A 72,089-nucleotide genomic window follows, 5' to 3' on the forward strand; every position below is an offset into this window, starting at 1 on the left:
TCTTTGTTGAGTCTTTCGTGACACTTATAGTTCCACACTTCAATTCTGCTTCTTAACATATTTGTTTAAGTATGTAAATATCTAGATAATTCTTAATAATTATATAGAATTTTTTTAATTCTAAGTAATATTGAACAAAATGTGCAATATTTTTCCGACTGAGGTCAAAAGTTCCAATCGTTAAAAACGTTCTTGAAATAAGAAATCCGGTAAATTTAACCTGTAGGAACATAAAGAGATGTGATATAATTTACAATCATATTCTCGTTTAAATTGTTTTACATTGTCATATTGGGGCCTTTTGTAGCTTGCTATGCGGTATGGGCTTTGCATATTGTTGTAGGCCGTACGGTGACCTATTATAGTTGTTAATGTCTGTGTCATTTTAATCTCTTGTGGATAGTTGTCGCATTGGCAATCATACCACATGTTTTTTTCAATATCAATCAAAGTTCAAATAAAACGCATGCTAACAAAAGTCACTTCGATAACATAATGTGGCGGGGGTTTAAATTATTTTTTACACTAGTCGTTTTCGGACCCTTTATAGCATGCTGTTCGGTGTGACCCAAGGCTCCGTGTAACTGTTAAAGGCCGTACTTTAACCTTGTGTGTATTGTTTACTTTTTCTACAGTGTGACTTGGAAGGAGAGTCGTTTAATTGGCACTCTTACCACATTTTTTATTCATATTTTACATTTTTTATTCATATTTTACAGGTTTTCGGGCGCCAAACCGTCTTCTTAACCTGTGACAGATGTGTATAAGGACAACAAATATAAGAAAAAACTAAGAATCAGCTGAAATGGTATTACTCATCAGATCAAGAAATAAGAACACAAACTGGAAGTGGCAGGACATTTTTACATTGAGTTTGCTATCTTTAAGAATAAGTTTGTTTTATGGATCGATAAGTTTGCCAGGTTCAATAAGCAACATTTCAATAAACATTAGGAGCAAAACAGACTTATCCTAAACGAAAATCCACTTCCATCACGGCTTTGATGAGAAGGGTACCTTTATACTTAAGTTAGATCAGAAAGGGGTATAATTGCATAACTTATAACTTCAATTATATAACTTATTGCGTTACATAACATAACATTTTTATGAGCATATATTGACCTGACAATGTGCATGTTCTTTACCTGTATAATGAATGTGTGCAAACGTATTGTTTCATGCGTAAATGTAATGCACCGGTTCTTCTTCTTTTTTATTGTATTATATTGCATATAATCTTGGCGGTCGGGTTTAATATTGTCATTTGAATGATAGACAATTATATTGAGCCCTATTTATTTATTATTGAGTACAAACTGTCAAAAAGATATTTCGAGTGGTCACATCAGCTATGGCATGTCCACGATGGTTCCATGATGGGAATACGACAGAGAAAAAAATGTAATTTTACTGTCGTGGGTTTGTAGCAAGTCAGCCGTACAGTAGTCGTGCAACAATCGAACTACAATCGTCAGTTGTTTTAAAGTTTTCATGTCATTAGATGCGCGTGTAAAGCTAGGTTCACACTGGTTTGTCTCAAACGACAATAATGTTTGAGGTGGTCTACCTTGGTATAGTCATCGATCTGACGTTCTACCCGAGAGTTTTTGACATGTCAAAAACATTCAAGTAAGGATCGAGAAGCCAAACACTAGAGAAAAGATCGATAATTCGTTGATAAGCGGTCGAATTGATCGGGAAAGGATCGTGAAGAGATCGAGTTTGGTCGGAATACAAATTGTTTACCGATCAGTTTTCGATCTTCGCTCGACTAATATCTGATCATTTCCCGATCAACGACACTCTGTACGATATGTGGTTAAGATTAACTCGACCAATGCCCGATCGCTTCAAGATCACTGTGATTTCTATATTTTTTTCATCCCAGAACAATTCGACCAATACCCGATCTCTACGCGACCACATTCGACCACTCTTCGATCTCTACTCGGCCATTTACGAGTAAACATGACTAATGCAAGATTCTCTAAAAATGTGTGCAGCACTGATTAACTCTTTTAACTTTGCTTCTGCAAAAACATATTGTCACTTGTTTATTAAAATTCATTATTAGACAGCTGATGACTATATTAGCCTGTAAAGTTAGTTTTTAAGAACATCAATACCATATTTTAGCTATTTAAATGGGCTATTTTTGCTTGACTGTCCGAATTTTACGTATGTCCAGAATTTTTTGTAGTATAAAACTAAGATGATGAGGTACAATTGCCAATGAGACAATTCTCCACAGGACACCAAATGACACTTAGAAATTAACAACTATATGTCACCGTACGCGGTCGAATGTTTACAAACAGTTTTTTGCATACGCTATTTGATACAATTTTATTATAGACGAAAGACAAATGATTTTTATTTGAATTCGTGATAGATACATGTAAACAATTTCAGAACAAGGATCCTCAAGGGGATTGAAATTCTATTTTTGGCCATATTTTGGGAAAATATGTGACATCTTTGCCCCCTTTTCAATATTATTAGTAAAAAAAGACAAATAGTGAACCATTCCACTACTGGGTATCAGATTAATGGAAAATACTGATAACATACATATGCACATACCGGCATATGAACTAAACAGTAGGCTTAATTTGTAAGAAAGCAAGGAAAAGGGGATGGTGTTATCTATGTATAAGGCTATCTAAGATCAGTACTTATCCAGTGACAAATCACATTATGAAGAAAAGAGCAGTTAAATTCCAATCACAAATCGGCGTCCTACTCTACTTCCATGAAGTTTTTAATATCATACGAGTCCTCTTTGTTCAGCTCCTGCAAGTCTCTCATACTTTTGATTTTGCCATTTGATTATGGACTTTCCGTTATAAATTTTCCTTATTCAGTATTTTTGTGATTACTATTTATACTGCCCACACAGTTGTTGCCTTGTCAGCCACTGCATCAGCACCATTTGCGGTCTACCCCTTTTTGTTTGTTTTCTAAGCTCTCTCCAAGCTCCGTCACAACTATTAACCTGTCTATCTGAGCCCTGACCACCTTTCCAAACACTCCAACTGTATTTTTTCCATGTACTTAGTGGATATTTTAAATGTAAAGTTTTACTCAGAGCTTCTGTGACCTACTGAATATAACATAATAAACGGAGAACGTGTCATTGGACACAGATAATGCCCCAGCTTGCATATAACGTTATAAAATAGTCATCAAGAATAATAAAAGTGACATCAAAGCTAGGTTCACACTGCCGATCAGATCAACTCGATGATCCATATGCCCAAATTTCCACGACCAAGCGCAACCAAATTCTTGATCCGGTCTGTTTACAACTTCTACCCGACCTCCATCCGACTGTACACGACCTTAACTCGACCATTCACGACTCCCTAATGACTCCATCACGACTCCATCCCGACAACAATATAAATACTTATTCGATAACTCCAAACAATTCACATTCTTTACACGATCTTTCCTCGACTAGCTAGACCAAATCAACTATTCACGATTTCAGCCTTATCTCGACCAGACCAGATCGACCTGATCGTATATGGGTCGTAGGGATACTCGGGAATTGGTCGGGTATGCACATTTTAAGTATAAAAACGTCCGATTTTTTATTCCCTGCCGCATTGGAGTGGGTATGAAGTGTTACCCTTGTCCGTCCATACGCACGTCCGTACGTCCCAACATGACCCTTTATAATGTTATTTATAAACTCATCATAGATATGATATCATATATGCTTCCTGGGGTATTATTGGTGTCCCATGGACACATTCTCCGTTTTTTTAGTTATATATAGTAGAAGGTCCGAGTAAAATCATACATTTAAAATCTTTACATAGAAATATAGGTTTGGGATTTGTGGGCAAGTTGGTAAGAGGCCAGAGAGACAGGTTAAAAGCTGTGACGGAGCTTGTAGAGTGCATAGAAGACGACGAACATGGTGTAGACATCACCAGGCGCCGAGAAATCTAGGTGATGCAGTGGCTGTTAGGACGACCACTGTTTTTGGGGTAGTTTGAGAGACTTGCACTAAATCAATAAAGAGGAACCCAATGCTTATAAAAACTTCCTCATAGTGGACACTGATTTGTTTTATTGTCCTTTTTGGAAATGACACCACAAAATGAGATTTGTCACTGGATTAGTTATGTAAGATAGCAATATACATAAACTTAAACATAAAAATACATCCCCATTTCCTTGCTTGTCAAATATATGTGCATAATTATGTTATCAGTATTTTTCATAGATTTAATATCCAGTAGTTGAATGGTCAAAGATATGTATGTTCTGTTTGCTGTATAACAACAATCTGCATGTATTTGCCACAAAAATATTGCAAAAAGAGGGCAAAGATGTCACATATGTCCCCAAAATTTGACCCAAAGTAGAATATCAATCCCCTGGAGTGATACCTTTCTAAAACAGTTTACAATTTTACATATATTAAGAGTACATTTCTTTCTAACCAAAGTTTGGTAAACGTTGCATGCCGTTTGTTATAGTTTTGTCAAACGTAACAGAAGTAGAAACAAATGCATCGTTTGATTAGAGGGGATTGAATTTTTGAGTAATTTTAGACACTGTTTTGAGTTATGACAAGCAAGAACACGTTTAAATAATTGATTGAATGTTAAAGTAAATAAATAGAAAAAAAATGCATCGTTTGAACTAACAAACGACGAACGACAAACTGTAGATGCTTTGCAGAGAGTGTATAGTCTGTCAAAGTAAATGCAAACTTGCAAAAGTATCTTAGAAACAAATGATCAAAACGTGTGCTCGCTAAAGGAACAGGTTTTATCATTACTGTTGGAAAGAATTCCCACCAAATTAACAATATATGTCTTTTTTGTGTGAAATCACGTCAAAAAGTTCGAATGTAAAAATAAAATGACTGTAAGGTGACCTATAGTTATTATTGATAATCTGTTGTATTTGTTTATTCTGTAAAGAGCTGTATAATTGGCAATTGTACCACATCTTCTTTTTTTATGCTACAAACATTTCTGAACAAACGGAAAAAACGGACAGAAAAAACAGAAAAAAAAGCCCATAAAACAGGTAAAATATAATCTTGATGTTCTTATGAACCAACTTTGAAAGATAACTTAGTCATGATCAGTCTAACAATGAATACTATTGCACAATCACTTTGACATTTGAAAAATCCGCCGGTGCCAAAATTGCAGGATTTTGATCCGTTCCGGAACATCTGAGATCATGTTGGGTTACGTGTTGCTTAGTTTTTAGTTTTCTATGTTATGTGGACTGCTGTTTGTCTTGTCGTCGGTTACCGTTTTTCGCTATGGCTGTGTCGGATGATTTTCGACCTCTGAGTTTGATAGTTCCCTTGGTGTTTTTTGTCTCTCCTTTAAAATGTTACCTCTCCTTGCAAAAGTAAAGACACGTACTGTAAATGAAGGAATTTTTGTACAGTTAAAAATAATGTTGCCAATATATTTTTGGGGTAGCATAGTGATGAGAGTTAATCAGATCTGCACACGCGTTTAGAGAATCGTGTAACAGTCATGTGTTCTCGTGTATGGCCGAGTCGAGATGATATAAATATACAAGTCGCAGTGATCTGGAAGCGATCGGGCATTGATCGAGTAAATCTGGAAATGATCGGAAATTAGTCGAGCAAAGGTCGAAATGATAGAGTACTGATTGGTATTTTTTTGTAATCCGACCAAACTTGATCTCTACACGATATCTTCCCGATCAAATCGACCGCAACTCGACGAATTTTCGAGTGACTTGCTTCTCGATCCTTACTCGAATGTTTTTGATATGTCAAAAATTCGTGGGTAGAAAGTCAGATCGTTGACGACCAAGGTAGACTACCCCGAACATTCTTAACGATTGAGACGGATAAGTTTCCCGATCACTTAATTTGTCTTGATCGGGTTTGATCGAGTTGATCTGATCGGCAGTGTGAAATTCATACTGCAGGTGTGAATAACGGTCGCATGGATTGGGAAAGGATGGTATACAAAAAATTTACTGATCAGTACTCGATCATTTCGACCTTTGCGCGACTAATGTGAGATCATTTCCAGATTAACTCGACCAATGCCCAATCGCTTTTAGATCACTTCTTTATTTTATTTTATCCCAGACCAACTCAACCAGTACCCGATCCCTTCGCGACCACATTCGACCACCCTTCGATCTCTACTCAGCAATACATGATAACACATGACAGCTATACAATTCACTAAAAGTATGTACAGATCTAATTTACTCTCATAACTTTGCTTACATAAAAAAATATTGGCGACATTATTTTAAGTGTACAAAAATTCCCCAATATACAGTAGTCGTTTGTACTTTTCCTAGAAGAGGTGTAAAATTTAAAAAAAGAGGCTAAAGATACCAATTCGATGAACATTCAAGCTCAAAGTTCGACTAACCGAAACAGCCATAGCGAAAAACGAAAACCGACGGGAAGACAAAGTCCTCATTTCGCAACGTCATAGAAAAATAAAAACTTTGCAACATGTAACCCAACAAAACCTTAAATGATCTCTGATGTTTCGAGAAGGAAGAAAATCCTGCATTATTAGACGGATGAAGACTAAGTTATCCTTCAAGGTGGATTTATAAGAACGTCAAGATTATATTTGTAATTTCAGTCGTTTATCTATGATGAGTTTATTAAACGGGCAGTGCATTATAATGAAATTAATTTCTCTTGTGTGTTTCATCATATGTAGCATAGAGGGCAGTAGGTTATTCCGCTTCAAAATTATTTTCGCGGTATTTTATTACCTTTGTAATCATTCAGCACGACACCGTCAATATGAACAGTCTTTGAACAATTTTCTTGGTAAATTTTTCTTCTGGTTAAAGTTTATTCAGCTTTATATTTGAAGAGTTTTTGTTTGATACTGCTGTTTGAATTATATATTTTATGTGTAGATATATGTATGAATTATATTTATTTCTTATCAAATATAGGGCATTGGCGTTGTCGTGCGACTATCCACTTTACAAATTCTTTGGTATTTAATACTATTTTTTTATAGCCTTTTATGGCGTGTATATTCAGAGTGGTTAAATATACTTGGATATTTGGTACAAGTATTGGTTATACTTAGATATTTGGTACAAGTATTGGTTATACTTTGATATTTGGTACAAGTGTTGGTTATACTCGGGTATTTGGTACAAGTATTTGTAATACTTGGATATTTGGTACAACCATTGGTCTTATATCTACACTGGTGGGTGGTTTATACCAGGATCATTTATCCGTTTTATGGGGTGTTTTTTTTCTGTTTGACTGTCCGTATTTTCCGTCCAGAAATGTTTGTAGGATAAAACAAGTGTTGTAAACTGTAAACAACTCTTCACATAATACTAAATGACACATACATTATTAATAACAACTATAGGTCACTTTACGGTCAAATTTATGTTTCATTCGAATTTTTGGACGCAGTTTCAAACAAAATTGAGACGAAAGACAATTGTTTTTGTATTTGATCTCTCGATAGATATATATACTGACCGACTTTAGAAACGCAACACTAGATTATTTTCATGTTATTTTTTAATGAATGTGTCCCCGTCAAAAGCGATGACTGCATGTTACAAACGCTAAAATTCTGTCTGACATGTTTTGGGTTCTGTTTTACACCTTCTGGTTTTGCATATGTGCAACCCATTAATTGGTTTTGGCAATTATGTGGTTGGAACTTGAGGGCTTTTAAGGTTTTCCTTCAGTCGATTCTTTGGAATTCAGTTGATGGGAAACATTTATGGCATGAATCTGTACTCAATGGCACTCAGCAATTTGATTAGCAGTTGACGTTGCGTCCGTAAACATGTCTGGCAAATGACGTTGCGTTATCAAATTCTGTTGACGTTTCATCGTCACTAAACGTTTATCTGTTCAGTGAATGCCAGCAACAAATAGTGTCTACTTGTATCGTTGTCGGAAGGACAGTAGAACGAGTTTCTGAAGTCATATAGTATGGTTGCAGCACGTTTATGTTGTAATGTTTGCAGTATTCTTAAGGGGTAATTCAGTTTTTTTGTTTCTCAGTCTTGGCAAAATGGAGATGCAAAATTTTAAAACTGGTTTAAATTAGGCAAAGGATTGAAAAAACTGTTTCACAAAGCAAAACATCTGAAACAATCTTTCATGGGTCCAAAATTTCGCTTTAAGAAATTCGTGCGACTTAAAAAATTCGGTTTGTTCAATAACCACAGGTAAGTCAGATTTTGATTTTTTGTACGGAGAAAGAAGTATGATAAGCATGCAAAGTAGTTGTAAGAAAATCAAACAAGATTTGGTAAAAAAGAATCAACAAAATGAGTGTTGCGTTTCTAAAGTCGTTCAGTATATGTTTTAAGTTTCAGGAAAGGTATCACTCTAGGTGATTGAACTTCTACTTTGGGTCAAATTTTGGGAAATATGTGACATCTTTGCCCTCTTTTTGCCATATGTTAGCAAATGCATGCAGGTTGTTGTCATTCACCAAAAATAATAATCGTTGACCATTTAACTACTGGATATCAAATCTATGAAAAATACTGATTACATTCTTATGCACATACTAGTATATGACACTAACAGTACGCTTTATTTGTAAACATGCAAGGAAAAGAAGATGGTAAAATTTATGTATATTGCTACAACTTCAATATCATAAGTACTAATCTATTTACAAATCTCATTTTGTGGTGTCATTTTCAAGAAAAGAGCAATAAAACTTCAATAATATATCAACGTCCACTTTGAGGAAGTTTTTATAATCATCGGGTTCCTCTTTTTTGAAATAGTGCAAGTCTCTCAGTCTGCCCACACAGTGGTGGTCGTGTCAGCCACTGCCTCACCTAGATTTCTCGGTGCACGTTGCTGTCTACACCATCTAGTTCGTCTGCTATGCTCTCCTCAAGCTCTATCACAACTATTAACCTGTCTCTCTAAGCTCTAATCCCCTTGCCCACAAATCCAACTGCTTTATTTTTATGTAGATATCTAGTTTGAATGTATAATTTTACTCAAAGTCTTACCAAATAAACGGGGAATGTGTCCAAGTGACACACATTATGCCCAAACTGGCTTATAACATTATAAAGGGTCATTACTCATGAACGGCCACCCAAATCGCACTTGAACTGTGTTTTATGGAATAAGCATTGTGTATACATTTCATAAAGTTTGGTTGAGGCAAACTAAAGTTAGAGAACGAAAACCACTCCAAAGCGGCGGGCAATAAAAACAATTGGACGTTTTTATACTGAAACTATGTTGACCCAACCAATTCCCGACTATTCCTACGACCCATATACGATCAAGTCGATTTGGTCTGGTCGAGATCAGTCTGAGATCGAGGATAGTTGATTTGGTCTAGCTTGTCGAGCAAAGATCGTGTAGAGATCGGAATTATCGAATTAGTATTCCTTTTGTTGTCGGGATGAAGTCGTGGTGGATTCATTAAGAAGTCGTTGTTAATTCTCGTGTACAGCCGGATAGCAGTCGGGTAGTAGTCGTAAAGAGGCCCGAACATGAATTTGGTTGCGCTTGGTCGTGAAAATTTGAACAATCGGGATCATCGAGTTGATCTGATCGGCAGTGTGAACCTACCTTTTTTGCTACTCTGTTTCAAAATAACAAGCTTTATAAAAGACTGTTATAAATTGATACTAGTAGTAATGAGTATATAAATAAACGACATAAAATGGTAGAAAAAATGGATGTTGTTGTTTTCGAGATATAAGCCACTGTAAATTTGACGGGAAATAATTCTTTATAGATTGTCAATGCATTTTAACATTGGCACCTTTTTTTCTTTGAAAAGCAATGAAAAGCTAACAATGATTTTCAAAGATTTTTAGTGATTTAAAATTATATGTAATAAAATTATGGAGAGAAAATTAGGCGTTAGTGGGAAAAAATGTCAAGGTACATATACTGCATGGATAAAACCAGACGATTCCGAACATCTGGCAAAATTTCAAAGAAAGGGGGCGAGAATCTCTTATTGTTCAATCACTAAGAAAAGTGAAATAGTGAAATAATAATTCGTTTTTATTGGATCGCTTTGTCAAAATACGTTAAGAAACATCTCTCATGAATTATTCACTTGCAAATGAATAATTCGCCAGCATTGATTCCGTATTCATGTGAATCTAATTTAACCCTCAGTTGTATTAAGCATGAATAAGGTGTGTTAAGCTAAGGAAAGGAAGAGAATGTCAACATTGACATTCAAAATAGATGATTTTTACTTCCACGGTTTTAACATCGCACTTCCGCTGTGCGGTTACCGAAGCTCTAGTGAGATGTTACATGTATGAGGTCACTGCATACGGAAAAGCTGTTGCATAAAATAATGGAAAGACATGTATTTGAAGGCAGTGCATTTTTGATGATTTTGATAAAATAAAGAAAAGTCTATGTACAGATGTGATATATAGTAACATTTAGACTTTTAATAATATAATACATATAATTTTTTAATTTAATAATATAAAACATATTCTTTTTTTCTAATTGAAAGTATAGTTTGAGTTGGTTATTGGTACTTGGATATTGTTGTACTGTACCGTATTTGTTGCAGTTCATGTTAATGGTACCCTATTTATGTTTTATTAGAAAATATACATGGTTTTATTTTCATTAATGTTTTAAACTTGAACTGTTTTTTTTCAATTATTTATTTTTAATAGATGTTGATCTAATATAATGTTACATGCGCATAATTTTAAATATCAAAGAAAAAAATCTGCAAAAAATCATATACATAAAGTGTATAAAAATTTTACGTGCATTTTTTTCTATGATTGATTATATACATTAATATATAAAACAAAGAGATATATATCACAATAACCCGTCCGTCATTAATTTTCAGTACACTTTGATTAAATTTCTTGTCTGAAATAAATTATTTAAGTCGAAACCATCTTAAAATACACCTGTGAAATGCACAAATGTCAATATCTTGTCAAAAACGTCAATAAGAAATGTTCTACTGAGGCGGTTTGTTTTAAGTTGGCGATAAATTAGGTATGTGACACGAATTTTTGTTACAATATTTAATTATTTTCTAATGAACGAGCTGTGTTCTGATTTAAGTCAAAATGTGAAGAATTCTCAAAGAAGAAATTTTGCCAATTATAGAGACGACATAATGCCTCTCAAGGATTACGGATAAAGAGAAATCACCATATAATTTGATCATAAAGTAAGTTCCAGATACTTTCCAAAGTTACCATGATTTTTTTTCGGGGTGTACTAAAGGCATGTACTCTCTAGGCATTGGCATGCACACATCAAATTCGAAGTCATCACTATTGCTAGGAAACACAAATATGATATATATTTTTTTTAATTTCTGAAGAACTCAAAAATGAGCTTTGGGATGAAGCTCAAGGTTTACAAAAATTTCAAAAAAAAAATTAAAATATTACTATCTTATTTGAAACATTCCATATTTGTGTTTCCACCTTTTTTTCACATATGTACCGTACTTCATTGAATAGAAAGAAAAAAAACAAGTCTAAAATTAATATTTTCTCCCACGAGACTGCATGTTATACTATAGAAATCAATTATTCAGTCAGAGATTAATTAACGGGCTTTTCACACAAATTCACTTAAAATGAGAAAAGTTTACATAAAACAGTAGTCTTAAGTGATAGTTTATCAAACAATGATTCTGAAAATGCAATTTTGAGGCACTTTTTTCATAAATTAAGGGAGATAATAAGCCACTTCCGGTTAAATCAGTCACTTCCGGTGTCAATTGATAGCTTACTTTACTCTGATTAAAAAATAATAGCTTCCATATACTTTAAATAAGGGAGATAACGTGCTACTTCCGGTTTAAAAAGGTCACTTCTGGTTGTCTGATTTTCAAGGTCATGTCAATCTACGTCTCTATTATGCGAGGGAAATGTGTTATATCTTAATATGCTTATATTGATTATTAGAGGGGAGGAAACTACTATCAAATGTCAACACACCCTTTAACCAAAACATGTATGTTACGACATGTCGCAAATATCAGTTAAGTAAAAATATTTTAGTCGATTTTATTACAGTTTCTGATGAGAGGCAATATTCCGCCAAAATAAAAAAATAGAAATCTGACCTAGACCCTTGAACTTGAAACCATTTTCTTTTTGATGGACAAAGGACCTCAGTTCACAAGACGCTAAGCCTCTATCACTTATGGTTTACCTTTTACAATTACATTTCACATACATAACTCTAATATAGAATCTCCGGACCGCTTTGATCAAAATTATTGTTAAGACCCGGAGAATGTAATAAGCAAATTGGTAAAATAATTTTGTCGTAATCTGGTACGGTTGAGAAGGAGATACACACACAAGAAAAACAATGTTTTGAGAGATAACTCTTACAATAAGAAGTGTTCGATTCAAAAGCGCAAAAACTGTTCGGTACCATATGCAAAAAATCTAGAAGGATAACTAATATAGCGTAATGATACGTATTCTTCACAGTATTCTTTAAGAAAATACTGACGGTGGTACGTTCCATGGTTAATGTTTGTTAGTATATTTGTTGGTTTATAGAGTGAATAAGATGATAACATAATGTTGACTACTGTACCCCTATTATTGACATTTTTACTTATTATGTCTGTTTGTTTTGTTCACATAGCAATGTCAATATATGAAATTTTGTGCGTTTGTCATTTTAGTGAGAGAATAAGCTAGATATAAAACCAGGTTTAATCCACCATATTCTACATAAGAAAATGCCTGTATCAAGTTAGAAGTATGACAGTTGTTAATTATACATTCGGGTGGTGTGTTTGGGCTTTTGATTTTGCCATTTAATAAGGGAGTTTCCTTTTTGAATTTTCCAAGGAGTTCATGTAATGTTATCGGTCCTCGTCATTTGTCGTCTGTAAAAACTTGTGCTTTCCAATATGTATATCTTATTTCTCAAGTATAAGAAGTAGGCAATAACTCGCGTTTTCAAAATATGATGATTGGTTTTGGTCCAATTATTTAATTCTTTAATAAAATTCCAGTATTTTCTTATGTCATTGTAAAATGCCGACAAACCTAGATAAATTCAACTAATGTATATATTATGTAAACTTTATGCAGTCATTATAATTATTGCACACTACTAATAAGGTCTGTTGATTTCGATGTGTTAACAACAGAGAGAGTGATAGAAAAACATTTCACTGCGCTCATGTTATAAAAAATCATTTTTAAATAAAGAAAAAAATAAACGAAATGATAGATTATATTTTTTTTCCCAAATAAGTGTAATTTTGACGAAAGGAAACCCGAAAGAAATTTACATTGATTTGAAATTATGAATTTGATGTGTTACAGGGACATTTTAACATGCATTCATAGAAATACTACATTTATTAGGAAGTGTATAATTGTAGCTTAGATCAGATTGTTCTAGTATAACATAACCGTACATTTTGTACAACAAGCAGATTCTATATCAAGCGTAGACTAACTGATGTACATATTCAAATATTGCTGTTACATTTTACCTCCCACGTATATCCACGTGGATGTATCGTAACATAAGTACAGGTATACTAGATTATACCGTTGTTTTTCTTGTTTGAATGGTCTGTGTTAAAAGGCTGTTTAAAATAGATGGAGAGTTGTCTCTTAACTCTAATACCACATCTTATTATATATATAAACCTATTGAATAAAACCTAAATAAATAATATTCCAAATAATGATGCAAAACAAAACAAATAAATGCATAAGGAGTTGAGAAAAAAGTATAAAATCGAAAAATGTAAATAAACTCATCATAGATACCAGGATATCATTTTGTATTTATGCTAGACGTGCGTTTCATCTACAAAAGACTCATCAGTGACACTCGAATCTAAAAAAGATAAAAAGCCAAATAAAGTACAAAGTTGAAGAGCATTTACGACAAAATTCCTTAACGTTTTATAATCTCATACGCCAGACGATTTTCGTCTTCAATAGACTCATCAGTGAACCTCAGATAAAACCAAAGCCAAACAAGTACAAGGTTAAAGAGCATTTACGATCCGAAATTCCAAAGAGTACCAAGTACAGCTAAGGTAATCTATTCCAGAGGTAGAAAAGCCTTGGTATTTCAAAAATTCAAAGGTTTTATAAACAGTTAATTTATAAATATGACCATATAAATGATAATTCATGTCAGCACAGAAGTGCTGACTACTGGGCTGGTGATTTCCTCTGGGAATTAAAACTCCACCAGCAGTTGAATCGACACATAAACTTATTATAGATACCAGGATTCATTTTTGTTTTATTTTATTTACGACAAACGCGCGTTTTGTCTACAAATGACTCATCAGTGACGCTCGAATCTAATCAAGTTTAAAAGGCTAAATAAAGAATTAAAACGCCACTAGCAGTGGCATAAAAGCTCGTAAAATTCTTCGAAATTAGAATCTTGTAGCATTTCAATTAAGGTCATGACTTTGGCAAAACATGATGAATGACATAATTTAGGCTGCAAGTCCGTAACTTAAAATAAAGCTCCAAAATCATAAAAATTGAGGTATTGACTCATTTACAATTTTAGTTTACTTCTCCCACATTTATGGATTTTAGCAAGTCACCATGGCTGGTCTCTGCTTGGTTGTGATATGTCAAATGCAGATTTGACGGTAAATAGATATAATAGTCATCGAAAAAAATATAAAATTAGAATTGAAAATGCTTTATCTCACAATGGGAGAATATAAAAAGTCAAGTTATTAATACGGCACACTTTAGTAATCTTACAGTCTGAGTTTGTCCTTTAAGAATCAAAATAATTGATGCAATCATGGATTGGTTTTATCATCTTTACATAGCCCAGGTCGTTAATATATTCGAACTAGATTGCAGAAATAAAATCCAAAGCCATGTCAAAGTGAAAACCGGGAGGTTTCAATTTTAATAGGACAAAGACGGCGGTTAACAAAAAGTAAGGAGAAATGAATGTCGTTAAGAAAACCTGTTAATTTGCAAATATTGGGGTTGAGAATTAAAAGAAGTAAACACATTTTTCTAGATGTTTTTAAAATTATAACTCCATGCAATTCATAGATTCATTGAAAATTGTTAGCTTTATCTAACAGGTGGAACAACCCAGCCGCATACACGGCACACCTTTTATCTTTATTGTATCCAGAATAACGTTTGTGTTTTATTGACTGCTACCTCCGAAAACATGGCCATCATTGATAGAAATAGAACATACTTGGGTAAAATGCAGTTTTTGGATTATATCTTAAAACTAAAGCGTTTTAGTAGACCAGACAAGTGTTTAAATATTCATTAGGTCATTGTATATTTGCCCTGAAATTATGAGCCACATCGGCAATCTGGAGTTTATATAAACTCATCATAGATACCAGGACTAAATTTTGTATGTACGCCAGACGCGCGTTTCATCTACAAAAGACTCACCAGTGACGCTCGAATCCAAAAAGTTAAAAAGGCCAAATAAAATACGAAGTTGAAGAGCAGTAAGGACCAAAATTCCTAAAAGTTTTGCCAAATACAGATAAGGTAATCTATGCCTAAGGTTAAGTGTTTGCCCCTGAATTGATGATTTAAAGGGAATTTTGTAGGTTTCGGTTGTTATCTTGAATATTATTGCAGAACTGTAAACAGCAAACATGTTCAGAAAAGTCAGATCTACAGAGCACCTGATTTCACTCCCGGTTTTTTGTGGAGTTTGTGTTGTTTCTTAATTATTATTTATAAATGTTGATGTAAATGTCCTTTGGTTTGTGAGTCTTTGGTTACTCCTTGCATGATTGTTATTGTCTAAAAAATAAGTTTCATGTCCAAAATTGTCAAACTGTGACATATCGGGAAATGATGCATTTTTCGACTGATTATTATCATTCAAACTGATTTAATTTGAAAACGAGTTCATGGACCCCTATTTTTCAAAACGGCAATTTGTTTCATTTTGCAGGGAGATTATGTGAACCAAATTTTATAAAACTGTAAATAGAGGATTTGTTTTTATTGTGAAAAACATGCAGTAAAAAATGACGTTTTTTTCCTCAATTCATGAACATTTGATAAATATGAGTTATTTCTGAATAAAGAATTGCATATTTTTTATGATACTTATAAAATACAGAAATTACCAATTATTTAACAAAAAACAATGTGTTTATCGTTTATAACAAAAAAGTTATGTCTTTCTTTCGAAAAAGAAAATACGGGCACAAATCTGAATTATGAGCAAATATACAAAATTTCGACCTCATTTTACTCAAAAAGTAGCACATGAAGGTATATTTTTTTATTAGATATTTGATTTAATCAGGTAAAAAATAGCCTATATGCAAATTTTCATGAACTTGTAAATACAGGATCAAAACTGTATCGTATGCCCTTAAGGAGTTTTTGCCTTTCAAGGACAGTTTTTCACAATTTATTCATCTAGTTGGATTACTTTGAAAAAAAGCTTCTCCTTTGAAACTGCCGAATCACTTTCAGGAAAACTTGAACTGAATGAGTTTCCGAGTATCTAATACAAAACTGTATATATTTGGAACTGTGTTTCCCTGTACGTCAAGAGATATAGACACTGAGGCTAAAATTGAACATAGGGGTAAAATGCATTTTTTAAAGAAAATATGACAGATGCAAACAACTTTTAAATTGAGTTTTTAAGCCTCTCATGAATACATATATAAAAGCAGAATAATCATTGATGAAAGATAAAAGCATAAAACTACAGGTGGGCTATTCATGTTCTTGAGAGCCTCTTGCTTCTGTTCCTTTACTATTAAATATGGTCTCTTCTGTTTCTTGTAGTTTGTCCTGTCTATCAGCGTTATAACAAAACATCTGCAGTCCAAAGACTTGCATGTTTATCAATTATTTCTCTGATAACCTTATGTTGATTTAAACGACTAGGAAGACATTGATGAAGACGAATAAAAATAAATTAAAATCCAACACTACAAGACCTTTGAAAATTTTGTCATAATCTGAAATATCACTAATGTTTGGCACTGCACCCGGCCATACTTTTCTCGGACTGTTTATGAGGTTTTTACACTAAATCTATTAGAGGTGTTCAAATTTAATCTTGAATATATATCTTGAATATTTAAAATATTCAAATTATAATCTGAGAATTACCTTTGTCCCATAACAAGAGAAGGTTGGTCGCTTGCCAGCATGATTATCATTAACACATTATGTATGTGCCTGTCCCAAGACAGGTGCTTATAACTCAGGGGTTGTAGTTGATTGTTGTCTGTCTGATTTTTTTTTCGTTTGTTGTCTTTAATAAAATTGAAGATGTTGGTTTTCTCTTTTGAGTTGATTCATTTTCATCATACTAGACTCTTTAACAGCTTATGGTCCATATGGTATGGACTTTGCTTTTTGCTGGCAGCCGTACCGTGTTCTTGAGGTTTTTTACATTATTATCCAATGGTATCTAATCAATATTTGTCCCATTGGCAATCATACCGCCTTCCCTTATTAGTGTACATGTCCTCAATGATCTTCAACTTAGTACTTGTTTGACTTTATAAATATTTTGATATGACCGTCACTGAAGAGTCTTATGTAGACGAACCGCGCGTCTGGCGTATTAAATTATAATTCTGGTACTTTTGATAAATATATATGTCTATGAAACAGTCAATTAAGTCGAGTTTGTATAATTTACTGTGCTAAAAGTACAATTCTGCTGAAATTTTTTCAGCATTTCTTAAGATGAAAGCTTTGTTGGTATTATCACATAAGGTTATACAGCTTTGATGCAAAAAGGTTATAGGGCCAATAATTTAATTTCTTGAATTCAAATATTTAAAATTGATATAATATGAACATAAGAAAATGTGATATAATTGAAAAATTTCTTTTAAAAAAACAGTCTTTTGAATAACATTTACAACATCAATCGTATATGAAAGCCTGTTAGATATCAGTAAAACCATGGTTGAATTATTTCCCACATTAGCTTTGAGGCTGCAATTGTAGGAAGTACTTTTAAAAATACCAAAAAGTGTAAATGGATTATTTTCCCGTGACTGATATTTAGTTGTGGGCAACAACTAGTTTCCGGAAGATGCATGTGTCTCATCAAATATCCTTTCGGCTGAGGTTGCTGTGCATAGTAAATCATACCAATTGTGTCATATAAATTGGTCATATTTGACAATGTTTGATAACGATAATTGATATCTCAAATGACATTTCTGCACTAACGTGACCTGACTTAGATATAGTAACCTTTCGTTTTCACTTCATCTATTAATGTTATATCAGTCTGCTTTAATTTACTTGCATTGTCATCATTATAAAGCAATCATGATTGTTTATATAGCAAAAGACCAATCATTGTTTTAAAACCACATCTTCATTATTGATGTATTTTCAATTTGAAATTAAAAAAAAAATAATGCAAGTCTGTACTTTTTACAGGTGGAAAGACGCACCACAGGTAAAAAGAGACATACAAGCCATTAACTTCTATATCATAAAGATACTGACAAGAAATAAATAATTCTTTGTTAAAACAATGAAATTTTTTGACATAAATACTGAATGGGAGGTTATTAATGTGTGTCTTGTATCCATTCATAACATAACCTCTACGACTTCAAAAATAAACACACAGACGGGAAATGTTAACTTGAACATTAAATAAAAATGTCTACTCATAAGAAGGTCTTTTGTTTTCTTCAGTTTGCAAAGGTGATCGACTTAATTTTAATTTAGCCTCACTCTTTTTATCTTATGTCCGTTACGTTTGGACTTTTAAAATACCTCAAGGGTTCCTTTTTTTTACAATTCTGTCATTGTTATATCATGTTTGTAATATTACGATATCCTCAATTTCATTTTCAATTCATTTATTTAAAGACCAAAACCACATATAGTTAATCAACACCTATATATTTGCATAGTTTAGCATTGATTTTATCTTTATCTTTTTTAATGTCAAAATGTTAATTTAGTGGTGTTTCCTATAAAATACCCTTGAAAAATGTAATGTTGTGATCTACTTCTAGGACCAACAACATGGCGAACTACCAGAGATTACTGCTCCTGCTATTAAGCTGTGTGTATGGTATTTCATATTGCTCTCACCAGGGATGGTGGAGAAAACATCACGGATGGTGGAAGAAACCCAACTGTAACTGTTCAGATCACAATCATTCCGATCATTCAACAACGGAACCTAAACCAATGAGTGAAGTTGTTAGAACTATGTTTCCTGGATTGTTAATTAATTCCAATGATCTTACAAAATTACCTGTGATAAAACCTGAGGGTACCCGCAGAACTCATGAAACCAGTTATGTTGGAAATATTGTTCCAAACAGTAAAACTGTGCTAGATTCTTGTTGTCAAACGTAAGTCATTCAATAATATTCTACAAATGAAACAGGTTGCTGTCAGTTTTAAAAGCTGATATGAGCTTATGTTTCACTGTTTGCATACTTTTATTTGAACTGATTTTATTTGAATTTGCAAACTGCATAAAATTATTTGCATATGTATAACTTTTTTCTAAAGCTTGAAGTATGTTTTCTTATCGAGATAACATTAAACTTGCAACGATATGTACAAGTAGAATTTACTACCATGTATTTCTGTTAATTGCGAAAAAATGAATTATATTAATCCCAACGGTATAAATCGTTTAAACTTCAAAGTACGTTATTAATATATGTATAATTGCGATAATATATTATATCAATTACAAACGCATAAATCGTTTCTGATATAACTATATTAATATATGTATATATTCGTGTAAAAAATGTGAAAACCTATCAAAGTACACTTTTATTTGCATATTTTAAAAATGTACAGTTAACAATTACCTTGTATTACAATACCTTGTATCAACGACTGTATGATAATTGACAGTAATATTCCAATCTACCTACCTAAATGGAGACAATGGGCGCTATTATCAATAAACACCTACTATATTCAAATTTGATAATCTAATGCATTATCTCAAATATATATAGAAAAAAAATGATGTGGAATTGAATCGATGTACATGGGTACATTGTATGTCCATGTTAAACTTGTTTGTAATTGGTTTCGGAATATTTCGCCTTCCAAATAAAATCTGAATTAACGACTAAAGTTTTATTTTTATTTGTAAGATATTTGGTTTAAACATATTAGATTACTAAAAAATTTCACTGCATTCACTTACCCATTTATGTTTTAAAAAAGTTTTGGTAGAATACATATTTTAGCAGCGTTGTCAAAAGTGGTAACATAATGTAAATTTACCTTTTTTTTCTAAGAATGAATATGGAATTGTCATTAGCCTTTTATAATACTTTTGTATTTTTCTTCTCTCTCTGTTTATTGGTCTATTGAAAATTGATATTCACATAAGTCATTGTAAAAATGTTCTTTTGCATAACGACACTATTAGATAATGCTTTATTTCAATATCAACTGTCTGGTTTGTATTTCTTTGACATCGGAACTGAAGTTCATTGTTGATATATAATTAGATTATGATTTATCATCTTCAAGTTCTTTGTTGCAGTCTTCTAACCCCGCCACATTATTTATGTATGTGCCTGTCCTAAGTCAGGAGCCTGTTATTCAGTGGTTGTCGTTTGTTTATGTGTTACATATTTGTATTTCGTTCATTTTTTTACATAAATAAGGCCGTTAGTTTTCTCGTTTGAATTGTGTTACATTGTCTTATCGAGGCCTTTTATAGCTGACTATGCGGTATGGGCTTTGTTAATGGTTGAAGGCCGTACGGTGACCTATAGTTGTTAATGTTTGTGTCATTTTGGTCTTTTGTGGATAGTTGTCTCATTGGCAATCATACCACATCTTCTTTTTTATATATTCTATAAAAGTCTTCTTAGTGCAAATGTTGTTAAGTGTTTCATAGAGCAATGATTTAATTTCACACTATTCAATATACAGCTGTTTTTGCCGAAAAACAGTATAATGAGTATGTACCGTGTATACTACTGCGTCTGTTTTGGGTGTATTTAATTTGTTGGTTTACTGAGTCATTGATATCTTCTCTTATCCACATGGCAATAAAGGTTACTGTTAATTTCCCCCTTATATACCTCTCCTTTAGTAACAAAGTATATTATTTTTAAATAAAACTATACAAATTCTTTCAGTCATTCACGTACATTCCCTTCCTCAGACATCTTTAAAATCTTTTGATTAATAAGTTTTAAAATATATGCAAGATACAATTTGACATGAACCTTGAACCATACCAGCAGCTGTATGTTTTCACAGCTTTTAGTTGTTTGTACAAATAATAACCGTTTTATATTTAAAATAGTTTCTTTTTTATTTATAGGGAATTTGCATATGAAGTTATAAACACAACTGTATCCAACAATAGAAATTTAAAAGTCGTCCATTTTGAAAATGCTTTCCAGTTTGTTCCTACTGGGAAATGTCCGTAAGTATTCTAAGTCTGACATTAGCAGAATGTCTGCTTTAGCTTGTTTATCTTACTTTGGTTCAGTTACGAATGCATGTTATATGGGTGGGGGAAAGAAACACGCACTTGTTTCAAAGCTTTTGAAGTTTTTTGGTAGTAAAAGCACAAAAATAGTTATAAATAGATAAAAGTGTGGATTATTGGTGAGTGAATAATAAACCCAACACAACCAAAACCAAATAGACGTAAAGCAAATCCATCTAGATGTTAAAAGTAAGATAACGAAAATACCGAACTCCGAGGAAAATTCTAAACGAAAAGTCCTTTAGCGAATGGCAAAAACAAACAGCTCAAACGCACCAAACAAATGAAAAACAACTATCACATTCCTGACTTGGTACAGACATTTTCAAATGTAGAAGATGGTGGATTGAACCTGGCTTTAAAGCCAGCTGAAACTATCACTTGCTTGACAAGCGCAAAAAATTATATAAACAACGATGTGTGAACAGAATAAACAGATATAATACTGGTAGGTACAAATGCAAAAAAAAGGGTACAGCCGTCAAAATTGTGTCATAATCTTTATCACCATAAAAATAAGCATAAAGGCAAATAGACAAATCACATTAGCAAAATGTAATAATGTACAAAGACAAGGAAAAGAATACTATATCACGTAAGTAAGATGAAAAAACCAGATTCGGTACCAAGAACATATACCTCAGGACCGTTGTGTATTATTTGTGAAGTTGATATGGAATATTTATCAACAAGGTTTTGGTATATTCCGACTATTTTTTTCAAAAAAGGACGAGACGTTCTTTGACATACCCCTGGTTCTTCAATTTTCTGCTGCTTAGACACTAATGACATTTTAGAAAGTCTGAGTAGCAGCTGCAAGTTCCTGAATACCGAATGAGTTTGAAAATATACTGTCTGAACAGTAGACAGATGTATATATAATATCCAAATCTTTAAACAGTTCAGAGTCTTAAATGAATTAAGCACAAACAAACAAAAATATCTGCCACTTATACCAAATTGTTAACCTAAGTAATCAACCTTTTTACTTCAAAAGAGGTTGGGGTGACTGGTTTTTACATATAAAAAAAATATTATAGTGTAAAAATTTTAGAGCGAAAATTGATATACGTGTGCCAACATCGAACACGAACAATAGTATTTCGAAAAACTTACCAAAAAAGGCGGGTATTAGCTAAAATCTACTATAAAGTACAAAACTATAATAACGTCTTAAACTAAACTACTATAACTATATTGGTGGATGGACAATTTCACAGCAAGGACATCAAAGTAAAGTAAAAACACCATTACTGGCACAAACTGTACATAGTTTTGATGACGAATACAATTAAAAAATTTTATGAGCAAGTTGTCGGTACTAGCTGACAATATTTATCAAAGGTACCAGGCTCATAATTTAATACACCAGACGCGCGTTACGTCTTCATAAGACTCATCCGTGGCGCTCAGATCAATATACTAATAAATTAATAGGTGCAAAAGTGAAGAGCATAGACGATCCAAAATTTCAAAAAGTGCCAAGTACGGCTAAGGTAATATATACCTAGGATAATAAAATCCTAAGAATTCATTAACTACTTAATTCAGAATGTAGCGTACAAAAAAAAGAAATAACTATCCGAATTGTCACAAATTATGACACGGATTTGCAGAAATCATCGGCGTTTCAAGTATTATCTTCTTTCTAGATGTACACAGATCGCACTGTATCTTTTATCTACATGATCTGTATGAAAATATTGATTTTTTTAAATTTCAGAGAAAATGCAACGTGTGGTAGAAACACATGTGTACAGATGTATCGTCACCAATGGTTACTGATTTGGGATGACCATTTACCACATTATCCACCAGTAACTTTTGCTGCCGTTGAAGTGCCCTCCCACTGTGAATGTGTTAATGTCGGTACATGAATCCATTTTTTATATTCTTTCTCCGAAAAGAAAACGGACATTAACACATTCAAATCTTTAAAATGTGTAAATTTCATTCTAGATAAGTCATATCTTTGATAAATCGGTTTTATTCTGTATGGAAACATAGGTCGGCATGCCTATGCAAATTGTCACTAGGTTGTGTTTTTTCAGTTACGAGAATAAATGATAGATTTAAAGTGTCAATATTGTATGAGTATGATCGAGTAAAATGCTTGAATGGTATGCGTTATAGTGTATAGTGTAAATGAGCGTAACCTTGTGAAAGACTTGTTTGATATGTGTATTTACTGTATGATATGTGTATTTACTGTATGATAAATGAATGTTTGAAATAATTATTAGTAATTGACATGATCCCTGTGAAATAAATTATAAAAAGTGTTTCATGCGTCATTTTAGTTATATCAGTCGATTAACACAGTACGTCAGTTGGGATGACACCTTTTGTGTATTTATTTTCTATAATCAAGATGATTGTATCGATAGGCAGGCCTACTAAAATGTAAAATAACAAAAATAGCGAACTCCTAGGAAAGTTCAAAACGGAAAGTCCGTTATCAAATGGCAAAATCAAAAGCCTCAAACACAGCAACGAATGGATAACAACTGTCATATTCTAGACTTGGTGAAGACATTTTCTTGTGTAGAGAACGATGGATTATACCTGGTTTAATAGCTAGCTTAAAACTCCCACCTGTAATCAGTTGTATCAATTTCCATTATATTGACAACAGTATGTGAATCAAACAAACAGACATGATAAAATGTCCAAAATAGAGGTACAGCAGTCAACATTGTGTTATAATCTTAATCTCTATTACAACAAACAATTTTATAACAAAGAAACACAAAAACACATAACCAAACTGGCATCCGCTTGTGTATAGAACCAGCTTAACCACCAAAAATAAAAAGACAAGAATACAAAATTTTCAATAGCACAATAACACAGTGACGGGCTATCTAAGTACAGAGTCACATCGTATATTAACAGTAAAATCACCATAATTCTGAACTCCGAGGAAAATTTAAAACAAAAAGTCCCTAATCAAATGGCAAAAACAAAAGCTCAAACATATCAACCGAATGGACAACAACTGTCATATTCTTGACTTAGTGAAGGCATTTTCTTATGTAGAAAATGGTGGATTGAACCCTGTTTTTTTTTTAAGTTGAAATCATTCCTTCGTAAATTTTGAGGACGCCATCACGAGTTGGTTGACCGTTATGGAATTATCGTTTCACAAATGATATCGGATATGTTCCTTACGTCGTAACTGCAATCCCCTACCCTTTCATGAATGTGACCTACCGAATTAGACCATTTACCGGATTTGTTATCACATAAGCAACACGACGGGTGCCACATGTAGAGCAGAATCTGCTTACCCTTCTGGAGCACCTGAGATCACCCTTAGATTTTGGTTGGGTTCGTGTTGTTTGTTCTATAGTTTTCTATGTTGTGTCACGTGTACTATTGTTTGTCTGTTTGTCTTTTTCATTTTTAACCATGGCGTTGTTTTTTTCGATTAATGAGTTTGACTTCCTTTGGTATCTTGCTTCCCTCTTTTTATAGCTAGCTAATTATACCTCTAACTTGAATGACAGTCGCATCAAATTTCATTATATTGACATTGATGCGTGTACAAACTAAACAGACATATCAGGTAAAAATGTTAATAATACATAAACAAAAAACATACAAACATGTAACAAATAAGCTCAAAATGACATATAGACCAAGCTTATTAGTACAAATGAACGAAAATAATACATAAATTTACCATGGTACAATAACACAATGACGATTGTATAAGTATAGAGCTACGTCATATATGCAACAAAGAAACATAAAAAAAGCATATAGCAAAAAATGAAACACTAGCAAAAAAAAAGTTTTAGTATTCAAAGTAACACCAAACGACATAGACAAAGCACATTAGCAAAATGAAGGACATAGATAGATAGAATGTAGCACAATCATTCATTGTGGATACTGTATTTTTGACCCAAAACGATTTACAAGAACAAGAGCGTATGATTCTCTAGAATATAACCATAGTATCCATTTCATTCTTGTTAAAATCGTTTTCCTTAAAAGTCGTCGTTATGTTTACTGCACCGTTCGTCGATTTGTATCTATACGTTAGTATGGCTTTTTGTTATGTCACTGGGATATCGGTATTTTAACCAACAAACTTATTTATTAAAACATTTACATTTACATAATAAATTCTACACTTAACAATATTCACTATAATATTCGTTAAGATAACTCTACGCTTTTGATTTCCGGATATATCATTCAGAAATGATTCCTATTAGCCCTTCGTTTCACCTATAACGGAAATATAAACCGATGTATTGTACATCTACAGGTATACATCTACAGGTATTATGCGATCTTTTCAAAATTTCAATGAATTAACAAGTCTGGTAAACCTCAAATTATAACCAAAATATTAAGTTACAAAAAACTTAACTGTGAATTCCTGTTGTGAATTTCAAAATGTGCGAAACATAAGGAGGTGGGTTTTTTTAGTTCTTCGCTTTTTAATTTAAACATATTTATTTATAGTGGATTGGGAAACAAGTTGTGCAACTTATATTAATCCCTTTCCACTTTGCGGGTGCGAGTGTTGCCTTGTAGCGGCATTAGCCTACTCTTGCTAGTTCTTCGCTTTTTGTGGCCTCTATTTGAAAATAGCGTTCCAAAGGTAGGTGAAAATTGAGACTACATTTGAACTCATATCATAACTGATTAGCACGTTAAATTCATATTGGAAACGGTTGATATTGTTTGATATTAATAACCTAGTAACTTTGAACCTGTTGTTGTTTTCAATTCAATGGCATCCCGTTTTAAATTTGGCAAAAAGAATGACTGGAAATTTAATATAGTTAAAAACCAGATATATAAAGTTTCAACTTTCTCCTGCAAAATTGACCGTATATGTATTTTGCTATTAATATATGTCTCTTTTGGTCACATGGTTTTTCGAGTAGCCTGGTATATTTATATATCCATAGCTTGAAAGATTGAATGTAGCACCTTAAAAATCAGTTACGATACTATCGGTTTGACCCAAACTGAATAGCAAAACATTATGGTGCGATCCTCTAGAATATAACCATTTTATCCATTGCATCCTCATTTCAATCGTTGTTTCTTTTTCTAAATTAACCGTCGCTATCCCATGTTTACTGTACCGTTCGTCAAATTGTATATGTACGATTGTATAGCGTTTTGTTCATTATACTTGGATACTGTTATTTCGCCAACAAAATGTTTATTAGAACATTTACTGTTTCTATTGAAATATTTGATTTTAGGAACGTATGAATTCGAATTGGCATGCGATTTTAATTGGCATATATATATACACTAGTACACTATTGGTTAAAATTATCACGTCGGTGACAGAAATGAATCTAAATGCATCACCTTTTAAGCTCTACTTTACAATATAAGGTTATTGCTATATATATATGAATATTTTCCCTAGTACTATTTAACTGCACACACAGCCTGTCTGGTGCAATATTATATTCAGCAAGAGACACATGACTCTGATTTAGCACATACCATTATTCACTATAAATTATATTTGTATAATTCAACATTATTAATTTTCAGGATATCGTAAAATATAAAATTAAAAAATTCTGACGTTTACCTATAACAGAAATATGAAAGTTTTTATTTTTACATCTACATAATATATACAATCCTTTAAAATGTAACATGCCTGGTAAACCTCACATCAAAACAAAAATGTTAACTTACAAGAAACGTAACTGTAACTTCCTGTGGAGCAAAATATAAGGACAGTAAGTAAATTGACCATACATCAACTATTTCTTTGATCTTTTGGGTTAAAATTGATATTGACAGATCAGTTTTGAATTTCCTAGAATGGTAGCCATTAACACGTCATATTAGCTCCTGACTTTCATTTCTTTTACAACTGATATGACATAATATCATAACATAGCAAACGTGAACGTGTTACTCTTTTTTAGAATATATAATATCCCGTTTGTAATATTATTAATTTGCGCCCAAAAACATGTCTTGAAAGTAAACATAGTTAGTACTATCTACCTCGTGCAAAGTTGACATTATGTGGATGTTGGCTATTCTTGTTTATTCCCTCTAAGTCACAGAGTTACATAGATATTTAGGAAGATGCGGTGTGAGTGCCAATGAGACGACACTCCATCCAAATAACAATTTACAAAAAAGTAAACCATACATATTTTTAGTAGTTAATATACATCCATGTTGTTCAAATTTGTTAGTTTTATGCATTCCTAATGAAATAAGAAATCCATAGAAACGCTGTGTACGCACCAATTTAAGAAGTATTATCTATGTTCAATTAAGCAGTAATTTAAACATTTCAAAATGGTAAAGAAGTAAAGTGAATAATTTGGCCTTTCGGTCTCAATTTTCAGACTTTGCTGAATCACTATATCTAGATTTTATGAGGGGCCAGAAATGAAAGGTGAGCTCACTATTGTTAGTAGACTGGGTTTTTTCAATGTTCATTCAATTTCTTAAAACGGTACAGTAGCTGATGGTTTGTTTCACTTTTGACCACTCTGAATAAATACCTAAACAATCCCAATCGACAATATTACAAATAACATGAAAAACGCCTTCATTCAAACACATTTAAAGTAATTTTGAAAATAATGTCCGTCTTAAATTAAACTGCAAACTTGCCCCATCTTAGGTAATTTGAGATGTATAAAACGTTCTGCATACTGCTTCTACACATAACAAGTCATAAGTTTTCTATGGTGTGTCTTGTGTACTATTATGTGTATGTTGTCTTTTCTCTTTTTTAAGCCATGGTGTTATCGGTTTATTTTCGATTGATGAGTTTGAATGTCTGTTCGGTATCTTTTAGCCCTTCTTTTCCAATAGTTATCAAATGTACCAGGATTGTAATTTAGTACGCCAGACGCGCGTTTCGTCTACATACGACTCATCAGTGACGCTCAAATCAAAATATTTATAAAACCAAACAAGTAAAAAGTTGAAGAGCATTGAGGATCCAAACTAGCCCCAATTTTTTTTAACCAAACCTATAACATTTCATAAAATTCCTTTCCTTGACAGGCAATATATTGAATTACAAATTACTAAACATTACATTTATGAAATACTACGGCTTTCTTACCTCAGAAGTAAATAACCTTAAAATTGGCACTCACACCACATCCTCCTATATCTATTAGCTGTATTTGGCAAAACATTTAGGAATTTTTGGTCCTCAATACTCTTCAACTACGTACTGTATTTAGCCTTTTGATTTTTTAAAGAATGAAGCGTCACTGATTTATTAGTCTGTTATAGACGAAACGCGCGTCTAGCAAAAATACAAAATTTCAATCCTGGTATCTATGATGTATTGAATTTATTTACTAAAAATATATAATTAATTTGTTAAAGTACTGAAATTTGTAAACATAATTCAACAAATTACCTCTAGTTCAGTATATTTTTAACAAAAATGATATCAATGGCATTGGTATCTTCAGCCATTCTCAATCTCTTTTAAACTCCTGGAGTGTTTGGGATGTATTTAATATCAATGTTGTATACAATTAAGGTACGTGAACACAATATATTGAATGCTAGATTTGTGAAATAATAGACATAAGCATATTGAAACAGCAAAAGCATTTTCCAGTCAGTCGTTTTGTTTGTGAGTGTCTGAATACATCAAGTACATTGTTCCATGCATTTGAATGTAAGAATGTAGTTGTACGCATTACCAAAAATGCAGGAATGGAACAAACTAGTTTCGTTTTAATCTTGTGAAGTGACTTTCTGTTTACCAATCGTTCGAATTTTACTGTAGTTAGTGAATGCGAATTTTTTTCTGCAAACATGCATTGACGGATCCAGGGGGTGGGGGGTTCCGGTGGTCGGAACCCCCCCCCCCCCTTTTTTTGGCCGATCAATGCATTTGGACGGGGACATATAGTTGGAACACCCCTTTTTTGGCCTGGGTTCGGCCCCCCCCCCCCCTCCTTCCCTTTTTTTTTAAAATGGCTGGGTCCGCCCCTGGCATGCGATACAGTTTTGATCCCACGGGTGATATTTTGACAAAAATTTGCATACAGTTTTCACCATTTCAAATATATCTTTAAAATATGCCTTCATATAAATGTTACTTTTAGAGATACATGGGGTCCCAATATTAGATATTTACAACTAATTTTGGATTCGATTTCTTGGACGTTTCTATAACTTGGACAGATGCACGTAACTTTTTGTTGCAGAAGATGAACACGGTCGAAATTTTGTAAAACAATTTTTCGTAAGTCTGCCATAAACTTAATATGCAAACATTCTTTGGAAATAAATAATACATTACATTTTCATGATTTTAGAAAAACCCAGCATATATATTGTTGTAGACATACTGTAGTTTCCAAAAACAATATTTGTGGTTAACTTTGCTAATAAAAAATTTGCTTATAAAAAAAAATACATAGAATCTTCATATTCCATCGAGTCACATGTCATTTTAGAAAAGAGGTTTTTTTTCAGGATTATGATAAAAATCAGTCGAAAATTGGCCATTGCTTGTCTTGTGCTGTTTAATCTTGTTTATCCTTTGGTCCTGTAGAATATATCCATGTCATTCTCGTTTCAATGATTTTCCTAAAAATTCACACTATTGTGCAATGTCATTTTTCTGCTCTTATACAAAATAATATTCGTTGAATTTTAAGATATATTAAAGATATGGCATGTAAATATGTCCCTCTTTAGCCCTGACTTTGAACCATAACAGATATACAAAAGGTTGTATTTTTCATCTACAGACCGTATGCAATACTATATGCAATACTGTATGCAATACTTTAAAATCTAAATGAATTAACATGTCTGGTAAACTTCAAATCAAAACCAAAATGTTAAGTTACAAAAAACTTAACTGTGAATACGGTAAGACCTTGCATCAATTAAATCAAAATCTTTGGCTCTTTGAGATTAGATTTTAGAATGCCATGTTGAAGTTAATGACAATTGAAACTGTTGTATTTCCTTAGTATGAAATTCCTAAATTTGAAGCCTCAATCATTACAATCGATATGACATGATTTAATAATCTAGCAAAACTTATTTTTAAATTCAATAGTATCACATTTGTTATTTGCCTCCCAATAGAAATTATGTACGGAAAGTGAATATAGTTAGTTCAAACTTCCTTTTGCAAAGTTGATCTTATCTTGGCCTGGGTAAGCTATTATTGGTTATTCTCTCTTGGAGTTTGTGCGTTCCTCGTGAATTCAGAAATCCAGAGAATCACTTCGGACACATCAAATTCATGATGAAGTGTGTTCGTCAAGTTCCATTGATACTTTTTGCATGCAGTAAATTAATCATTTAAACATTTACGATGTAAAGGGAATGATTGTGCATTTATGTCGCAATGTTCAGACTATGCTCACTTACTATGTTTAAAATTGAAGATTATCTCAGGGAGATGACAAGAATTGTGAGCTAGGTGTTGATTGCGTCCTCTGAGGGTAAGTGTGTTTCTTGTCCGATACCTCCAAATAAATACATACCTATTCGCCCACCATTCATACTTCAAAGAATATCCAATATGCACATATTCCGCCTCAATAAAAAATATTTTGCAAAGTAACGCCATTCCTGAATAAAACGGCAAAGTCGCCCTACTTAGGTTATTTGAAATATGTTTAAACGTTTACGAGTGTCTGGTGTATTCAATTACATGTTTCATTTGAATGTATGAATGCAATCAGTATATAGGCATTGTTAAACAGGCAGGAATGAAACATATAAAGTATAGTGCTTATACGCTAGCCCCTCAAAACCAACCTGCTCTGACTGCTTTCCCCTTAAATAGTTAAATTTTTTATATAAAAATTATGTCTATGAGCTGACAGACAAAAAACTATCACCCAATCAGGAAGATGCGTTACATCCAAAATTTAAAAGAAGACTGTGGTTTTGCCATATTATTAGGGTCTGGATTGGAATACTTATTTTTATGTATCCTATAATTTCTGCTTAGTTTTTTTTTCTTAATACAAAATTTAAGGATGATATTTGAAAAACAGGCCGCAGGATGGGACACTGCAAACAAAAACTGGGAAAGGCAGGATGGGACACTGCAAAAAAAAAATCCGAAAAGGCAGGATGATAATAAAATTGAGAATGGAAATGGGGAATGTGGCAAAAAGACAACAACCCGACCATATAACAGACAACAGTAGATGGTCACCAATAGGTCTTAAATGCAGCGACTGAGAAGTACCTTAACTGGACCCCTGCTGTTGTTTCAATTTTATCTACACAACGGTTTGTGTCGAAGTATCAATCAGCGGGTGGCATGTTGAAGAAATACCCGCACCCGGAGGCGTCTTTCAGCTGGCCCCTAAATAAATATGTATACTTGTTCAGTGATAATGAACGCTATACCAAACTCCAAATTATACACAAAAAAATAACTTGAGTTAAAAATAATACAAGACTAACAAAGGCCGCAAAGCTCCTGATCTGGGACAGGCGCAAAAACAATTTATTTTAGAAAAATAAGCAGGATAAACTTAACTGACAATAAAAGGCAGGAGATAATAGAGTGAAAAATAAAAAGTGTGACAGAAATTACAACTTAGAATAATAATTTTAGTTAAAATAGTATAAAGACGCCGTCTTGGAAGCACGCTTGGAAGGCTATTATACATTTTTAGATTGACGCTAGGCGTCAAGAAAAAAAAAATATAATAACCTTTCAACATGTCATAATTATTTGGATAAATATTTGTCCAGTCTAACCAAGGAATTGTATATTTAAAAGGATATTTAAAATTAAACATGATAAAAAATTAAAAAAAAATTAGAGGAAACAAAATTAACGGATTTTTGAAAAGAGAGAGGCGGGCAAGGGCAAAGAAAAGTGTTCTATCATTGGCATTACTTGAGAAAAAGTTTTCGATAGAGTTATTTTGCGAAACAATTTTGTTTTCACCACGAAAAAAAGGACAAATAAAATTCACTTTCATTTTCACTCGGAACTAGTCGGAATATTCCGGTAATTGTCGGAATTTTGACCACAATGCATTGGTAACGGAATACCCTTCAAAATGAGTGGCCGGTCATTCATTAGAAACACATCTTTTAAAGAAGAGACAGACAGCGACAGACCAACGCAACTTCACACTGGAACTCCTGTTTCGTACAGACAAGAAGCACACGACAGATGGTCGAATAATAGACCATCAGACGATCAGCCAGGTGAACGATGACCAAGGGAGATAAATTCCTACTTTCATTTTCACTTTCATCATAAATAATTTTGTGATAACGTACATTTTGTACATCATAGAACAAAATGCCTGCCCGCGAGTCATTGTAAATAGCCTATTTTATCTCGTGCATTTCTTCTTTTACTGATTGTACCCCACTATCAACCACTAACAAGGGGGTTCTGTTACTGGATCCTGCTAATTGATTTGATTTGATTCCTGTATGGCCTACACTATATTACACTAATGACTATGTACATGTATATAAGAAATTCTCATTTTTTAGTAATTTCCTGTGTCCAGCTATACTTCATTTCCCATTTTCACAGCACAATATATTGACTTTCACATGTCACGCTTACAAATAATCAGCAATCCGCCGTCATGCTTAGACCCCAATGAGACCCACTAACAAGGCTATTGTCATTGAAGTGAAAGTCAGAAAGATACAAAAATATGTATGTCAGACCAGGACAGGAATCGCCAGGATATTTTAAAAATGTTTATCAATAGATTTTCATGGTAGTATAACTGAGCATGAATTTCATTACAACATTGCTTTGTCTCTACCTGAGACCTCTTAGTCTTTATTACAAGGCATGATGTATACCAATGTTTCACAGTAACAAAACTTCTGAATCAAGTCAGCTGATAGTTTGGGAAAAGTCCTTCTTGTCAATTAAAACAAGCCTTTTGTATTGCAGATCAAGTTCAGACCTTTGCAGGATGGACCATAGGTATTTCAAGGTCAGTCATTTTGTCAGTTAGTACATGAATATTAGTCCAAATAATTATGATGTCTGGCAAGGCTAATTTTTTTTCTGGGACCCTTCCTACAAAGTCATAACACTGAAGCCATTTTTCACGTCTGGAGTTGGAGAGCAAATTTTGGGGGGAACTTTGACACCTAATTTTGACAAGAAATTTTCATTGCCGGTTAGAAAAGAACTGGAAAAGAACTACAAAAGACTGATCAGTGACGCTAGAATCCAAAAAAGTTAAAAAGGCCAAATAAAGTACGAAGTTGAAGAGCATTGAGGACCAAAATTCCTAAAAGGTTTGCCAAATACAGCTAAGGTAATCTATGCCTGAGGTAGAAAAGCCTTATTATTTCAAAAAATTCAAAAATTTGTAAACAGTAAATTTATAAATATAACCATATCAATGACAATTCATGTCAGCACAAAAAGTGATGACTTCTGGGCTTGTTATACATGTTATACCCTCGGGGAAATAAATCTCCACCAGCAGTGGCATCGACTTAGTGGTTGTAAATAAACTCATCATAGATACATGTACCAGGACTATATTTAGTATATACGCCAGGGAAGTGTTATTAACAATGTTGAGGTCACCGGTAATAAGGTAACCAGCCGGATTATACGTGGAAATATTTTACATCAATAAGCACAAAAAAGGTAGGACTTTGTAACTACGTAAAAATTTCTAACCAGCTATGAAAATTTCTTGTCAAAACTAGGTGTCAAAGTTCCCCCCAAAATTTGCTCTCCAACTCCAGAGGTAAAAAATTGCTTCAGTGTTATGACGTCGTAGGAAGGCATCCCAGAAAAAAATAAAATAGCTTTGCCAGACGTCACAATTATTTGGACTAGATGTATATATATTTTTTTTTATAAGCTAATTCTATTTTTCCTGCCATTCCACGTGTACATATATTGGGACATGTTTATGAGACAAAACATAAATATTCAAATGTGCTCTAAACACAAATCAATCCAGATTTGGGTCAATCAGATTAAAATAGAATGTTTACATATATACCATACATGTATATTGAATCCTTAGAATACAGATACACAAAGTCTTCAGGTGCATCGTCACATTCATCACTTATCAAATTTCTGTTTACCATGTTTACTAATACTAAAGACTAACCATTATATACATTGAATTCTAATATAGTTTGGTGTATACACATAATAAAGTGCATTGATCATAATATTCTATATATTCTATCCATGAACATTTGCCAAGGTGCAGGAAACTTGTATCTTTTCTAAAAATATCAATGATGATCTTTAAAATTGTTTTTAAAATTGGAATTATCTTCCTTTGTCTAGAATATATCCTAATTGAATTAACCACTACCATCAGTTTTTCACCATAAACATTTGAATCCACGAGCTTGAAGCTCAATTTTAAAAAACATTTAATAGTTAGATAATTTTGGCTTATAGAGAAGAATTTTACAAGCCTAGGTTGGTGGTCTTGCGATTAAGAAAGAAAACTAATACCAATACTTAAAATGTCTTTATACATTGCAAAAATATATTTGATTTTACTTCCCACTGATAAATTTAAGCAATCTTTACCCTTCAGTGCTGCACAAGCATGGATCAGGATGCTTTGATTGATTATTAAAATTAAACTGTTGTAAATTCAGAAAATATTATAAAAGTTTTTATTTATGCAAATGATATGACTTGACACAAACAAAATGCTCGATGAGTATAATAGTGATAAGACTTTGCATTCTGAAATCAGATAGAATCATACTTTTTTGCAGATTTTACTGAAATCACAATAACAAACTTCACATTTTTGTCTTTTCTTACAAAAGTCATAATCATAATCATGATAATTACATGCAATAATTTCTAAATTTACCATGTTTACTATGATTTTAAATTTTGAACAAAAATATTCTGTATTTAAGCATTGTGTGTGTGTTAAGTGCAAGTAATAATATTATTATTATAAAGATGTTTGATAAACACATACACAAAGGATGTGCAAACTCTGTATTACTAGATGTACTTCTGAAATATTATTTACTTGTTATTTGTGTAAATTATGAATAAGCTTTACCGTCATGTTTACAATTACTTTTTTTTCAGTGGAATTTTAGCAGAACATATATTGGCACATCCATGTATAGTACTGAGGAGGCAATGTCAGGTAGGCTTATTATTTTCAGTTAAAAAAAAACTTTTTAAGAAATTTCTTAAATTGATATGAACAGTGGTTGCTTTGTTATTGAGTTTTCCAATATTTTCATGATACACCGTCAAGATTTTTTTTCTAGTCCTACATTGTATATATGAAATAAAATTCAGAATGGATATGGGGAATGTTTCAAAGAGACAACAACCCCACCAAAGAGCAGAAAACATCCCAAGGCCACCAATGGGTCTTCAACCCAGTAAGAAACTCCCTCACCTGGAGACAGGCTCAAGCTGGTCCCTTAACAAAAACGTGTGCTAGTTCATGGAATGGATGCCACTAAACTCTAAACCTTATAAATGAACAAAAATTTAAAAAAAAATCAAGACTAATAAAGGTCAGAGGCTCCAGACTTGAGACACTTGTGAAACATTTATAAACATGATATAAGGATACACAATGGAAAAATCTGAGATTAATGTCAATGATACTCTTTAGTACTCAAGTGAAGTTTACCTCCTATTACTCCTTTGCAATCTAAATCTTTTGATTTTATATGTTGAATGATTTATGAATATGACAACTTAATAAAAGTTTGAAGGGCATAAAGGGTGGCATCCTGAAAATATTTTTACCTGTTTCCAATCATGAGCAACCAGTGAACCATGATGAGTGAACACTCCCATGTACATTATACACGATTTATGGATTGAATTTAATAACAGGTTCATAGATATAAGAGTATGATATAAGGCCAATTAAAGGTCAAATTACAGTCTTCCAACAGGGAGCCTTTGCTCACACCAAACAGCAAGTTATAAAGGGCCCCAAAAATGACAAGTGTTAAACTTTTCAAACAGGAAAACCAACGGTCTAATTTATGTAAAAAGCGAGAAACATTTATGAACCATAATAACAAACAACAACTTCTTAACATCAGGTTTCTGAATTAGGACAGGTGAAAACAAATGCTGTCAGTTTAAATGTTTCAATAGGTACCAACCTTAACCCAACCTAAAACTATAACATATTAACACCACCACAATGAATGACACACTATAAAATATTGATTGAAATGTCTTTAATCAATGTATATTGCAAGATATACTCTAACATGCATCAAATTACTTCAACAAATAATATACAAATGTATTAATTTGACTGCTTCTGGGTATTTCAGGTACACCACACTGCAACATGGTACCACCTGACTCCATTTACCCTGTTACCTGTTATGTACAAGTTACAACAACAACAGGTAATTATGTAATGATAATTGCAATGGACGCCTGCAATATTTAGTGCCTGAAAGTAATTGATTAAATGTTTTTGAGAAAAAGAATCTCAAATTCTATATGATCCAATTTTGGATGTTACACGTTTTCTGATTTCCTCATGTGTTTTGTTTATCAGATCATAGACATGATTTCGTCATGTGACCATGATGTCATCAACATTTTTTCATGGTCTATTCCGGTTTAAAATGGATTTTTAGAATTAAATTATAAGAAATAACTGTAATATTTTGTCTGTCTATATGAATTAACATAAAAAATGTGCTGCACACTTCAAAATAAAAGAGGGAAGAAAGATACCAGAGGGACAGTCAAACTCATAAATCGAAAATAAACTGACAACACATGGCTAAAAGTGAAAAAAGACAAACAGACAAACAAAAGTACACATGACACAAGATAGGAAACTAAAGAATAAGCAACATGAACCCCACAAAAAACTAGGGGTGATCTCATGTGCTATGGAAGGGTAAGCAGATCCTGGTCCACATGTGGCATCCGTCATGTTGCTTATGTGAAAACAAATCCAGTAAATAGTCTAATTTGGTAGTTTACATTTCTGAAAGGGAAGGAGATTGTAGTTAAAGCATAAGGAACATATCGAAAATATCATTTGTGAAACGGTTATTCCATAAAGGTCAACCAACTCGTGATGGCTTCCTTAAAATTTAAATAGGCATGATTTTAACTTCACCATGTGGAACTCTTGGTTTAACAGCTTCCTAATTGCTATGCGGGTTATTCAGTGTGCACCACATTTTTTATGTTATTGCTTCATAGACAGAAGTAGTTCAACCAAACCAAGTTATATGCAAAATTTTACCTATATCTGTGACATAGCCCATTAGCTGTTCCTTGACCTTAATCTTAATGAAATTATCACTTTGCAGTACAATGTATTGAAGGTTGTTGCTGTCTTAATCATTTTAGATTTACCTCTTTTGATCTGCAATATCAACTGATATGTTGAATAGTTTGTAAAACTAATGACTCATTTTAGAGATACAAATGTAGCTGATTTAATGCGCAAAAGCAACCAATATGTTGAATTGTAAAAAAATTGGTGAATTCTAAACTAAAAATAGCAATGATTGTGTTAGATTAATATGCTACTTCAGACCTGTTTAATGCATTGAATATTTGATAATTTCTATTTGTAGGGTATGTCAGCATTATGGAAAGGTATATCTAGTGCTTTTGTATGTCAAGGAGTTCAAATGGTCAGTGAAACACTCATTAGTGAGATAACACCCCTCCCTAAGTAAGTAATACAGCATATATGTATACATGTAGAGCCAATCTCTATTGCATTGTTTCACATTTTGTCATGCCCTGACCTTTTACAGCTTACTATAAGGTAGCAGTGTTTGGCATATTGTCGAATAAAATTTAGCTAAAAGACATCTATAGGGTAAAATATACTGGTATTCTCCACCATTAGACAGGTGTCTTATACTAAACGTCAAGTTCTAAATCATCACCAGTATATTACATGTTCTAAATCATCACCAGTAAATTACATGTTCTAAATCATCACCAGTAAATTACATGTATTTTTTTCCATTAATTTGACAGCTAGAAAATATGGTTTATTGACAGGTGAATGTACATGTATGATTTTTGACAAGATATATCTTGTTTCAACTATTAACATCAAACATTAAAACTCATTTTCAAACATGTTTATTTCAGTAATTTCATTCATTTCATTCATACTTGCAAAAATATTTAAAAAACTATAATTGATACAAGAAAGCATTATAATTGACAGTAATGACTTGTTTTCAAAGACTGTGGATTCATTTTTATTAATTGGATACCAATTTGTGCATGGATTTTGTGGCTGCAGGTTATAAAAAATGTTGACGTTCATTGAATTTTAAATTTTCTACATTCATGACATATAGGCTAATGCTTGTATGCACATACTTGCAAAACCACAAAATAATACAGAGTTTATTTTAAACCAAACAAATTGGTACCAATGAAAATAAATGACTCCACAGTAATGTAGAAGTTTATTTTTTTTGTATTTTGCAGAGAAATAAGCAGACACCATACTGTGAAGAAACATGTGCAACATTTACTTCTTAAAGGGTAAATATACAAATGAGTTCTCAATTGCATACTTTAGCTATAATATAGGGTTATTGCATGAATATTGTGGAATATTGTCCCGAGTAGAATTTTATATTGCACGAGCTTGTGAGTGCAATACATGTTCTATGAGGGACAATATTCATGCAATAACCCTTTTATTGAATAGCAATATAATATTTGAAAGTAAAAATTGGTTTAAACTAATATTTTGTCTTTGATGACGTCATGAATTTTGAAGATTTATTGCACTTGTGCAATATTGGAATTTATTGCACGCTAACTTTTGGTTACTTTCTGTGGGAAATATTATATTGCTATACAATAATATGATATACAAATTATCAGTAGTATTTTTATTGTGTAAGTGCTTCTGTTTATCTGTCTTTCTTGATTCAGGTTAACTTAAAGTTTTTGGTCAAGGTAATTTTTTATGAAGTTGAAGTCCAATCAACTTGAAACTAAGTACCCATGTTCCATCTTATATGATCTTTCTAATTTCAATGCCAAATTAGAGTTTTGACCCCAATTTCAAAGTCCACTAAACATAGAAAATAATAGTGCAAGGGGGTATCCATGTTCTGTGGACACCTTCTTCATGTTCATACACTCAACATTATCTTTTGCTTTTTTACCTAATAATGTTTCCTTATCTGTTATATTTATTGACATATAAAATAGAATAACTTTTCAGTTTTCTAAGGTTTATTGCTAATTTTGTATGTTTAAAGTGGATCAGGCTTTGTGCTGTAAATAGAAAGTGCAATTAGGATGGGCTTGAACAAGAAAAAATAAGAATAAAGGTAAAAGCCAAACTCTTTTTTACCTGGCTCTAGGTATGATTTATCTGTAAATCTGATTATGAAAAAAAAGATGTGGTATGATTGCCAATGAGACAACTCTCCACAAGAGACCAATTGACACAGAAATGAACAACTATAGGTCATCGTACAGTCTTATGTAAAACAATTCAAACAAGACAATTAACGGCTTAATTTATGTACAAAAAAAGGACGGAAAAAAAAAATATGTAACACATCAACAAACGACAACCACTCAATTACAGACTCCTGACTTGGAACAGGCACTTACATACAGAATGTGGCAGGTTCAACAGGTGAAGAGGAGGGGAGTCCTAACCCTCCCCTAACATGGGACAGTGGTGTAAAATTACAACATGAGAATGAACTACTGTATAAACATTAATTTTCGTGGGGTTAAAATTTTATGGTTTTGTAACCAAAAGTAAGTTAGTGGGGATTAATTTTCATGGTTTTTAAATTTTGAAAACAATTATGCTAATGTCACTAAATAATTGACAATACTCAATAAAACTGATCGAACTTAGGCCGTCAGGAAAATCAATAAATGCATTTCATAGTAACAGAAAACCTTTGATTTTCATTGTATACATTTATGTTCATCTATTATATAATATCAATAAGATGTTGTCAGATCATAAAATAATGTAAATCTACAGTTAAATGTTTGTTGGGGTTTTAATTTCGTGGATAGTTCTTATCCACTCCCCCACGAAAATTTCTGCTTTTACAGTATAAGAATGAGTTGAAAAAGGCTTAACTCATCAGATGGGTAAGTTAATGTTTAATATTTGTTGCATTCAAATACATGCTCATTTTCAAAGGCTGCAAGAACATTGAGTAGTTCCTCTTTACTAAGAATAATACACATTGTAGATTGTTAATTTACATTTCAGTTTAGCTTTTGTAGTAACTACTCCATTTTTAGTATCTAGTCTTGTGGAAACAGTTCAGGTATGTTTACAGTGTAATTAAAACAAAATGTCATTTCATCATATTAAAGTTTCAAAATGAAAAATTATAAATAAAATTATGACATAATTCGTTGAAAGTAATGTCAAACAGACTTTTTTTAATTCTTAGAAGGTAATTAATGGTAACTGTTTCATTAACTGCATATTTTTTTGTAGTTATGTTTTTTCAAAGAAAGAAATAAGACCAAAGAACATGTCAGTCATTTGTCCTGTTCTTCTTGCTTAAAATGTGGTTGATGTGCTTTAATTTTCCATAAATAAAATAGTTAACACTTTGAATATTATATTAATATTATTTTAATAAATTGGTTTCTACATTCAGATTTTTCTATTGTTGTGTAAAATTCTATAATTTAAATGTGGATTCAATTACACCCTACTATACAATATCTAACAGTTGTCTTTATCAACTGTCATCTCAATCAAAGTTGTTGCAATAGTAAGATTAAAAAAGAGCTTTGAAGAGTTTTCTTGCCAAAGGTTGACCTTCAGTGAATTAAACACCCAACAATCAACAAATCAAAACAATGTGACATACATAGGCCATTAAGTTTAAAAACTTACAATTATATGCATTATTATATATATATTTATATTTTCCAATGTTTTACTTGAAAACTTCCATAGAGTTTTCATAAAAAAAATCACCTTATCTTGAACATCAAACTTTAAAGCCTAATTAAAGTTTGTTATGCAGTATAGATCAAGTTTATAAACAATGGTACAATCTGTTTCACTGTTGATTTATGATTGATATTTTGTCAAACGCTCAAATTGTTTTCTGATGAGAGTCTGAACATGTCATGTCATTGTGACATGGTATCAGAAATAAAATAAGAAAGAAGAAAAAGTGCCATAAAATATATGTTTGACAAAAGGGCTATAACCCTTAACATAAGACAAGTGAACAAAAACTAAGGATAGGTTTATTTTTTGCATAGATTTAGAAACATGAATATAGACACTTGTATATGATATGAAAATTCAGTACTATAATAATGAATTAAAATGTACAACAACATACATATTTTTTTATACAGACTTTTGCAAATGCATGAAATCAAATATCCACAAAAAACATAAGTTTCCTTCCATCCACAAAAATAATTGAACACATTATGTTCAAATTTCTATGTGTATTTCAGTCTGATGTATCAAGTGAAAGACCGGGAGTATTTAATTGTGTGACGGAAGGTGTCACTAGACTGATGGGGATGGGGTCAACACAGTTTACAAAGTTAATACCAATCTGGAGATTACTCTTACCGACTGGATTAGTGGGATTATCTCGTTATATCATCATGCAAATGGCCAGATATACAGTTATAACAACTATACAGCAAGAGGAACAGGAAAAAAGGGTCCGTATGATCTTAATTGTATTGTAATGTTTTGTAATTCTTTGATTGATTGATTGTTGGTTGCTGAATGTCCAGGGGCAAATATTTCAAGCATAGTCAGGACAATTTTTCACACTCACTAAAAAGAAGAAAGAAAAGTATTTGCTAAATTACAGATAGTATGCTGTAAATTTTGAAAATATGATAGAATAATTGATCATAGACAACAAATTGCTATTTGAGCAGGTGTTGTCTCCCTTATGGCATATTGTCCTTATAAACTAAACCATATTCGGTCCTTAAAACAAAACTATTTCTTTCAAAATAAAAGCATTGGGAACATATTTAGGATGAAAAGTAACAAAAAGTAACAAGTGAAAATCTTGAAAATGAAAGCCTTATTTATACACAAATATGGAAATAATGAACTCAGAAGGCAAATACATAAAAATGCATTAATTAAGATAACCTATAGTTTAACAAAAAAGTTTTATCCTTTGATAGATGATTATTTTATGAAACAAATCAATATTTCAAATTATTGATCTAAGAGAATTTACTGATATACAAAGCTTCTCTGAGAATATGGATTAACTCAAAAGTTTACGGTCAAAATTAGCTAATTTGTCTAATTTATAATGCTGAGAACTGTAAATTATTCTGTTAATATCTGTTTATACTTTTTTATATCACCTTTATGAAGTGGAAAGCAGCTGGACTTTGATTTGTTGTTTCATACCCAGAACAGTGGTGTCAACATTGTACTTGTGATTAGACATGTTAAAGTGAAACCACTACTTCTGGTTGAATGATAAGTGGTAGGCAGTTGTATTAGTGGTGGCACATCTCATTCCCATGGAGATCATTTGTTTTCCCGATCAGTCATGGTCTATTCTAAAGTTTGTGATTAGGTCATTTTAAGAAAAAACATAGTGGTAGGTCAACAATATTTTGTATACAGTGTTTTACCATTGGTGTTTTGTTGCAAGTTACTCTGCTCCTGACTACGGGAATTATTTAAAGATTGATCAAGAATTATTTTACATTGAGTTTATTTACAACTGATTAGCAATCATTAGATCTTCTAGGCTATCAGTTCCAGCTTTATAAAACTTTAAATTTTTAATTCATATATCTCAACTTTTTGTGACTCATGGTTAGTACAGAACAGCTTGATATTTGGTCAGGAAATTTATTATATTGATTTACAGATCATCCAGACAGTAACTTCCTTTGATATGATACTTTGAATTTTGTATCTATCCACTGAGCAAAGATTTCTTCTTATGAGTGTAGAGTATATTTTAAATGACATCACATGACACATGCAGCCCCTTGTTTATTTATTTTGTGAATGTCAAGGTTTTTTTAAGTGATTGTTTCTTAAGTGTTTGAGAAGTGTTTGTTTTTTACACCTTTGCCTTTGTTCAAGTCTATCACATAAAATGATATCATAAACCTGTTTCCTAATCACTCTTGTGAATGTCAAGATTCTGTTACACGTAACTTTGACTGTTATATTGATCAGTTTTCATAGCCTCATTAAGATTCTGTTGCTAGTAACTTTGAATTTTATATTAATCAGTTTCCATATCCTTGTGAAGATTCTTTTTCACGTAACTTTGACTGATATATTGATCAGTTTTCACATCCTCTTAGCCTTGGTAGGGTTTACTACAGCTTGGTTTCCAGTGTAAGTTATCATAGCTTCTTGTTCACAGCTTTCTACCAAGTATGACTTCACAGTGAGAAAAAAGGCGAAGAAGAGATGACAATAGAAATTAGTCATAATGTCAAAGATATATCATCTTCTATATGAGCTGTGTATATAATGTTTAACTTTTCTAATTGTTCAGGTTGACCTTATATGGAGTAAATAAGATGGCCTCTGACTCTAATTTGAGTCATATATGAAGAAAAAAATGTTTGTTTCTTTAAAACTAGAATTTTGATATATATGGACAGCCTTTATTACACTAAATCAATAAGTCATTTAATAAATTCATTGTAATTATCTAAACTCTTCCTGATTATGTATGAAACTCCTGACTAGATATTAAACAACAATCAATCAATCAATCTTTCAATTTATAAATAATCATTCCCCTAACTGAATGTAAATGTGTAGACAAGACTATACTTAATATATATATAAGATAGAAGATGCAGTGTGTTTATCAATGAAACAACTCTCCACAAGAGACCAAATGACACAGAAATTAATAACTATAGATCACTGTATGGCCTTAAACAATGAGCAAAGCCTATTCCACAAAGTCAACTATTAATGTATGGTAGTCAATTTTGTGGCTCATATATAAAAAGATAAGTGGCAGTCAGCACTAAAATGTTTTTAAGTCTGTATTACAGCCTGTATATGTCAGCAAAGAGGTTAGCAAGTCAGTAGTTATAGAAAAAGAAAAGAGTTGGTCTTATGTTTAAAAGTTAAACATGCTGTCAGTTGGTGCTAGTATAAGTAAGCATTTATAATTTTGTAAAAGTAGGTCAGCAGGTAGACAGTCAGCAGTTTATTTGCATATTGTTTATTTTCCTCATTTGTTTTTTACCCTACCCATTTATCACCCCCTGAGCGAGTAATCATTACCTACACATTTCTCTGTTTTCTTCTGATCTAAAATTTATTAATGCCTCATCTTTTTTTTTACAGCAAGCTGCAATTTCATCAGAAGGATACTTTCAGACAAAGTCTATGTATGACATACATTTTCCTGAAATGTTAGCCAATTTTACTGGAGGATTTCTAGCCGACATGATGTTTTTCCCCCTTGAGACAGTATTACACCGACTTTATCTACAGGGAACCAGAACAATAATTGACAATACTGATACTGGAGTGTCTGTTATACCTATCAATACCAGTTACCAGGGGATCATTGATTGCTTCAGAGATATTATATTAGAGGAAGGACTTTCTGGACTCTACAAAGGTTTTGGAGCACTACTGTTACAGTATGCCATACATGCTGCTATTTTAAGACTTGCTAAATTTCTTTTCAATAAAATATCTAGTGAATTTTCTGCCAGGAATAAAAACACAAGCCGTTTATGATTTCTATTGTATATGTTTATTATTTTTTGTTATATTTATTAAGATACCTTTTATGTACTTCATCTATTCAATGGCTTTCACCATGCTTACTTTCAATTCAATTTTTCTTAAGCTTATAGTATAAACTTATTTTTGGAAGGAATGGATGCATGATTACTTTTTATTTTGATAATTTTTATTTAAATTGCTGCTTTCAATATAAAACGATTATAACTCTCTCATCCAAAATTGACCCTAAAGGAATAATGCTTGGTATTTGACTAAAGTTAAACTGCAACTTTTAAGTGATTTTTGTGGACTTAGTTTTTTTTTTTTTTTTACCACAAATCCAAATACTAGATATCAATTGATGATTTTTGGAAGTTGAATTACCTTTTTAAATCTACATTATTTCATCTAAACAGAAGATATCTTGGTATAATCCATTATAAGGTTTGAAACAAATTTAGAAATAGGTCCACGTTTTGATTGATAACAGATAACTGTGAGTTTTTTTACTGTAAATATGCATTTGGATCTTAGTTACAGTATCACCAATATTTAAGTCTACGCACAACTTTTGAAGATTCTGTATACATGTGTAAAAATCTTAGTTATCAATATACTTTTTAAAACTATAAATTACAGTGCTAAAAGATTACATGGCCACAACAAAATTATATGTAGAAAAAAATTATACCTGTTTTTTAGCCCTGTTTAATAATCTATACTGGTATTATAATTATATTATTCAATTATAAACATTATAAATGTCTGTGTTAGAATCTAAAGAGCTATGGGTAAATTCATTGTTTGTACCTAAAATTAAAACAACTTCCATGTCATTGGTTGAATTTCCTATTTTTATGATGTTTTTTACCAATCACTATATACATTTTAAAATTATTACAGAGAATGCATTAGAAACAGAAATGGTGAATTGCTGCAGTGTAATCAGTTAGTTGTAAATGGTATAATATGTAGATGAGACATTAATATATTATTTATATGATTTTTACAATAGAACTTGAAATTTATATTGAAATAGACATTCAGTCACCATAGTTACAGGATCATCATCTGTTGTCACTCCCTCCTTTTACAGTGTCTATAAAACAAGGAATTATATGAAACTTGAATAATTTAGTTTTGGATGTAACATGTCTTCTGATTGGCTGACGTTATTTTGTTATTAGCCCATAGACATAATTAAGTCATGTGACGTTGACGTCATCAATATTTTTTCAAGGTTTTCTACGGTTTAAAATGGAATTGAGAATTAAATTATAAGAAATGACTGTAATATTTTTCTGTCTATTCGAAATATCATAAAAAATGTGGTGCACACTGTAACATAACCCGATACACGCGTTATTCAGTGTGCACCAAATTTTTTATGTTATTTCTTCATAGACAGAAAAAATATTACAGTCATTCCTTAAATAAATTTGAATTCTTGAAAATGATGAAAACTAACTCAACTAAATAGGGTAAGTCATGCACACATAGTTTGGTTAGTTTTCATTATACAATTCTAATCAATTTTCGAGAATTCTAAATGATTCCAGATTCCAATAATTCCTTGTTTTAAGTAAATGAAAATTAAATAAACTATTTTATACCATTTAAATATATACTTATTGTATAAAATTTTAAAAGAAAACAAGTAGAATGAATTGTTTTGATGGAATTATTAGATACTTAATATTCATATTTATGAATAAATAAATTACATTTACTTTGATTATTTTTTGGTTTATTATTTTTTTTAATGAAAGCAACCATAACAAAAATTAAAACATGTTTTTTAGGATTTTGTTATTTTGTTATTTTGAAATTAAAAAAACATACATGTTAGGTTTGTTTTCGCCTCCTAGTTTTCCAAAACATTTTTTAATGGAATGCCTAGCACAAATTTTGATTTTGTCAAAAGTGAAAAAGCTTGACAACAAAATATTCAGAATATTTGAGGATGTAGCTTTCATTTAGAAAAGAATGAAAATTTGGAAAATTTCTAGGAGCATAGCATACAAGGTAAATTTACCTTTCACTTTATAAACAGGATTTGTTTTAAATTAGATAAATTAAAAACCGAAACTCTAGGAAATAAATAAGCCAGTAATATGAAAAAATATCTATATTAAAACTTGCAACTGCCAATAAAACTAATACTGATCTTTGACCACAAACAGGACTGCAATTGGTAGTTCACCTGAAATACCTAACTTTCTCTGAACACATTTAAAGAAATATGATAAGATGTTTTGTTAACGCAAGTTCAACACAGTTGCTGTTTCAGAAATAGGTCAACAGAAGTTCACCACAGTTGCTTCACCTGTATATATATAATTGTACTAGTTTATTTCATATTTATTTATATTTGTTGTTATTGAAAATTTTATATAAAATATGAAATTTGAATAAAATATCACACATGTTTAATTGCCTATGTAACATGTTATCCCTCATAATGGTTAATGCAGCAAGTGTCTGTGTGGCAAGGATGAAAACATGTCACATTTTCTATGTTGTGTCATGTGTACTATTGTTTGCTGTCTTTTTCATTTTTAGCCATGGCGTTGTCAGTTTGTTTTAGATTTATGAGTTTGACTGTCCCTTTAGTATCTTTCGTCCCTCTTTTATCCCTCACAATGGTTAATGCAGCAAGTGTCTTTGTGGCAAGCATGAAAACATGTCACATCTTATCCCTCATAATGGTTAATGCAGTTAGTGTCTTTGTGGCAAGGATGAAAACATGTCACATCTTATCCCTCATAATGGTTAATGCAGTTAGTGTCTTTGTGGCAAGCATGAAAACATGTCACATTTTATCCCTCATAATGGCTAATGCAGCAAGTGTCTTTGTGGCAAGGATGAAAACATGTCACATCTTATCCCTCACAATGATTAATGGAGCAAGTGTATATGTGGCAAGCATGAAAACATGTCACATTTTATCCCTCACAATGATTAATGCAGCAAGTGTCTATGTGGAAAACATGAAAACATGTCACATCTTATCCCTCATAATGGTTAATGGAGCAAGTGTATATGTGGCAAGCATGAAAACATGTCACATCTTATCCCTCACAATGGTTAATTGAGCAAATGTATATGTGGCAAGGATGAAAACATGTCACATCTTATCCCTCACAATGATAAATGGAGCAAGTGTCTATGTGGCAAGCATGAAAACATGTCACATTTTATCCCTCACAATGATTAATGGAGCAAGTGTATATGTGGCAAGCATTAAAACATGTCACATTTTATCCTTCACAATGATTAATGGAGCAAATGTATATGTGGCAAGGATGAAAACATGTCACATCTTATCCCTCACAATGATTAATGGAGCAAGTGTCTTTGTGGCAAGCATGAAAACATGTCACATTTTATCCCTCACAATGGTTAATGCAGCAAATGTCTATGTGGCAAGCATGAAAACATGTCACATCTTATCCCTCACAATGATTAATGGAGCAAGTGTCTTTGTGGCAAGCATGAAAACATGTCACATTTTATCCCTCACAATGATTAATGCAGCAAGTGTCTATGTGGCAAGCATGAAAACATGTCACATCTTATCCCTCACAATGGTTAATGCAGCAAATGTATATGTGGCAAGCATGAAAACATGTCACATTTTATCCCTCACAATGGTTAATGCAGCAAATGTCTATGTGGCAAGCATGAAAACATGTCACATTTTATCCCTCACAATGATTAATGGAGCAAGTGTATATGTGGCAAGCATGAAAACATGTCACATCTTATCCTTCACAATGGTTAATGCAGCAAGTGTATATGTGGCAAGGATGAAAACATGTCACATTTTATCCCTCACAATGGTTAATTGAGCAAATGTATATGTGACAAGGATGAAAACATGTCACATTTTATCCCTCATAATGGTTAATGCAGCAAGTGTCTATGTGGCAAGCATGAAAACATGTCACATTTTATCCCTCACAATGGTTAATGGAGCAAATGTATATGTGACAAGGATGAAAACATGTTACATCTTATCCCTCATAATGGTTAATGCAGCAAGTGTCTATGTGGCAAGCATTAAAACATGAGATATCTTATCCCTCACAATGGTTAATGCAGCAAGTGTCTTTGTGGCAAGGATGAAAACATGTCACATTTTATCCCTCATAATGGTTAATGGAGCAAATGTATATGTGGCAAGGATGAAAACATGTTACATCTTATCCCTCATAATGGTTAATGCAGCAAGTGTCTATGTGGCAAGCATTAAAACATGAGATATCTTATCCCTCACAATGGTTAATGCAGCAAGTGTTTTTGTGGCAAGGATGAAAACATGTCACATTTTATCCCTCACAATGGTTAATGGAGCAAATGTATATGTGGCAAGGATGAAAACATGTCACATTTTATCCCTCATAATGGTTAATGCAGCAAGTGTTTTTGTGGCAAGGATGGAAACATGTCACATCTTATCCCTCACAATGATTAATGCAGCAAGTGTATATGTGGCAAGGATGAAAACATGTCACATTTTATCCCTCATAATGATTAATGCAGCAAGTGTATCTGTGGCAAGGATGAAAACATGTCACATTTTATCCCTCATAATGGTTAATGCAGCAAGTGTCTATGTGGCAAGCATGAAAACATGTCACATCTTATCCTTCACAATGATTAATGCAGCAAGTGTATATGTGGCAAGCACGAAAACATGTCACATCTTATCCCTCATAATGGTTAATGCAGCAAGTGTCTATATGGCAAGCATGAAAACATGTCACATATTATCCCTCATAATGGTTAATGCAGCAAATGTCTATGTGGCAATCATGAAAACATGTCACATGTTATCCCTCATAATGGTTAATGCAGCAAGTGTCTATGTGGCAAGCATGAAAACATGTCACATTTTATCCCTCACAATGATTAATGCAGCAAGTTTCTGTGTGTGGCAAGCATGAAAACATGTCACATCTTATCCTTCACAATGATAAATGCAGCAATTGTCTATGTGGCAATCATGAAAACATGTCACATCTTATCCCTCATAATGGTTAATGCAGCAAGTTTCTATGTGGCAATCATGAAAACATGTCACATATTATCCCTCATAATGGTTAATGTAGCAAGTTTCTGTGTGTGGCAAGCATGAAAACATGTCACATCTTATCCTTCACAATGATTAATGCAGCAATTGTCTATGTGGCAATCACGAAAACATGTCACATCTTATCCCTCATAATGGTTAATGCAGCAAGTGTCTATGTGGCAAGCATGAAAACATGTCACATTTTATCCCTCACAATGATTAATGCAGCAAGTTTCTGTGTGTGGCAAGCATGAAAACATGTCACATCTTATCCTTCACAATGATAAATGCAGCAATTGTCTATGTGGCAATCATGAAAACATGTCACATCTTATCCCTCATAATGGTTAATGCAGCAAGTGTGTATGTGGCAATCATGAAAACATGTCACATGTTATCCCTCATAATGGTTAATGCAGCAAGTGTCTATGTGGCAATCATGAAAACATGTAACATTTTCCCTCATAATGGTTAATGCAGCAAGTGTGTATGTGGCAAGCATGAAAACATGTCACATTTTATCCCTCACAATGATTAGTGCAGCAATTGTCTATGTGGCAATCATGAAAACATGTCACATTTTAATCCCTCACAATGGTTAATGCAGCAAGTGTCTATGTGGCAAGCATGAAAACATGTCACATATTATCCCTGATAATGGTTATCGCAGCAAGCGTCTGTGTGGCAATCATGAAAACATGTCACATTTTATCCCTCGCAATGGTTATCACAGCAAGTGTCTATGTGGCAAGCATGAAAACATGTCACATTTTATCCCTCACAATGGTTAATGCAGCAATTTTCTATGTGGCAATCATGAAAACATGTCAAATTTTATCCCTCACAATGGTTAATGCACCAAGTGTCTATGTGGCAAGCATGAAAACATGTCACATATTATCCCTCATAATAGTTAATGCAGCAAGTGTCTGTGGCAATCATGAAAACATGTCACATTTTATCCCTCACAATGGTTATCGCAGCAAGTGTCTATGTGGCAGGCATGAAAACATGTCACATTTTATCCCTCACAATGATTAATGCAGCAATTGTCTATGTGGCAATCATGAAAACATGTCACATTTTATCCCTCATAATGGTTAATGCAGCAATTGTCTATGTGGCAATCATGAAAACATGTCACATTTTATCCCTCACAATGGTTAATGCAGTAAGTGTCTATGTGGCAATCATGAAAACATGTCACATTTTATCCCTCATAATGGTTAATGCAGCAAGTGTCTATGTGGCAATCATGAAAACATATCACATGTTATCCCTCACAATGGTTAATGCAGCAAACGTCTGTGTGGCAAGCATAAAAACATGTCCCACTTTATCCCTCACAATGGTTAATGCACCAAATGTCTATGTGGCAATCATGAAAACATATCACATGTTATCCTTCACAATGGTTAATGCAGCAAATGTCTGTGTGGCAAGCATAGAAACATGTCACATCTTATCCCTCATAATTGTTAATGCTGCAAGTGTCTATCTCGCAAGCATGAAAACATGTCACATTTTATCCCTCACAATGGTTAATGCAGCAAGTGTCTGTGGCAAGGATGAAAACATGTCACATTTTATCCCTCATAATAGTTAATGCAGCAAGTGTCTGTATGGCAAGCATGAAAACATGTTATTAATAGTGTACATGAATTGTTTTATAAAGTTCCCAATGCGAACCAAAAGAACATTTCTAAATTTTTGTCACAATACAAAATGAATCATGAATTGAAAATGACATGATTTCATAATTTGCTTTGAAACTAATAGTGAAACTTTCAGGATAACATGTTTAACACTGAATCAAAAAAGAGAATAACATCTGAACAACTGTGAAAATCAAAAAAATGTTTACAGTGCTATCGTTTTTTTGTACCATATTTGTCATTAAACAAAAATATTACTTAATGCTACAGAAAACCTCTCTTTTAATTGACTTTAAATAAGAATAAGGAGACGTGGTATGATAGCATATTTGACAACTAGACTCCAAATTTCAAGAGGTGAATTTCAGCAACTATATGACCTTCAATAATAAGGATACTCATACTCATATATAGTGGGCTATAAAATGCCCTGACGTGAATAATATGAAACAATTCAATAAAGAAAACTTATTTATAACAAAATGATTTACGAAAAACAAATATCACAGGCATATATAAATGACAACCACCAAAATACAGTCTCCTGACTTGGGACAGACACATAAAGAATGTAGCACAATACCGATCTGCGAGTACTCACAGTTACTGACAGCTATTTCAAAACCCAAATCAACTAATACAAAATCATTTATTTAAGACTAAAATTTCAATCAGTACACATCCAACATCTAAAGAATTGAGTTGAAGGATGCCATGAACAATCAGAGAAAAAACATGACATAGTGCAATGCAAAAATATAGGAATCGACAAATGGTAGAACCGTGAGTGTGCAAATGTTTATGACAAAAATATTAAGTGTAGCTTAATATGTTTAGATTAACTGATAACGCAATCAATATTTATACCAATAAAACAATTTTGAAAGTGTTAATTACATTGTTGAATTAGTAACCTTTAAGAATAAGCTATAAAAGATTAATAAGTTTGCGCGGATCGTATCTACATTTCTAGGCTTGGGAAAATCTTGCACAAATATTTAGCGGATTAATCCAGAAAGATACTAAAAATATCCAAATGCAGACAACGAAAGTAAAGAAAAGAGATATATTCTTTGCATTTTTTTATATTTTAAAAACTAATATATAAGTGTAGTACCGAAATTCCTGACTTTCCTTATTTTCCAGTAACACAACGTTGCTTTCATTAAAATCCCCAAAAAAGAAGAAAATTAACAATACGGAAAAATAAATCATCTTCTTTGTAATCATATCCTGTGTAGAGTTTCTCGTGAACAACTGACATATCTCAATTTATGAAAGGCACTTAATTTAAAGGAAATTAGGCAGTATATTAAGATAATTATTGAATATTTTAAAAAAAATATCAAGATAACGGTAAGTGTTTTGAATTATTTATCAGTTGAAAGAAATTTAAACGGGATTTTACTGAAGTTGGTTATAAACTGTTTCATACCAGTAAAGAAAACAAGTCTATAATAAAAGGGACACATTTGGTGCCTATAAGAATACTTAAAACCTGTCGATTAACTATATTACAAAACCGCACAAAGCGAGCATTTAAAGCTTTAACTATCTCATCCCGTGAGTATGTCTAGCATACGTACCTTTCATAATAGAGGAAGGGGCTTTATATGATCGCAGTAACTACAATAAATTAAATTGGGTGAAATATCAAATAAGGTTTGGTAGAGTGTATTATAAAGAGACGAATAGTCAAAATCGACAACCGATTCAATACTGCCACCGAAAGCAAGTAATTCATCACCATTCTGCATTATTTAGACTACAAGGTGTTTCATTAAAACCCTTCGGTTTAATTACTGGAGCTGTTTAGTATTTATCAGTTTTGAAAAAAAGTTATATGCATGGACTGCTTTCGAAAATTGATTCTTTCTACAATTTATTTTGAAAATACCCGTTGAAAATCCTTATTCAAATCAAAACAAAACGTCTACGCCAAATATTGCTTAAATTTAAACAAAACTGTTTTATATATAATAAAGCATTACCGCTGGACGTTAAGCAATCAACAATCAATCAATCAATAATACCAAAGCATGGCGCAATCATATTATGTAAAAATTGTAGAAAAATCGTGCAATCGGAAATCACCATTTTGGCCTAAACCCTGGATTTTAACCAAAAATCGATAGAAATTGTAAAAACAGTTAGAAAATCTAAATTATGGTTCTATATATAAAAAAAAAAAAAAGAAGATGTGGTATTATTGCCAATGAGACAACTATCCACAAAAGACCAAAATGACACAGACATTAACAACTATAGGTCACCGTACGGCCTTCAACAATTAGCAAAGCCCATACCGCATAGTCAGCTATAAAAGGCCCCGATAAGACATTGTAAATCAATTCAAACGAGAAGACTAACGGCCATATTTATATAAAAAAAAAATGAACGAAAAACAAATATGTAACACATAAACAAACGACAACCACTGAATATACAGGCTCCTGACTTGGGACAGGCACATACATAAATAATGCGGCGGGGTTAAATATGTTAGCGGGATCCCAACCCTCCCCTAACCTGGGACAGTGGTATAACAGTACAACATAAAGTTGAAAGAGGCTTAACTCATCAGATGGACAAAAATAAAAGTGGACGTGGCCGGGTACTTATACATCCCGACACAAAAAGACACAATGAACAGATCTGAGAGTACTCGCAATTATCTGACAGCTAGTTCAAAGCCACTAACAACTAATAAATAAATCATGCATCTAAGACTATACTATGTTAGCCGAGTAAATGTCACAAACGAATAGAAGTTACTAATACGACTACAAAGTACATTTCCATTGGTAAATTTACAATTCAAAGTTAAGATTTATTTGCCAAATTATCCCTTTTAATGATTTTTTTTTAAGTCACAAAAACCCATAAATTTGTGACTCATGTGTTGAATTTGTTAAGGGAGAATCTTTAGAAACACAAGACTTCAGACATGAAAGCAATCAAAAATAATACACAGAGAAACGTTAACTTTTCTGTCTAAACTTCCGACCCCGTCAGAACCAATTGTTGATGGTATTAATGTAGGCAATATTCTCTACATCGAGCATTCGATTGTAAATACCTATGCTCAACCTTATAGGACAATCCGACCAATGCTCTTCAACCGTAATTGATTTGGCTTTAAATTTATTGGAATGTCACCGTTGAGTTTTTATAGACTGATTCATGTGTCTGTCGTTCGATATTGTAGCCTTTTATCTTTGAAGGGGATTTATTTTTAATGTCATGATAAATTAACACATTTTTTTATTATTTCTTTATCGTTTAATGCCACTAGGACGATACTACTCAAGTTGGAATTCCATCAGCTCATCAGTCAGTGCTATGGTATTGACATGATTTATATAAATAGGTCAATGAGTCACCTCGACCAGCCCATGCAATACACACTTTTAGTGGTCTTTTTTATATTCGTGATTACCAATTTTTGTTGGTTGATGACAAATTTCGTTTTCGTGGTCATTTGATAATGTGGTTTAAATTTGAATTCGTAGTTTCCGGGTATCCACGAAGTCCATGAAAATGTATAGCCAGTGAATATCAATGAATCCACAGTATTCGAGCTAAATCCAAATTGCAGAGTCCAAAAGAAACAAATGAATGGCCTCCACAATATGCACCTGCATTTCGTGTGTATTCCATGCTAGACATCATCTTATTAACTTTTGATATTACATTTATTGACTTGATATAAACATAAAAATTGATAGACTCTGAAGCTCGTGGAGTTTTTTTAATTACGATTTATTTTTGTCTATTGGATTTCATGTCATAAATTTAAAAATGTAAATCTCCATTTAACCTCATATGAATGATTTTTTATGAGTCGAATGGGTCATAGAATTATGTTTATTTATGGTGGTTCTCCTATTTTACTTTTTTACACTGTTGATATTATTTTCTTTTAGATAAAAGAACCACATGCAACCGAATTTGATCGTATTGTGAGCATATTGAATCAAACTGACAGTTCAATATTTCGCTCTTGTGAATGTTAAAAAAAACCAAAAAAACAAAAAAAGACACCGTATTAATGATTATAGATACCAATGTTTTTCAGGAACCAAAGAAGATAAAACGAAATGCTAAAAATCCAAATAGTTAAAAACAATCAGACAATATGGACAGAAAAGTCAATATATTCAAATGTATCTTGTTTGAGATGTGGAAAATATTTTGTTAAGTACCATGCTCATTTAGAAAAAAAGATACACAAAGCTAACGTTGATTACTGACTTGTTTCTGAACGCATATCACGAACAGTTTACACAAAACTCTAAAAAAAGTTTGAGCAATGATCTGGGTCAGTTCCAGGAATTGATATTGACTACTCTGGTCTAAGGGCTCTGAAGTAAATAATATCATTTGATCCAAAATAGTGACCGGTCAGTATTAATTTTGTTGGATCTAAAGATAAAACTACTTTACATACAAATCTTTCGAAATAAGACTGGAATTTAATAATTAATCTGATATGGTAATTACTCGCCTGAGTATTTAGTTAGCACTCATCTGGTATACATCTCAAAAGGTTATAATGTCGTCTTTATGTCTAGTTGACATTCATTTTAATATGATGATTCACCAACCTAAACAAAATGTTGGACCCTCATAAACTTGTTGACTGCCTTATATGGTAAGGAATAAGTTAAGAAGAACTGTTTTTCTCACATTAAGTATGTGATATAAATTCAGCTTACAACCGAGTAGTTAACACTATAAGTGAATATGGACCAACGAGAAATTGCAATCCCCCATGCAAAGGCACAATTTTAGATTATGAAAAAACAAAACGAAATTATCATATTATAATCAGTTCAAATATGTCATACACTCGCAATTGATATATATAATACCAGTCGAACATTCAATAAATATGGTCTTCTAAGAAACCATTATCAACAGTAAAATATGGTCTTCCAAGAAACCATTATCAACAGTAAAATCTGGTCTTCCAAGAGACCATTATCAACAGTAAAATCTGGTCTTCCAAGAAACCATTATCAACAGTAGAAATTTAATATCTCTTAAGTTACAAATGTGAACCTTAAAACTTATCCTTTCTTTTCCTGCCAAGTATTATTATTTGCTTGTTTGGAAACAGGTTGGTACCTGGTTAAAGTTCATTTGCAGTAGGTTATAAAAGGGGTTCGTTGTTAACAGTCTCGTTATTTCAAAAGACTGTGTCCGTATTATTTATAACCCTGTTTTTTATACCTCGTCCCTTTTTATATTGTTGTTTTCAAACAACATAAAACCATGTCTCGGATTTTTAAATAGGATGTTATTTAACAACAAATTTATAAGATCAAGTAATAGTAAATGGGTCATGTCAAATATTTATTAACGGACTTCGGCATGTTGTACTTGAAATTAATATTGATTACTATAAAGTCATTCGATTTTATTTAAAATATAATTAATGAAAAAGTTTGCAATAGATGTTCATTCGTATAAAATGCAAATAAAATCGATTAAAACTTACAAGATAAAGGCAACAATTTATAACAGTTACAATAGTTTACCGCTGTTTAATTTGTCTTTAAATCATAAAGTTTTCGAATGTCCAAAGAAATTTTTCGTAACATTGGAAGCGAATGCTAAGGATTATCAACGGATTCTCAATGCTCTTCAATTTTGTACTTGTTTGGCTTTCTTACTAATTTAATCTGAGCATCACTGACGAGTCTTATGTAGACGAAACGCGTGTATTTATAAAAAGCCTGGTACCTATGATAACTATTTACACAACTGGGTTGATGCCACTGCTGGTGGACGGTTCGTCTCCAAGAGTATCACCAGTCCAGTAGTCAGCACTTCGGTGTTGACATGAATATCAAAAGATATCACGTTCAAAACTGATTTCGTATCACGTGTACGATTTCCAGATCCTCCCAATATTTCTAGATATGACTCATCAACCAAGTAGTCAGCTCTTCGGTGTATACATGAATAACAATTATGTGGTCTATTTTACAAATTACCCGTTTGCAAAAGTATAAATTATTCGAAATACAGAGGCTTTTTCTCATCCAAGGCATAGAGTACCTTATCCGTAGTTGGCACAACTTTTTGTAATTGTTGGTTCTCAAAGCTTGATTTTGTACTTGTTTGGCTTTTAACTACTTTGATTTGAGTGTCACGGATGAAATCTTGTGTAGACGAAACGCGCGTCTGGTGTATTAATAGTAGATTAAAATCCGGGTACCTTTGATAACTATTGGAAGTCAGGATATGTATTTCAATCCGATTGAACATGATGACAGCTTTTTCTTTTAAATATATGTAAAGATTTGGAATGAATATCAATATGACAACTGTCCAGCAGAGACACGAATGATTAGATACAATCATTATGAATATAGGTCACTGGAAGTCCTTTAAAACATACCATTAGCCTAGCTACCCGAATTGATAAAATTTAAAACAATTAAAATGAAAAAAAAGGTCTGATTTATGTATAAATCAGTAAACAAAAATTATTATTATAAACAGCGTCTAATGACAATCACTCAACTATAGGCTCTTGGCTTTTTACATGCATAGATAAATGTGGTGGCTTTAACACCAATTCTCCTCTAACCTTGACAGTGCGATATCAACACAACCTGAGGTCAAACTAAAAAAAATGATTTGACAGATGTTTTAATCTTTAGATCGATACTAAGCTACACAAATGTTAAAAACTACAAAACAAACAAAAACAAACCAACAAATTGGTACAGAAAACCCATTGGTGATCTTCTACTGTTTTATAATATTTAGTTTTCTTTTAGATATTGAGAACAACATCAATGATAGCCCTATTAAAAACCTAACGAACCTTAAAAATCTTATCACAGTATTGTATTGGTAACCTTTCATGACCATAATCAAAGGATCGATAATGTTCAGAGGGGGTCTCAGCATGGGATATGTCAATGGGTTGATTGTTTACTATTTTGTATTCTGTGGAACGAACGGCCAAGAAAGTAGAAAAAAAATAATATCATTCCGCGTGAACTTGGTTTTGTTATTCACGCATTACCACCACCACCACATTGTTGACGTCTTTATCGACAGGTTTAACATCAACCACCTTGCGAAAACATAAAGATCATCTATAGTTCTAGTAATCTACATATAAGTAAATTCTTATTAATTTCTTAACTATTCTCGGAATTTGATACATTGTATTTCAATAGTCATGCATGTACTCAACACCTCTACACAGTTTTTTTGCTCTGGAAGGGTAAGCAGATCCTGTTCCACATGTGGCACCCTTCGTGTTGCTCATGTTATAGCAAATCCGGTAAATAGTCTAATTCGGTAGGTCACATTCATGAAAGGGAAGGGGATTGTACTTACGAAGTAAGGATATATATAATATTATTTGTGAAACGCTAATTCCGTAACGGTCAACCAACTATATTAAGTCATGTATGTAAATTTTCATGTTCATTATGAATCTCTAACGAATTGACACACACTGACCTATAATGGTTTACTTTTGAAAATTGTTATTTGGATGGAGAGTTGTCTCATTGGCACTCATACAACATCTTCCGATATCTTAATCATATTTCATTCAGTGATTGTTGATTGCAGGCATATTAACTTTCAAGTTGCCCCGACGTTTACCAAATCGCGACACTGATAAACAAACAAAGCAGAAAAAAGTAAAAACACAAAAATACTGAACTCCAAAGAAAATTCAAAACTGAAAGTCCCTAATCACTTAGCAAAATCAAAAGCTCAAACACATCAAACGAATTGATAACAACAGTCATATTCCTGACTTGGTACAGAGCACGTGGATTACGTGAGGATAAAGCCATGGTATTATTTTATTTTCCGTGTGTTCCGAATTGTCAATCAAACTTCTCCTTAACAGATGTTTAATCATTTGATATATAAATTTGTTCTCTTATAAATATTTATTACTATTTACTTTGAAGTAAAAGTGAGAATGGAAATGGGGACATTTTTATAGAGACAACAACCCGACCATAGGGTTGAAAACTTTCGAAGGCATAGTTGTTTACATTCTTTTATCACGGTGAATTCCCCTTCCACTTGCGCTGTGCGGTGGCCGACTTTCTAACGGGAGGTCTTGTAGTTAAGGTTAAATATCCGCGAATCAGTGTACGTAAAGTAAAGGAATATATTGTCAATCGAAAGAAAGTTTGACAAAAACGTGAAAAAAAATATAATGTTTTATACAAACAATATCTGAATCACTATATGGGAGAAAAGAGTAAAGAGAAAATTTGGGGTTTCTCACTAAGGCAAATGTTTGGTTGTATCGACTTTGGTGTTTTAAAGTGCTCTTTTTTCGAATATACATAGGACTCATAAGTGGTGTTCGGGATTTGCACTTCTTATTTCTACAAATTGCGCCAATTGGCAAGTGAATCGCTTTGAGGTCTTTGTTATTCAGACATAAATTGTACTTTCAAGCGCAATGTCCTTCAATTTCGTACTTTATTTTGCCTTTTGAATATTTTTTGATTCGAGTTTCTGTGATGGGTCTTTTTTAGACAAAGCGCGCGTCTGGCGTAAATATAACAGTTAAATTCTGGTATCTATGATGTGTTTATTTGTATTTAATACATATTCAATATGGTAGCTTCCACTTTTAGAAAATTGCAATTTTCATTTTCTAAATCTACGATATTTTTGTGTAAAGCATATTCAATTTGAGTATTTGAAGAGGTGGGAGATTTTCATTAGATTATTTTTTTTCCGGTTTGCATCTCAAAACTTACCCCGACATTAAGTTTTTGAAAAACACCAAACCAACTGGTAAATATTTATCATCTTTGAATAAAATTCCGGATTTCCCACAAAAACTCACATGAACTAAAGTTATAAAAGCTTATTTAACTTTAAAATACTACAAAGCACATCATACCTTTTAAGGTTAAGCTTGTTTGTCTTCTATATTGACGTTATTTTGATATAACACCTGGTCAACGACATTTGTCACCGTTTTAAACGACAAACGTGTATTCAAACGTGTAATTTCCCACCGCTACAAGGTCGTTTTCCCTATCATTCCATATAGATGAATAATTTATTTTTGGATGTAACGCGTCTTTTGATTGGCTGACGTTATTTTTGGTTATCAGCCCATAGAAATAATTTAGTCATGTGAACGTGACGTCATCAACGTTTTTCCATGGTTTTCTACGGTTTAAAATGGAATTTAGAATTGAATTATAAGAAATGATTGTATTTTTTTTCTCTCTCTATTCATATTACATAAACAATGTGGTGCAACCAGCTACGCGCGTTATTCAGTGTGCACCAAATTTTCATGTTATTTCTTCATAGACAGAAAAAATATTGCAGTCATTCCTTAATTAACGCACAATTTATGATCCCTATTTTTTTAAAAGGAATCCATAACACAAAATTTGAACTTTCGATTATTTCCAATTTATTATTGTTGCATTAGTTTTTTTTTAAGTATTCAAAACGAGTATACAGTATGTAGCTTTTGTATAACTTTATTCTACAGCAGACCATATAGGATTATCCAGTAAAGCTTTTTCTCATTTTTGAATGCCGTTCTGTTTGTGGAGATTTGATTTATTGGCAATCATATAACATTTTCTTTCTATTATATTAACGTACTAAATAAAACTGAGAATGGAAATGGGGAATGAGTCAAAGAAACAACAACCCGACAATAGAACAAACAACAGCCAAAATGGACGTTATACTAAACTCCGCATTATACAAAAAACCAAAATTAAAAATCATACAAGACAAACAAAGGCCAGAGGCTCCTGACTTGGGACAGGCGCAAAAATGCGACGGGGATAAACATGTTTTTGATATCTCAACCATCAACCTATATCACTAGCCAATGTAGAAAAAACAAACGCACAACAGTACGCACAGTAAAACTAAGTTTTAGTAATTTTGTTCCACAATGATCTTCAACTTCGAACTTTATGTGGCCTTTTTAACTTTTTTGGATTCGAGCGTCACTGATGAGGGTTTTTTTTTTTGTAGACGAAACGCGCGTCTGGCGTACATACAACATTTAGTCCTGGACTCACAAAACAACTTACGACTAAGATTGGTCTTACGTCAAGAACAAATCAGTATACTTTCGATAAATCTTAGTCGTAAGTTTTTTTTTATGAAATCGACTCCTGGTTTCTATGATGAGTTTGTTTAAAAGAAGTCCGAGTCAGATGTCAGAACAGGTAACAAATGAAAATAAACAAAATGACGATAATGCATAAGTAACAAAAGATTACTAGCCGTTACTGACATGCCAGATCCAGACCTTAATTATATTGATTGAAAGATTATGTATTCATCATATGAATATCAAGCACAATCTCTCCCGTTAGGGGTTTACTATTATACTATCATAAAATATATGAGAAGAACATAACCCATGTCATGCCAACAACTGGTTTTAAAATTAATATGTCGATGCAAAGACCCTATAAGTGAATCAATATTAAAGCCAAAATATGCAATCTTTAATGACCTAACAACAGTATCGTAAGGATATCCCTTCTTAATAAGTCTGTTTACATGTTTTGTTTGCGTTTGAGGTGAACACTGACATTGTTGTGCTTTGTAGAGAATATTACCATTAAAGCTGCTTATATCTAATTAGTATAGAAGAAAAATCCAAAGGATCGTTGAGAAATGCACCCTTATATAAAGTTTTTGTCTGGGAAAAAACACTTCCCAGTAAGAAAAAGCTCACTCACTCATTACAATAGTTTCAGTATGCACACCTTTAATGGATATGATTAGAAAAAAATACGGATAACGACATATACAAATTTAAGGAGTACCTCTGCAGATAGAAAAAACATTTACTCATCGTAATATCTGCATGACTGACATGGCGACTAGGTAAGTTACACTTCTGTCATAATGTTCCCAAGATAAATGTTGATGGATTAGAGTTTGAATAGGCGCAAAATTACGCTTTTATTTTATTTTTTGGATTGAAGTATAGTAGGTGAGAAAAGATTATAAATAGCAACAAAAACATTGGTGCAAATCATTTCCTTTTTTGGCACTAAATGAAAACACCAAATAAGGTTATTGCCATTTTGCCCTGATAAGAGATGTTTAAATACTAGTATATCAAACGCCCATATGATGTTTATAGTTAAAAACAAATAGGCCATTGTCCATTTGCACTCATAACAGATGTTAAAATGATAATGAAAACAACGGAACAACAGAAACACTGAAGTGCAAAAACAAAAACAAAAGCCAATAAACATAGAAGCAACTTTCCCATATTCCTGACTTGGTACGGGACATTTTAAGAACATTAGTTGTGTTGAACTTAGTTATATGGCTGGCCAAACACCCGCTTATATAGCAATGTTAAAAAAATCGCTTAATGACTACAGTACGTGACAGGATTACAGCACAAACAATAAGCATTCAAAAATATCTTATCTGAAATTATAAAAATTGAAAGTACGTAGAAAATGTAAATTAGGTCTTTAGAGTTTGCTTACAAAGAGGGTATAAAAGATTATGGTTGAAATCTAATTCAAGTTTTTGAAATAACTTTGCTAAAAAAACATGGCGCAAGTAAGTTTTAGTGCAAATGGTTTGTGTAAAGGGAGTCAAATTAACTCAACGTTTTGACAGCTATCCCTGTTTTCATAACAAAAAAATTATCACTATTAGGAACTTTTCAATAAATTGTATTAACAGTTTTAAGAAATATATAATATAACAAACTCCAAAACTTATGATATAAAAAAAAATGTGATAATAAAAACAAATATCAGCTAAATTCAGAACCTATTTTTATTTTCATTTTTTCTATAAATAACGTTTTGTTTGTGACATTTTGTTCTTAATCGTGTGTCCTTCATATGTGATAAGGTTTTATATACAAATGCCTATTGTGTTATTTTCAATATTGTTTTTAAACAGGGGCCTGGATTTCGAAAGTATATTATGACTAAGACATGTCTTATGATTGCCTTTCGACATGTCATAGTCGTAAGATATGTTTTCGAAAGTGTCACAAGTTACGATTTGTCATAATTTTTGTCGTAAACTTAAGACCCCTCACGACATGACTTATGATGGTCTTATGATTGCCAACTTAAATTTTAGATACTTTTCATGAATTATTTCATTTTAATTGTAATATAAATATTTGTTGTGTTTCTCAGTTATAGCTAAACTATAACTACGTGAACTAAAATTTTAATCTCCTGGGACATACGTTTTGTAATTCTTTTCTTACTCATGGTTTTGTATAAGAAATAAAAATATTATTTTGTTTCTAGTATATTTAGTAGTACTATGTTTACGTATGTGCACGGGCGGGTACTCGATGTACCAGGTCTAAAAAGTATTCACAGTTAAATAATAATGCATGCATGATAATACACGAAAGCGAAGTTCAAGATTTATTACATACTAAATTTAAACAAATTATTAACTCATATTTCAATTCATTTGTGTAAAAAATTAAATATTCGTAAATATTAAGAATGTTTATATCTAATATGTTTATACTTTTCATTTTCATTTTCATATTTATCACTTTTTAATCATTATTAGGTCTTTCCACTTTTCGTGGAAAGACCTTTTGTTTTTCTTCTTCTTATTTTTTTTTCTTCTGCCGTCTGAGATGCTTTTTTTGTTTTACAACATATCGAATGGATGTTTGGCCAATGATGTTGTACAGAAATGGGGGTTTCAAAACTCACCCTGTGTAACCGAACATTTATTCTTATAGGAGTTATCTCCCCGCGTCCCCTTTTTCTTGTTATTGCTATATCTCTAAAACCGTAAAAGATTTTAACAAACTGTTTCCACCAAATTGTTTGTCTACACTTAAGAATGATTTGTTTTATTTTGACTGAAGTGATCGGAAGACATCTTATGGGAGTAATTTCCCTTTGAAAATTTAATATAGACAATATGTTGGATAAATTCATAAAGTATAAGTCGTAGAGGCCCACAGTCTTTTATTATGAAGTCCTTTGTTCATTTCAAGGAAATTGAGGTCAAGGTCAAAGGTCAAGGTCATGTTATAAATTTGAATTTTGCTTGTTATCGTTATTCAAAAGAAACTGTTACAGTTAATGATATGATATGTTTGCAAAATTACTGTTTACAATAAGGCGAAACTTCATCATATTCAGTCGAAGGGTTTTATTTAATGATTATAGGAGTTTTCTCCCCTTATGTATTTGAAATCATTATTTCTCCACAACCATACAAGTGATTGACCCTGGGCCTTCCTAATTGAGTTCACTGACCTATATGACCTTGAATTTGAGGTCAAGGTTGAAGGTCAAGGTCATATTCTAAATTTTGGAATTTGCTTGTAATCTTTATTCAAAAGTAACTGTTACATTTAATGATATGATGTGTTTGCCAAATTACTGTTGACAATAAGGGGCAACTTCAACCCATTAAGGTCAAAGTGTTTTAGTCAACCCTTATAGGAGTTTTCTCCCTTTTTGTGTTTGAAATCGGTATTTCTCCACAAGCATACAAGTGATTGACCTGGGGTCTTTTTATTTGAGGTCACTGACATATGACCTTGAAATTGGGGTCAAGGTGAAAGGTCAACTTGACGTTCTAGATTTTGACCTTTTCTTTAAATTCTTTCTTGTTCATTAAGAAACAACTGAGTCTTCTGGATATACGTTTTAATCTTATTTTTTTATATCAGTTTGAGGTACCAAATTACATCAACAAGGAGTTTTCTAACATCTTTTTTAAATTTTCATTCTTATGATCGAGGTGGAAAGACCTTCAATTGTTCCCTGAAGAATTGGTTTTTAATTTTAAATAATGTTACTTATGACAGTCATAAGAGCATTATAGCAATGACGCTCTTAAGACAGCTTTGGTTTACATCCTATGACATATCATATGATAGTCATAAGATGATCATAAACTATGTCCTAAGATATATCGTATGACATATCTTATGATACTTTCGAAAACCAGGCCCCAGAACCATAAACGAATGTTGCATTTGTTATTTGATAAAGTTTAAATATATTGTATGCGTAGCAAAAAAAGTGTTTTCATTTAATTAACCTGTTTAACTAATTTTTGAAATGTATAAAAAAAAAATAATGTGTAAGGGTTTATATCACTGCTTCAAATGTGATACGATGTTTCTACATTTAGGACGGGTAGAACTTTAACTGTGAAGAGATGTCATACATCTTATCACAGAACATACAGAAGAAGACGAAATCTGTTTCTCTACAAAATGTAGACAATATGTAAGAAATATTTTAGCCTATTATGTCCAATTATCTGAAGAAGAAAAACAATTTGTTGTCTAAGAGACGTCATATTATCAAGCATAGTTGTCTTTTTTTTTTAAACTTCAAAATAGCGGAAGAAGAATAAGAAACAAATCACATAGACACAACAACATAAGCTGCCATACGTTTATTATTTCTACTTAGAAAGGTTAAACGTGTTGATCGTAAGTATTGACATTATCTTTATAGTATATCGTGTCAACGACTGGCGAAATTGAAAATATTTATCCACTGCTTCAAATGATAAACGTGTCCTAAAACGTGTTATTTGTACATGCTTTAAAAATGTCTTTCTTTGATATCTAAACAAATAAGGAGATGTTGTATGAATGACAACAACTATCAACCATAGTTCAAATGACATGGATAAAAAAAATGTTAAGACTACAGTAGTATACCGCTGTTCAAAAGTCGTAAATTGATTGAGAGAAACAATGCGAAAAATGCGACTGGATGGTCATCGCATTTATAAGGACTCTGATAACTGAAACATAGATCTTAACGCATTATTTTTTTCGAAATCGCGATAATGAAACTCGCATTTTTGTGTATTCTTGAAAAATTGCAAAAATAAATGCACGCAATAATTTTTGAATTTACAGTATTAGAGGAAAAAAAAAAAAAAACAGAACACAGAAGTTCATCAAAACACAAACAACAATACACCATTGATAGAAACGAACTATTAGATAACATTTTGCTGTTTAAGTGACAGTCTTTCAGGCAACTTAGGTAAAAATTAAAACATGATTAGAAAAAACCAACCGAGCTAATCATGCTTTTTAATACTAACCATTATCCTGAGTTAAAAATTATTAGTCTTTCGTTTGTGTGTGTCTGGTAATATCAAATAACTTGGTTAGAAAATTGGTTAGAATGATAGCAAATTACAGAGTCATCTCCCCTTATTCGTTAATTTCTAGTGCATTTCAACCAATTTGTATCTTCTATTACTAGAACAGAAAATAGAAATGAATGTTATTTTTGTGCATAACTACATATTATGAACTGAAATCGATGTCAAATTGGGTGGGTTTTTTTTGTCATGTTTTCACCACTGCCTGATTCTTAGGCAGACTAGCACTTAAGTACTGGACATTGAAAACATGTTCAGTTGAACCTAGTTTTGTGGCTAGCTTAACCGTCGCTATGTATGGCAATGTTAAAAGTACCGCTAAAATGACAACATGAAATGACGGGAACACATTACAAATAAATGCAACAAAAAGACAATGAAACATAAAAAAAACAAATAAAAACAATTGTACATTTCGACATGTCAACCACAGAATAACAACAAATACCTAAAATAATTGAGGACAGTACACAAAAACAGCTTGGGAAACGACCATTTGACTTCAAGGGAGACGGGGTTTATCCCTAACTCTTAAAGATATTCTGATTGCCGATTTGATCGGGAAAAAAATAAAGTAAAAGCTCATTTTACGACACAGAAGCAAAATTTCCAGATTCTGCCTTAGTACATTCAGAAAAATTTAATTGAGTAAATAGTAGTTTTATAAGATCATTTACCTGTAAAATGAATAATATTGAAGTATTATTTAAATGTTCTTTGTCTTTGAATTCGAGGTGATCTTATTAATTTCAAAGTGTGTTCCAGTTATAAAGTGAAACACATTCAGGAAGCATTTTCATTTATTTTTAGGAAAAAATTGAGTTTTGTATAAATTATTTGCACTCATTTCTTTCAGGTTTGTAGGATAATTTTAATAAAGGATTTTTGTTTTGTGTTAATAGCAACAGTAGTAAAGCGCTATTCGAAATTCACAAATCGATTGAGAGAAAAAAAAATCCGGGTTACAAACTAAACTGAGGGAACACATCAAACATAAGAGGAGAACTACGACACAACAGAAACACAACATTGAAACGTAACAAACACAGAAACAAACTATGATATAACAATGGACATTTCTCTGACTTGGTACAGGACATTTGCAGAAAAAAATGATAGGTTGAACCTAGTTTTGAAGCTAGCCAAACTTCCCGCTTTTATGGCAATTTTTAATATAACATTAAGATGACAACATAACATGACAGGACTACAATACAAGTAAATGGGAGAACATTTAGGACAGAGAAACACACGAATAATAGTTATCAAAAGGTACCAGCTTGATAATTCAATACGCCATACGTCTACACATGACTAGCCAGTGACGCTCAGATCCAAAAAGTTTGACAGTCAAAACAAGTACAAAGTTAAAGAGCATTGAGAACTTTAAAGTTTCAAAACATTGTGCCTAATACGGCTAAGGTTTTCTGTCTGGGAAAACATCCTTATTATTTAGAATAATTTATAAAAATGACTATATAATAGATATACATGACAACACCAAAGTGGTGACAAACTACAGAATAAATACGAATTCATAAAACAAACTTAACCAGCGCATAAAAAATCATAGCCGAGTTAGTCGAAGAGATCGACGAAAAAAGTGACATTTGAATTTATAAAAATTTCCAAAAATAGGAAAGAATTAGGATAGAATTCAAAAGATAAGGTTTGTACGAGAATAACGGTTTGAAGTTTGAGAATTAATTATTCTTCCACAGGACACTTACACAGCTTTGCGAGGTTAAACATAGGTTAAATATTTAATTTAGGTTATTTTCTTCCTCTTAAAGGAATAAAAATAAAATTAGTTCTGAACCACATTTTTATTATGAAAAATAGTTACACGGTCGGGAAACGGTGATATCAGTTAGAATAAAAAAGAATATCAATTCCCACTTTGAATATTATATAACTGTGGACAAATATGTTGTCGTATGTATTGCTTTAATATGTATCTTTTGAACAGTTTTAGAAAATTAGTGCTATGAGTTAACTTAAAATGATAAAACTCTTCAACCGTGTCTTTTGTATACCAATTCTTTAAGGTGGTTTTCCTAATAGTTATCAAAAGTACCAGGATTTTATACGCCAGACGCGCGTTTCGTCTACATAAGACTCATCAGTGACGCTACTAACTGTTACTAGTAATTAACGCGTTTTTAATGAAATCCTTTTTCTCAATGAAATTTCTCAGTGACATTCATGTACCAAAGCTCCAAGGAGGTTTTCAGAACTGATAATTAACACGATATGTGTCGTCCTTTTCTCAATGAAGAGATATTTAACACTTAACGTCCTTCAAAATTGTTGTTTCTCTAATGAAAATTACATTATTTGCTATTGTTATTGTTACGTTGAACAAAAACTAAAGGTCGACTTCATTCCAAATTGTTGACCACTTCATTATTATTGTTGAGCATTTCATTATTAATGAAGAATTTCATGCGATAAAAATATATGTACCACTCCACACAATCCTCTCCAAATAAGATATCAATTTGAATCACACTTTGAAAATTGTGATATAAAAGAAGTACCAATTCTATTGTAACTTTTTGTTACTGTTTTTTGCTTATTGTGCAAACCGTTCACCGTGCATATACTATTCAAATTTGAAAAGCAATTGAGCTTAAGCTTATGATTTTTGTTTAAAATTTTCGTCGAAGTCTGGTAAAGTGTTTTTATGAATTACAAAAAAGTTCTTTACTCTCCAATCATATCCTATCTACCAGAGTAGGATTTAAAGCTAAGATGTCGCGTTGAAATCTGATTTTCGGGTCCTTCCATTAATTTCAGATATGAATAACCAGTCCAGTAGTCAGCACTTCATTGTAGACATGAATATCAGTTATATGGTCATTTTTATTAGTTGACCGTTTGCAAAAGTACAATTATTTGGAAATACTAAGGATTTTCTTATCCCAGACATTGATTACCGAACCTGTATTTGGCACAACTTTTGTGAATTTTGGTTCCTTAATGATCTTCAACTCTACACCTGTTCGGCTTTTTAACTATTTTGATCTGAGCGTCTGTAATGAGTCTTATGCAGACGAAATGCGCGATAGGCGTTTCAAATTACCTTTAATTGCTTTAAAATAGTACTTTTGAAAACTATTGACTTTTATTAACAATATATAAAATTATTACATTTTATTTTGGCGTATTTTCTAAATGAATATTTGATTATGTTAAATGACGTTAACAAAATCTGATTACTTTTGTATGATGTATTATTTGTGCATTAGCCAGATTGCATAGCCTCATGAGTTTGGACGATTTTGTATACCAACAAATATCGAAATAAATCTATACTGCTAAGTTTCTTTTGTAACGATAGTATAAATCATTTATCAATCATGACGTTGATTAATGGTTTCAACTAGTAAGACATATTTGTAGATGTTTTAAAGTTGCTGCAACAAGCTTATGTCTATCAATATTACAGTTGTTAAGGTAAAAAAGTATTGAATTCTGAAAAAGATTTAAAACAGAAACTCCCTAACCAAATGGCAAAATCAAAATCCCAAAAACATCAAACGGGATACATATGTACAACTCGTCTAAACATCAACCCAACAATGTTAGATCTGTAAATTTGCTTTCGCAAATTTTTGGTTCTTCCGTATATTAAGGGGAATTAAATGAAGTCCAATTGAATAAAATATATTTACTTTTTATACTTCCACAGATACAATTAACTAGATTTTCTTTTAAACATTTAGATTTTTGTGACGCAAAATCGCCAAAAAAATACATGTATTCAATGTCCCAATATTTTTTTATTTGCATGGTATTGCTTTGCATATTTAGTTAAAAATATAGAATCATCAAGTACTATATTGTTGTTAATCAGTAGATATCACTTGTCTCGATAGTTTTAAAAATGAAAATAAAAAATGACTAAAAAGAATGATGTCACGACGGCGTCTGGCTGCACATTTTTAGTGTAACTTGTACTAGTTCACACAAACTACAATGGTTGAGTAAACATAAATAAGACGGATAACCATAACCTTTCAATTTTAATTAAGTGAAATGATCACATCAGTGGTATATGATTTTTATACAAAATAGGTAGGACGTTATTTTGAGAAATCGCATATAAAAAAAAACCTCAAGTTTACAACAATTTAATTTGACTTCCATAAGTTCAAATATATTTCACAATTTTTTTATTGGATACAACTGTCCCTCTGGTATCTTTCGTCCCTCTCCGAAAATGTAAATGATGCCTATATCAATTTATTTCATGTATTTCATGCAAGATCTAAATGATGAGCGACAACTTTTGTTTCATTAGTTTGAAATTATTACGATAGTTGATATACGGATACTTTGACACCGTGAATTACTCCTTTACCAATTCAAGTTCACGATTCATTTTGTAGATTTGATATACTGTTAGTTTCTCTGTTTACTGATTACTGCTTCTATATTTATATATATGTACCTACAAAAGTACCCTGTATATGTTATAACATGTTCAAAATACTGCTTAAAAGGGGTTTTAACTTGTACAAAGTCTGAAAATAAAGATATGTTTCTATTATCATAACACATGTCATTTTATAGCTTTGACAGCTATTACACCACTGTGGACGTTTCTTCCCCTAAAATTTCACCAGCCCTGTAGTCAGCACTTCGTTGTTGACATGAATATCAATTTTATGGTAATTTTATAAATTTCCTGTTTACCATACTTTGAATTTTTGGAAAAACTTAGAATTTTCTTATTCCCAGGAGTAGATTGCCTTAGCCGTATTTGGAACAACTTTTTGGAATTTTGGATCCTCAATGCTCTTCAACTTTGTACTTGTTTGACTTATTAACTGTTTTGATCTGATGAGTCTTATGTAGTCAAAACGTGCGTCTGGCCTATTAAATTATAATCCTGGTACCTTTATTATTCGTCACTTAATCATATCAGTACTAAACGGATTTCTAAATAAATCTCTTACTAATTTGCATATTTTGTATTGCTTATATTATGTTTTGCCATACATGTA

General features: G+C 32.2%; 2 protein-coding genes across 2 annotated transcripts; both read left to right on the forward strand.

The window, feature by feature from the left end:
* Nucleotides 1-19,019: 19,019 nt before the first annotated feature.
* On the forward strand, nt 19,020-23,473 carry LOC134713765 (uncharacterized). The gene is made up of 3 exons (XM_063575053.1): nt 19,020-19,358; nt 21,317-21,421; nt 23,211-23,473. Exons 1-3 carry the CDS (start codon nt 19,024-19,026, stop codon nt 23,362-23,364), a joined length of 594 nt encoding a protein of 197 aa, XP_063431123.1. The 5' UTR covers nt 19,020-19,023; the 3' UTR covers nt 23,365-23,473.
* Nucleotides 23,474-32,495: 9,022 nt separating this feature from the next.
* Nucleotides 32,496-47,576, forward strand: LOC134714787 (mitochondrial outer membrane protein SLC25A46-like). Its single transcript, XM_063576348.1, has 9 exons — nt 32,496-32,680; nt 33,396-33,438; nt 35,550-35,610; nt 36,776-36,853; nt 38,051-38,151; nt 38,931-38,987; nt 40,705-40,762; nt 41,928-42,143; nt 44,791-47,576. The coding sequence occupies exons 1-9, from the start codon at nt 32,530-32,532 to the stop codon at nt 45,190-45,192; spliced, it is 1,167 nt and encodes a 388-aa protein (XP_063432418.1). The 5' UTR covers nt 32,496-32,529; the 3' UTR covers nt 45,193-47,576.
* Nucleotides 47,577-72,089: the final 24,513 nt, after the last annotated feature.

The sequence above is a fragment of the Mytilus trossulus genome, chromosome 4, assembly GCF_036588685.1.
Source record: "Mytilus trossulus isolate FHL-02 chromosome 4, PNRI_Mtr1.1.1.hap1, whole genome shotgun sequence".
In the NCBI taxonomy this organism is placed as follows: domain Eukaryota; kingdom Metazoa; phylum Mollusca; class Bivalvia; order Mytilida; family Mytilidae; genus Mytilus; species Mytilus trossulus.

What these genes read in the sequence shown, in the direction of transcription:
- LOC134713765 (XM_063575053.1), top strand. Translation starts at nt 19,024, where the DNA reads ATGGCGAACTACCAGAGATTACTGCTCCTGCTATTAAGCTGTGTGTAT. An exon ending in CTAGATTCTTGTTGTCAAAC is followed by an intron (nt 19,359 to 21,316) that starts GTAAGTCATTCA and finishes TTTTATTTATAG; the next exon opens with GGAATTTGCATATGAAGTTA. An exon ending in GTTCCTACTGGGAAATGTCC is followed by an intron (nt 21,422 to 23,210) that starts GTAAGTATTCTA and finishes TTTAAATTTCAG; the next exon opens with AGAAAATGCAACGTGTGGTA.
- LOC134714787 (XM_063576348.1), top strand. Translation starts at nt 32,530, where the DNA reads ATGAGTGGCCGGTCATTCATTAGAAACACATCTTTTAAAGAAGAGACA. An exon ending in CAACATTTACTTCTTAAAGG is followed by an intron (nt 38,988 to 40,704) that starts GTAAATATACAA and finishes TTTACATTTCAG; the next exon opens with TTTAGCTTTTGTAGTAACTA. An exon ending in GTCTTGTGGAAACAGTTCAG is followed by an intron (nt 40,763 to 41,927) that starts GTATGTTTACAG and finishes TGTGTATTTCAG; the next exon opens with TCTGATGTATCAAGTGAAAG.